The following is a 72089-nucleotide window of genomic DNA, read 5'->3' on the forward strand; positions in this document are numbered from 1 at the left end:
ATGAGGTTAGTAGGTAGATGGGGGTGCGGCTTGGGGTGGGAGGAGGGATGGGTGAGAGGAAGAACCGGTTAGGGAGGCAGAGACAGGCTGGACCGGCCCCGGGATGCAGTAGGTGGGGGGGGGGGGGGAGAGCCGGGCCGGCCGTGCGGTGCAGCGGACGAACCGGGCTGGCCCAGGGACGCAGCTGGGGAAGGGGAGACCCCGAAACCGGCAAAGTCCACACCGACACCACCAGGCCGCAGGGCCCCCAGACGGAACACGAGCCGCCACCCCCGCAACCCCCGGGCGGGCACCACCGTGGCACTGTAGGAGGCTCATGACGGACATGCCATCCAAAGAATGGGAGGGGGAGCGGAAACGGCCCGCAACCGGGAGGTGCAGCCGCCCGCCGCGAACTGAGCGGAGGCGCCCCGCAAAGCGGCCCCCAAGCCCCCGTTCAGCCCCCCCAATGCAGAGGAAGCCACACCGGGCACAGCGGACGCAGCACACCACACCAGCAGATGCGCAGGCGAACCCCCGCTCAACGCGGAATGCCATCCCGGGGCCCGGGACAGGGGTGAGGGAGGAGGCGCGGGGGCAAGTGCAGCACCTCCCGCGGCTGCAGGGGAAGGCGCTGGGCGCGGTGGGGCTGGAGGGCAGCGCGGCTCGTGTTCCGCCTGGGGGCCCTGCGGCCTGGTGGTGTCGGTGTGGACTTCGCCGGTTTCGGTATTGTACTTTTGAAACTGTGTTGAGCTCCCTCCCTCTCTAAAGTCTTTAATTAAAAGCAATGTTGTCCATATGTACTGCTTATTAAGTGGTTTCCTGTGATTTTGTGGTCAACGCCGAGGGTTCTTGCCTTCAACTGCCAAAATGGATGGTTTCACACATTCCAAGAGCTGTTACACAATGCATGTCCCTTCCTCACTTTCTTGAAATTAAGCCCTACCTTAATAAATCCTTCCTGTCAGAACCGTAGTTTACGTTATGAGGCTCCTGCTTTCTTTTTGCCATCTCAAAAGTCTATTAAGTTTCTTCCGTTAGACTCTGTCGGCTTTAGCTGTGAAATTGTCTCTTTTTTATTATCGTAATTCTGTTCAACCACATTTCCAGGGCTATGACAATGGTATGCAGTATTCCTTGCCTGATTTTCCTACATTTCTTTGTAGTGTCTGTTTATTACGCTGTCAACGCTCTGTGAGCTGTACATGTTCTTTTTTGCACTTCCAACCTTGTCAGCATGGTTTTATAATCTAAGGTTTCTCTTTCCTATTGTACGATAGAGATTTTTAACTTTAATCACAGAACGCAGCCTCCATCTAGAAACAATACTGCAGGTTCATGTATCCCGACGGAATCTGAAAATCAGATGTAAACATCTTTTAAGCTTGTTGCAACCAACTGTATTTCTTCTGTGCTTTTTATCAGTTCAGAAGAGAAGACCCTAGGCCGTAACAGTGAGAACTATCAATGCTAGAGTCAGAGATAGCACAGTGTGGAGCTGGAGGAACACAGCAGGCCAGGCAGCATCAAAGGAGCAGGAAAATTGGCATTTCGGGATCGGGACTCTTCTTCATCAGCTTTCTGCTCCTCTGATTGCTGCCTGGCCAGCTGTGTTCCTCCAGCTCTACACTGCATTCTGTAATGTTGTTTTGCCCTTGTTGGTCTGCTTGCACTTTCCTGCTAACTGATTATTCAAGAGATTGCAACTTTATGTAGAGTTTGGAAAGTAGTGAAGTTTTTACAGTCATAAGCTCAATTTTTCCTCTGGAAATTTCTTCTCCTGTATCCAATAAATCTCCTCATCACTGCAAACTTGCAGTGTCAAGCGATGCCCACCACTGATCACTATGTGATATTTGTGAGCGGATGGATACAGCCGCCATTCCTGTCTCACTGATTGAATCTAAGGGCCAAATTGTTTTATAGTGATAGATGAACAACAGCCATAACAAGATGCTGTTCATTGCACAGTGGCAATCAGGCACAAGTTACACTTCCATGGGATACGTGTCTCACTGGCTCAACCAGAACTCGCTGCCTCTTCCTAATTGTCCTGAGGGTGCTAAGAATCAATCACATTGCTATGGGTCTAGTGTCATATGTAGCCCAGACCAGGTAAGGATGGAAGATTTCCTTCCCTAAAGGACATTCGTGTACCAAATGAATTTTACAACAATTGACAGTACTTTTATGGTTACCATTAAACTAGCTTTTCCTTTAAATCCAGATTTTTAAAATTAATTTCAAATTGCACTGAATGCCAAATTGATATTGAAAACAATGTCTTCAGAACATTAGCCTAATGACCTGAATTATGAGCCCATTATTGTTCCGAAGGCAACTGAGTGGCATAGGTGATGTGTCAGTCCACTTTCAGATCAAGAGCTATTTTCCCAATTAGTCCACCCAATATGATGATGATGCAGTGTCCAACATTAACTCTTTCAGAAACATTTACCCCATACTATGTTCCCAGGACTTTTTTCTAAGAGTCATAACCATTTGCAAAATTGAAGTTTTTTTCACATTCTAATCATTTATAGTACCATGAATTATGTAGTTGTAAGAACTGTCATTTACATTTTCATGTTTTAGAGTCAGATTCTAGTTAGTGGCTCTTTAATACTGAATCCAAGTGAACTATATTTGTGTGTCAGCCTCGGCAATAGCAGTCCCTGGCTTTTTCATTCTGGTGGGTAGTGTTATTTGGTTGCATTAGCACTGGAACTCCGCTCTTTAATGCTCAATGGACTTTGCCTCTTCATCCTCTCCTGAAGCAGCCATACTGAGGTCAATTCGAGATGTTCTCCTTCCATTCCAGGCAACACTCCCTCAAGCCCTGCCCTTGCCTCACCCATCATCGGTCAATTCAGAAATGATATTCAGCTTTTCTAAACGATCGCTGTTATTAAATCTTGCTTTTTTTGAAACAAGTAGGGCAAAAACATTGGAACCTGACATTTAAGGATGATCAAAGCTGAAGGGTTGGCAGGTTCTCAGAGAGCTGTCTCTGTTTAATCTCTAGGTTTATACTAAGCCAGACGGGACTGTGTCTTAATCTATTTGAATCAGCAAAGTGAAAAAAAATGACAAAATTGCAAACTGAGTCACTATTAAAGGAACATGTCCTATAGGATTTATTTGTGGTCTTCAATCAGTTCAAATATTCCTTGAATGAATAGGGGCTGTTTATAATTATTTTGAATGTACTATATGATGTACAAATGTAATTTACTTTGGCTCAAGATATTTTGCTCAAACTGAATAAGAATTTAGACTTAATTTTCATAACTTTTTGTACTGATGGAATCTATTGCTTGTGCCATAGCGTGCAAGTGTCTTAATCCCTGACATGCAGTTTAAACTTATTCCATGAGTAACAGATCCCCAGAAACAACTCCAGCTGGTGAAATATGGAGTCATTCCATCAAAGGACTGATTAAACACTAGGCTGGGATTGAGACTGGTTTCATGTAATGCTTAGTGTTTAAGTCAGAAACCAAATTGTCAATGGCAGATATTGACAGCCCTGCTGGTTTTTGACCAGAGATATTTAAACAGTGTAGGAATTTTTCAAAGAATGCGATTTGCAACTTCCAAGAACAATATATCTTGCAAAGGCATTTTAAAAATGTTGAACTAGATTACTTTTAATTTTTTATTTAAAAAATATGTCCTTTTCCTTTCCTAAAGATACTAATTTTGATGATGACCCAACACAGAGGTCCTCCATTATTTTCCCCAAATTGCCAGAAGGTAACGTACCTTAGTTAGAGCCTCTTTTCACATGTGTATAGGTAGCTGAATAGCCTGGGATAGATGATCAGGGCAGGATATTGGATGGGAGTTATCACAATGGTAATTGCACAATCTCAGAAGTTCCAATTACTTTTGTGCGGTATTACCCAACCTCCAGTCGTAACTTGTGAGCCCCTGAATCAAAATATTTTGGATTTAAAGCCTCACTACTGAACTTGAGTACAAAACCAAGATTGACCTGTCAGAGCAGATCTCTCAGAGGTACTGCCCGTTTGGCTGAGTTGCTGCACTGGACCTCATTGGCATGTCCACATGGTTAGGTGATCAGTACCTCAGTGCCACCTGGAGTATAGTGTTTATTATGATCAACATTGTCCTCTCAAGCCAATAAATGATCCTTCCAATAATTTGGAGGTGTGGAATGTTACTGCCACCCTTGTTATATAGTAACAGTGATTCCAGTGCACCCTACGTGTCAATAAAAATATGTAATGTTTTGACTTATCTGTTGGATTGAGATTTTTCAGTTTTACAGGCTAAATAAGGGAGCCTTTCATTCTTCCACCTTTGTGAATAAATACGAAGCACATATTAGAAGTAAATTGGGCATGTGGATCCAATCTTACGGTGATTTATGAAAGCACTTTGATGGATTAATCGTTTTTTTGTCCTAGATTTTCTCATGTGGTTACTGTGTCACAGTGAAATTTATAGTCCCCACTTCTTCAAGGATCCTTGATATGAGATTGTCAATTTATTATCAATTTTTGTGAGAAAGTGGGAATTTCCAGCGAGGACTCATTTCATGTAGGATTCTTCAAACCATCAGGGAGAGCAATCATCCTGACATTCTGATCTTGAATCAAATCCAAATTCTAAAGGTGAAATTATAGTCTGCCTGCTCTTTATAACTACAAAATGAACTTAAATTGCAAGAGGGAATTCAAAAGCAAGACTGCAAACAGCAGAGGAAGCCATGTGGAAGAATACATACAGCGTAATCGGTACAGTTTCCAAGAACAACATAAAACCATAAAACCTTAATAAATAGGACTATGAGTAGACCATTCAGCCCCTGAGTCTGCTCCACCATTCAATAGGACCATGGATGATCTGACATTCACCATGTCCACTTCCCTGCCCTTTCCCCACAACCTTTGATTCCCTTACTGATCAAGAATCTATCTATTTCGACCTTATATCTACACAAGGACCCTGCCCCCAAAGTTCTCTACACGCATGCATCTACCCAAGGATCAGACTATTTTGGATCTAGTGATGTGCAATGAGGTAGTTTAAAAATTATGCATTAAAATCAAAGATTCCTTCATAAACGGTGACCACAGCATGGCAGAACATAGCGTTTGGTTTGAGAGAGAGGCACTTGGATTAGAAACAACTGTGCTAAGCTTAAATAGGTACAATTACAACAAAAGGAGGGTACAGCTGGATGGTCTAGCGAAGCAGTTTAGCAGGAAAGACATTGAGGAACAATAGCAGACTTTTAAGGAAATCTTTCATAGATCACAACAAGGACAGACTGCATTGATAAAGAAGGGGATAAGTAAACTGTGCTTAACCTGTGAATTTAAGGGTAGCGTTAGCTTGCCAAAAGAAAAACATACAATGCATCAAAGATTAATGGCAGTAAGAGAGCTGGGAAAATTCCAAAACAAACAACAACAAATAACACAGAAAGAGGTGGGAGAAAATAAACTTTACAAGTAATGTCAAGAAGGACAGCAAGAGCTTCTTTAACTGTATAAAAAGGGAGAGAGAAGCAATAGCGAATGAGGCTGGGGAAATAATAATGGGGAAACCAGGGAATAGCAGAGGAGTTGAATGGATACTTTGCATCAGTCTTCACAATAAAAGACACCATCTGCATCCCAAAACCTACTGAATGTTCAAGGGTAAAAGGAGGACAGGAAGTAAACACGATAAATAAAATGTGCTGGATAACAAGATAATAAAATGTGAGGCTGGATGAACACAGCAGGCCAAGCGGCATCTCAGGAGCACAAAAGCTGACGTTTCGGGCCTAGACCCTTCATCAGAGAGGGGGATGGGGTGAGGGTTCTGGAATAAATAGGGAGAGAGGGGGAGGCGGACCGAAGATGGAGAGAAAAGAAGATAGGTGGAGAGAGTATAGGTGGGGAGGGAGGGAGGGGATAGGTCAGTCCAGGGAAGACGGACAGGTAAGAGATTACAAGAGAGTTGCAATGGGAGAGAGATTCCCTGAGGTTGGTCCGGAGGGAGGAGGGTAACTTCTTCAGGTTAACTAATGGGATCAAAGAAAATTAGCCCCCTAGATCTGATGGAATGTATGGATATTAAAGACAGAAGATGCATACATATTTTGCAGGAGTATGTAGATTCTGGAAAAGTCTCAGATGATTGGTAAGGCTGACAATTTAACACCTGTATTTAGAAAAGGGGAGACAAATAAAAAAAGAGGTAATTGCAGGCCAATGAGCTTAACATCAGTTGTGGGAAAATGTAAAGGATGTAATAGAGCATTTAGAGATATATATTATAATGCGCAGAGTTAATATGGCTTCATGAGGAGGAATCATACCTGACTAGAATTCTTGAAGAGATAACAAACAGGATACTTATGGGAAAGCAGTGGATAAAATATATTTGGTTTCCAGAAGACATCTCACAAGGAGCCACAGATTAGGCTACTTAATAACAGCTAATGCTGGTGCATAGTGTATTAGCATGGATAGATGATTGGATAACTGATAGAAGACAGAGTTGAGAGAAGGGAGGCATTTCAGAATGACAAGAAATAACTAGTGCTGTTCCACAGGGATCAGTATTAGAGGCAAGCTTATACATGTTAATGACTTGGAGGAAGAACATGAATGCACTACAGCCAACTTTGTAGATGACACAAAAATAGCTGGTAGGGCAAGTGAGGAGAGTGACACAAAGAGTCTGCAGAGGTATATAAAAAATCACTACAGTGTGGAGCGGGCCATTTGGTCTATCAAGTCCACATCACCCCTCCAAAGAGTATCCAGACTGTCACCCCCTTCCCCATCACTCTGTGTTTCCCATGGCTAATCCACCTTGCCTGCACATCCCTGCACATGATGAGCAATTTAGTATGGCCAATCCACCTAACCTGCAGATCTTTGGACTGTGTGAGGAAACCAGAACACACAGAGGAACCCATGTAGACATGAGGAGAATGTGCAAACTCCACACAGAGAGTTGTCTCAGGCTGGAATAAAACATGAGTCCCTGGTGCTGTGACATAGCACTGCTAACTACTGAGCCACTGTGTTATAAGTTAAGTAAGGTGACAAAAACTTGGCAGGTGGAATATAATGTAGGGAAATACGCGTCAAAGATTATACAGCATGGAAACAGACCATTCGGTCCAACTTGTCCACACCAACCAGATATACTAAGTAAATCTATTTCCATGTGGTAGCATTTGGCCCAGATCCCTCTAATCTCTTCCTATTCATATACCTATCCAGATGCCTTTTAAATGTTGTAATTGTACCAGCCTCCACCATTCCCTCCTGCAGCTCATTCCATACACTTACCATTCTCTGTGTGAAAAAGTTGTCACTTATGTCCCTTTTAAGTCTTTCCTCTCTCACCTTAAGCTTATACACTCTAGTTTTGGAGTCCCTCACCCTGGGGAAAACACCATGATTATTCACCCTATCCATGCCACTCATAAACCTCCATAAGGTCACCCCCTCAGACTCTGACACTCAGTGGAAAATAGCTCCAGCCAATTCAGCCTCTCCCTGTAGCTCAAATCCTTCAACCTTAGAAACACCCTTGTGAATCTTTCCTGAACCCTTTCAATTTTCACAACATACTTAATATAGCCGGGAGATGAAAATGGCATGCACTATTCCAAAAGTGGCCTATCTAATTTCCTATGCAGCCACAACATGACCTCTCAACTCCTATAGTCAATGCACTGACCAATAAAGGAAAACATACCAAATGCCTTCTTCACTATCCTACCCACCTGTGACTCTACTTTCAAGGAACTCTGAACCTGCACTCAAAGGTCTGTTTGTTCAGCAACAGTCCCCAGGACCTTACCATTAAGTGTGTAAGTTCAGCCCTGATTCGCCTTTCCAAAATGCAGCACCTCACACATTTATCTGAATTAAACTACATTTGCCACTCCTTGGTCCATTGGCCCATCAGATCAAGGTCCCATTTTACTCTGAGGTAACATTTGCTGTCCACAACGCCTCAAATTTTGGTGTCATCTGCAAACTTACTAACCATATCGCCTAGGTTCGCATCCAACCCATTTATATAAATGACAAGAAGCAGTGGACCCAGCACAATATGCACTTTGTCAGGAAGAATAGAGGAGCAACATATTATTTAAATGGAGACCGACTGCCAAAAGCTACAGAACAGGGGAGGCCATTCCGCCTGTCCTGTGCCTGCTAAATCTCTGTAAGAGCAACTTTGCTCATCCCCTTTCTCTCTCCTTTCTTGTAGTCCAGCATGTCTCTGATCTGCAGCTGTTTATCCAATTCCCTTTGAAAGCTACAGCTGAACCTCCGTCCACCACACTCTCAAGGAATGCATTCCAGATTCTAACCATTTGAAGCATAAGAATACTGTTCCTACTTTTTGCCATTGTTTTTCTTGCTAGTCACATTAAATATACACATTATACTTACTCATTACAAGGAAACATGTTGTTCAGCTATTTCATACTCAGTGATAAATAATACTTGTAACAATTCATCAAATCTGAGATGTGTTTGTGTAAATGATGAATCATAGGCTGAAATCCATTTGAACGATTCAGTTGCAAATCTAATAGGTAGAAATGAGTCAGATACTTAATGTCTTGTTAACTCCCCACAATGAAAGAATATCAAAAGAGAAAAGAAACACAGATCCTGAAAACGCAGAGGTCACTGTTGGAGAGTTTTGCGTAAGGTTTGTGCCCTTCAGCGAGTTTGTGATATCAATGAAGATATCAACTTTGCAGTGTGATGGTGGACACATCTGTGCCCTGAAACAATAATACCTCAAATCCCTGATTCTTCCTCCCTGCACCTGCAGCTCAATTTCCCAGTAAGACAGAGAGAACTCTACAACCAAAGAACATCAAACCAATGCCATGATTTTGAAAGTTGAAAGAAGTTTGAGATCGAAACAATAAGCCGAGCTTAGAGTTGTCATCATACTGGCACTCATTCAGTTCTCGTTAAATCTATGGCAAAAATGAAACTTTATGTCAAGGTTGTCAGCAAGTATTGAAGCTGTTTCTTATAGGTGAACAGGAATGAACAACTGCAAGGATAAGTACAAAAATCAATGAGTGTTTATATAAAGATTTTTGCAGAACTGCCAGAAGCAATGGCTTGCTTTGATCTGTAGGGCACACCCTCATCTTCTTCAAAGTCAAAACTAATGTATATATTTTCTCTGTAGGAGAACAGTTGCAGTAGTGTGAACTGATAGAACATAGAACATAGAAAATTACAGCACAGTACAGGCCCTTCGGCCCTCGATGTTGTGCCGACCTGTCATACCGATCTCAAGCCCATCTAACCTACACTATTCCATGTACGTCCATAGCGATATGATTTTTGTCTTCAGTAGGGTATTTGTATCTGTTAAGGCAATGCTTATATCATTTCCCTTAGCATAAAAATAAGATGTGGGTAATGTGGATATGAAGAATCCAACAGAACATTTATTATAGCTCACTGTTATACTCAAACATTGGATTTACAGACACAGAAATGTCTTGGCCAGTATTAAGTGATTTGGTCACCAAGAGTAGCTTGCATCCATCAGCATGTCATGCTACAAGTGGTCCCAGGTAAGATGAGTCATTTGTACCCTCAGCTCATCTGCTATGATATGGTAATGATATTATGAGAATCTCCCTTCAAATTTTATTGATGGGTGAGAATGTACGTACGAATAGATTCAAGAACAGCTTCTTCCCTGCTGTTATCAGACTTTTGAATTGACCTCTTTGCACCTTGTCTGCAGCTGTAACAATATATTCTGCACTCTGTTATACTACCTTATATACTTTGTATGGTACAATCTGCCTGCAGAGCCCACAAACAACATATTTCACTTTACTATAGGAGTGATTGAGTTGACTGGGCATCTACTGTCTGCAGTTTATAGGGATGAAACACAACCTCACTGAAATGTAGAAAACTCTTGGATAGGTTGATGAGACACTGTTTCCCTGGCTGTAGCGAGGAGAACAAAGGTGTCGCAATCTCTGGATAAGAGATTGACTATTTGGGGCTGAGGAGAAATGTCTTTATTGAGAGGGTCATGACTCTCTGCAATCTTTATACCAGCGAGTTTTGGATCCTTTCCTTTGCCATGTCCTATTCCTCTCTCTTGCTTCAATAAATACAGACACAGAAATGTCTTGGCCAGTATTAAGTGATTTGGTCACCAAGAGTAGCTTGCATCCATCAGCATGTCATGCTACAAGTGGTCCCAGGTAAGATGAGTCATTTGTACCCTCAGCTCATATGCTATGATATGGTACTGATATTATGAGAATCTCCCTTCAAATTTTATTGATGGGTGAGAATATACGTATGAATATTGTCCTATTGATTAAGTTGGGGTTTCCTTTTTCCCTAGTGGCTATAATGCTTAGAAAACAGTTGCTCTGAGTTTTCATAAGTTATTTCAAGGTACGTGGGACTAATGGATATTAAAGATTCAAATAAGAATGTCTCATGTTTATTGTAATAGAGGTTACACCACAGAGAATTAAAACAACAAAAGTGCAGTTTCAGTGCCATGCTTAACCATATTGGAAAGCCCAAAACAACAGGTAGTCAAACATTTTTTAGCACAAATATATTTTGAGCATTAATTTTTTATGAAGATGAAAACTAAGGTTGCTTTTACCTTCAGATCTAAAACACTGGTTCATAATTTACAGTTGAGATAGACACATAAAGTCCTTGCTGGATTCCAACTCAGATTTGCCTCTCAATTTTTCATCCTGGCTTGTGAATTTTCACAGCCAACTTTCATAGAAGGTATAGGTTCTCTCTAGACAAATTTCTGGGTTTTTTTTTGAGGCAATCATGAAAACTAGAGGACACTGTGTGCCTGGACTTCCAGCATTTGCATGGGATCACAGGCACCTTAATTATTGATGTATTAAAGCTAATGGATTCTTGTTATGGCCTTCACTACTTCACATTTATCTAAATGTTCAAAATCACAACGTTAAGATGGTCAAATTTGCAAACACCACTGGTTTGGGATGGCAGGTTGTAGTTTTTTATGGAAGGATGAGTTGAATGGCCACCCTCATTTGTTTGGGGTCTTTTATGCTCACAATAAATCAGTGACGATAATGATTTTGGAAATATAACCATTGCTATTTTTTCAAACATTGGTTTTGAAAACATTTCTGACATAAAGGTGTACATATCAAAGTTATTTAAAATTTTGACTTCCTTCCTCCTCATTCTAAAGTTAATTATGACCATCTGTTATCAAAACAAGGAATAGATCTCTTCTTCAAGGCTATAAATTACAAGATTTAAGAGATTAACTGAAAATTATTCCTAAGATTAAACTGATACTGAGGTCCAAGTTATTAGTAAGGATCCTTGATACCTGTTTGTACATATAGCCACAGAGGCAGTTAGTAACAAAATAATTTGATTAATTTGTGCACTTAGCCATGCAATCTGATCTGAGTCTGTAATGCCCAAGTATCCGATTGTTCTTTTGACCAAGTAACATGAAAACATGATGTAAAGCTTTAAGAATAATTTTGAACAATTTAAATATATGCTGTTTATACGATTGCTTAGTGAGAACTGCAGTAATGCGATGCAACAATAAATTGGCTTACAGCATTCAACATACAGTTTCAGCAAGATGCACTTGTCCAACTAATGAAGCATATATTTTCACCAGATTACACCAATATTTTCTGAACTATACATAGTAATTTATTTTCAAATTTTCAACCATTTCTCAAAATCTCTGGAGAGATTGGATCATTCTTAAATGCCCATCAAACTTAGTCATATATTTCTCAATAGAAAGGAGTAGGATGGTGTAGTGATGAAATTGTTGATCAGATAATCCAGAAACCTGGATTAGTAATGAGCTCCAATTTAGGAATGTGAATTCAGATCCTTAATAAAACATGGGAAGAGTGATGGATGCTTGTAGCAATAAAAAGTGTGAATGAAGTCGTGGGAATGTCATAAAATCCCAACCGATTATTGTTATTCAGTGATGGTAGGCCGCTGATTTTACCTTGCATCTCACCTTGACATTATCATGTGGTTACATCAAACCACTATAGTGAGACCATTACCACCGACTCAGGGAAAACAAGTGATGGCTACTGAATGCCAGCTTGGCCAGAGATTCTTATATCTGAAGAGCAATGTTCTAAAGATTGGAAGATCTTGTACATACTCTAGTTGTTGACATATAGCATTTAAAATGTCGTCCCTTTCCAGATTAGTTTACAGTCACAATAGGTTCAACAATGGAAAGATCAGTCCTTGCAGAGTTGGTGTTAAACCTCAAGCTTTGAGCTTGATTGCCTCTCTTTTGGCTTCTGTCTTCAATCCACGCCTGCCTGTAGGGAGGAGATATACAGGGAAGGGGTTGAGCATGGGTGACCCTTCGCCTTTTGCACATATCCAGCAAGGATTTAAGTTCACCTCGGAAATTTGCATTAAGCCAGCAATAGATGAAGGGGTTGTAGCAAGTACTACTCATGGCAAACCAATGGAAAGCAAAGTATATGGCATTATTGGTATTGATGGCCTTGCTGGAGATGAGTACAACATAGCAGTTAAGGGGAAACCAACAGACAGCAAACACCACCACCACCAGCATCAGCATCTTCAGGGTCATTATTTTCTTCCGTCTGTGGGCAAAATACTGCTCCACAGTGATGTCTCCAATGGCATTCCTCAACCACAGTTTCTTTGCCACTGTCGTGTAGGCTACAGTTATAATCAAAAGTGGCAAAACATACAGGAGAATGAAAGTAGACAAGTCCATGTACTTCCAGTATAGATCAGCAGGCTGCGGAAAATTGTGGAGACATAAACTTCTCACTTTTTCTTTCCTGGAACAAAAGATAGATGAGTGATTTCTTTAGAGGTGACGAAGTAGGTAGTTGCATAACATGGTGATATCTTATGAGCCACCCGTTCTATGGCGATTGAACCCATTGATCTCAAATAAATCTCTGTCCACAACGAATGTTCATACCAATGCGACTTCAAATCTCTATTCACATGATCACATGGAATGGAAATGAGAATCTGGGCTGTCAACTATGCTTTTAGCTTTTGCTCTAAGCTTTGATTAGTTAGCTACTCACTGATTACTCCATTTAACACTGTTCCATTAGTGTGAACTAGTGCCATGGGTCAGCCTTAGCACAGTAGCAGCACTCTCACTCAGAAGCTGTAGATCCAGCTCCCACCGTAGACACTTGAGAAAATAACACAGGCTGATGGGGGCTATACTTCCTTTTGGATTGAATGTTGAGTACAGGCCGTCATCGTGGTACAATTCGAAGAACAGCAGTGCAGTTTTCCCAAAACTTTATTCAACATTTACCCTTCAAATGACATCTAAAATAGATAATCTGGTAAATTAATTTCATTGCAGTTAGCAATATCTTGCCTGTGTTTAACTTGCCTGCATGTTTTCTGCAATATTGACAACACTTCAAAGGGGCAAAATTGGTTGTGCAGTGCTTTGTGATGCCCAGAGGTTGTGAAAAGTGCCATATAAAATAAAATACTTTCAGTGTGTCATCTTAAGAGCACTTTAAAATCTGTTTTCAAATTCTATCCTCTATTCATCTGAAGGCATTAATTCCTTGTTGGTATACAAGTTCTGGGGAACTAGGTGCCATCATCCAGTTAGTTTAGTTTATGTGTGAGCCTAGATCACAATAACAATAAAGAGGGTATTTAGCCAAATCCAAATCTGTTCTCTGTTCTCTAAATTCTATGTGTGCACATGTTTGCTTTCCAGGAATGCTACAAATATGGCTGTAACATAGGCATCAATCTGGCAATGTGCAAAATTGTTGGTGGTGTGTGGGTTCATCTCCAACACAAGTCCTCCTCCTGGACACCACCCCCAGGCCTCCTACCCTCCCTTGACCTCTTCATCTCCAACTGCCGTCGAGACATTAACCGCCTCAACCTCTCCACCCCTCTCACCCACTCCAACCTCTCCCCCGCAGAACGGGCAGCCCTCCGCACCCTTCGCTCCAACCCCAACCTCACCATCAAACCCGCAGACAAGGGTGGCGCAGTGGTAGTATGGCGCACTGACCTTTACATCGTCGAGGCCAGACGCCAACTCTCCGACACCACCTCAGACCGCCTCCTCGATCATGACCCCACACCCGAGCACCAAACCATCATCTCCAACACCATTCACGACCTCATCACCTCAGGGGACCTCCCACCCACAGCCTCCAACCTCATTGTTCCCCAACCCTGCACGGCCCGTTTCTATCTCCTTCCCAAAATCCACAAACCTGCCTGCCCTGGTCGACCCATCGTCTCAGCCTGCTCCTGCCCCACCGAACTCATCTCCACCTATCTGGACTCCATTTCCTCCCCTTTGGTCCAGGAACTCCCCACCTACGTCCGTGACACCACCCACGCCTTCCACCTCCTCCAGGACTTCCAATTCCCTGGCCCCCAAGACCTCATATTCACCATGGACGTCCAGTCCCTGTACACCTGCATTCCGCATGGAGATGGGCTCAAGGCACTCCGCTTCTTCCTGTCCCGCAGGCCCGACCAGTCCCCCTCCACCGACACTCTCATCCGCCTAGCTGAACTCGTCCTCACACTCAACAACTTCTCTTTTGACTCCTCCCACTTCCTACAGACTAAGGAGGTGGCCATGGGCACCCGCATGGGCCCCAGCTATGCCTGCCTCTTTGTAGGTTACGTGGAACAGTCCCTCTTCCGCACCTACACAGGCCCCAAACCCCACCTCTTCCTCCGCTACATTGATGACTGTATCGGCGCCGCCTCTTGCTCCCCAGAGGAGCTCGAACAGTTCATCCACTTCACCAACACCTTCCACCCCAACCTTCAGTTCACCTGGGCCATCTCCAGCACATCCCTCACCTTCCTGGACCTCTCAGTCTCCATCTCAGGCAACCAGCTTGTAACTGATGTCCATTTCAAGCCCACCGACTCCCACAGCTACCTAGAATACACCTCCTCCCACCCACCCTCCTGCAAAAATTCCATCCCCTATTCCCAATTCCTCCGCCTCTGTCGCATCTGCTCCCACGATAAGATATTCCACTCCCGCACATCCCAGATGTCCAAGTTCTTTAAGGACCGCAACTTTCCCCCCACAGTGATCGAGAACGCCCTTGACCGCGTCTCCCGTATTTCCCGCAACACATCCCTCACACCCCGCCCCCGCCACAACCGCCCTAAGAGGATCCCCCTCGTTCTCACACACCACCCTACTAACCTCCGGATACAACGCATCATCCTCCGACACTTCCGCCATTTACAATCCGACCCCACCACCCAAGACATTTTTCCATCCCCTCCCCTGTCTGCTTTCCGGAGAGACCACTCTCTCCGTGACTCCCTTGTTCGCTCCACACTGCCCTCCAACCCCACCACACCCGGCACCTTCCCCTGCAACCGCAGGAAATGCCCGAAACGTCAGCTTTTGTGCTCCTGAGATGCTGCTTGGCCTGCTGTGTTCATCCAGCCTCACATTTTATTATCTTGCAAAATTGTCCAGGTCTGTTCTAAACACAAAAAATCAGGTCAAAGCCAATGTGGCCATTTACTGACCCATTGGCTTTCTTTCAAATGTCAAAGTTACAGAAGGTTTTGTAAACACTGTCATCAGGCCACGCCTACAAAACAATGTTCTGCTTACTAATATTCAATTCACAGACAACTCAGTCCCAGGCCTCATATGAACTCTGGCCCAAACACAGACAATAGAGTTGTGTTCAAGAGTTGAGCTGATATTAGAACATAGAACATAGAACAGTACAGCACAGAACAGGCCCTTCAGCCCACCATGTTGTGCCGACCATTGATCCTCATATATGCACCCTCAAATTTCTGTGACCATATGCATGTCCAGCAGTCTCTTAACTGTCCCCCATGACCTTGCTTCCACAACTGCTGCTGGCAACGCATTCCATGCTCTCACAACTCTCTGTGTAATTCGAGAAATATCAACAACCCACTGTGCTGAATGGTGTCCAAAACTTTAACAACTTCTTCTTGAAGCTCTCCATATATTGACGATCCTTGATAAAAAGACAGCAATTGACTTGAGCTGGACACTTCGCGACCCTAATTAGTCTGATCAGAGGTGTCCTTGCACACCTTAGAAGCAAGTGGGATTTGAACATGGGCCTCGCCAATAAAGAAAAGATCTCCAGATTCTCTCTTAATTACTGATCCCTGGAACCGTTCTAGTAAACCTTTTCTGCATGCTGTTCAGTTTGTTCACAAGTGTGGCACCCTGTCCTGCTGATGTCTAACTAGCAGCTTATACAAATTCAGCAGCAATCCTTTGCACCACCACTCACTCTGTAAGTAAAGGATTTTGGATTTTGTTTTAACTGATTATTCTACCTGCTTCCACACACCCTTTAAAATAGCATTGTTTATTGTGTATTGTTTCTCCATGTTCTTTCCACCAGAAGGGAGCATTTCACACTTCTGAAATAAAATCAGAAAAGGCTGAAAATACTCAACAGGTTTGGCAGGTTCTGGCCTCTCTGCGTTTCACTCCAGCTAGGCTGCCAAATCCATCCTGTGAATTGCAATATTTTTTCGTTTTAATTTATTATTATGGTAAACTTGGATCATTGGAGAAATATCAACAACCCACTGTGCTGAATGGTGTCCAAAACTTTAACAACTTGTTCTTGGAGCTCTCTTCCTATTCCCCAATTTTTTCCTCGGTGTCTCCTAAGGATTGGTAATGCACTGAAGGTTAGTACACACTTTTTGTGTGTAATATATAAATATATATAACTTATGTAAATTTTACTCCAGTTGGATCTGTTCCCACTTACGTGGCAATTTTGTTTGGAGAGAAAATACATGAAGAAAAGAATTGGCATACTCAACACGTGCTTTCGGATGGGTGCCTGCATCTATAACATAGTGATTAGCTTTCTAGCGCAGGCTAACATTAATAACATTCTTCCTTAACACAGCTCTGCCTGACACTTAAGTCAGGAAATATGCATAATAATATGATGGGAAAAATATACCTCCATGATTCCAGATATTTCATATGCATTACATTCACCCAACTATTTTCACTGCAAAGACATGCCGGATCATGGTATAAGTTAGCTCTATATCATGCTCACTTTATGCACGTAGGAACTTGTGCCTTAATTTAACGTGACCAACATGATAGGTAATAAAGGCCTATGGGATGGTGGAGGTCATGTGGCTCCCCTGGTAAACTCCTTCCATTGTACCTTCATTGGACCACTCATGGATGGGGCATCCTCTTTCACTGCCTCCTTGACCTTACTTCTATTAGTAGCTCCTCCAGCAGCAGCATTTGAAATCCTTTCCTCTCTAACTAGGTGCTCATGTCAATTCTTGTGACCTTTCACCTGGTGTGGTGTGCTTTCTGAATTACAAGATGCCCAGGATTTTGTGAAATCTGGCACAGCGGCCTGAAGTACTACTGAAATGTGCCTTTGTTAGATGAATAAATAGCTTACTTCTGTCTTAGATATTGACCTGAATCTTGTCTTCTTGTTTTGGCTAACTGTCAATTTTATTGTCTTAACTGCAATGTTACTCTCTGTGAGGCCTGGCTTGTTTTGTGGCATTATTATACCAAACTTGCCTTTTTATCTCCTTACTATGCCCCTGTGGCATCCCTTTCATTGGATCCCAGTTGAATTGTATTAGTCACTGTATCCTAAAGAACTCACAACAGTCGGGATATCCTGGAATAGACCAATATCCCTGGGGGCAGTGTCATCTTTAAGAGGCTGTTGTGCACCCAGGCAAGCACAGTCACTCCAGATCTGCACTGAACAGTGCATGACATTTGCCCTCATCGTGATAGAGTAAGGAAATTTGTGCTCCACTTTGCAGACAGGGAACGAAGGATCATGGTGGATGAAATGGTGCAGAGAAAAGGATGTCCTCTTGCTCCTGGACCTTCAGGAATGCAATGCCATCAGCTCTCAGTGACCTTCTATGCATGGCCAGGGTAAATGGCAACATATTCTCTGCTACTTCATAATCGCTGTCTCTGCTACTGGACCCACATTCCACCAAGGCTCATGACCTATCCTTCTCACTTTTACAGGGAACATTTGTTTCATTCACTGTCAACCGCTGCAAACCCCATCCCTTCTAACCCACTCAGGGGACAGAACACATTTCCCTGATCAGCACCAATAGCTGTGGCACCCACTTTAATCCCACCAAATTCCTCATTTTCCCTCATCCTTGGAAGAATGAGCTCACAGTGGGGCAGAAATAGCCAAGATGAAAGAGTGGCAGCCCATTATAGGGGTTTGTAAAATAATGAGGGGCATAGATAAGGTGAATAGCAAAGGTCTTTTCTACAGAGTGAGGGAATTCAAAACTAGGGGCCATATTTTTAAGGAGAGAGGAGAAAAATTTAAAATGCCAATGAGGAGCAACCTTTTCACAGAGAGTGTATAGTGTGTGGAATGAACTGCCAGAGGAAGTTGTGAATGCAAATACAGTTACAACATTTAAGACATTTGGATAGGTGCATGAATAGGAAAAGTTTGGAGGGAGATGGGCCAAGTGCAGGCACGTGGAGCCAATTTAGTGTTTTATCAATCAATTAAGTTTGGGAACATGGTCAAAGTGGACCAGTTGGACCAAAGAGTGTGTTTACATGCTGTATGACTCCATGATTCGACACGGGTCTCCTCACCCGATAGAATGGGTGAACCCGTCTTTGACCACCGTAAGTGGCTGACTGACCATGCCTAAGCTGCTTGACAGAAATCAAAGCCTGTGTTTGACACACTGTACCAAGATGCCATCTCTGAAGGCCGTATCTCTCAATTGGGGATTCAATATTGCCACATCTGGGGAAAGAAAATATTAGGAGCATTACTGGGCAGCTTCATTCTGACAGTGCTTGTCCAGATGCACAATGGACTTTTGAAGATGCTGCAAAGGGATGCTGATGAATTCATTGTGTGGCGAGTTGTTTTGGGAATGACCCCTGGCAAGCTGGTGCTGGAATTGGACATGACGAACACCACAGGGACGAGGTAGGTAATTAATGTGGCACATTTGGAAGAAATGATGAGAGAACTCAATGGATATCCCACAAAAAAAAACTCAAGCAACTATGTCTTATCCAAAAGAATGTAAGATACAACCCTGAGAATCAGATCCGGGATCTCTTGCCTGTACAATTTTTTTTATCATATTGAGTAGACCAACAGAAATGGACCTTTCTAACTTTAAATAATGTTGATCTTGCTTTGTGCACCTTCTGCGTAGCTGTAACTTTGTTTGGCTCCCTCTGCCTAAGCACCCTGTGTCCTTGTTTGCCATGATCTTCCTGTACTGCACACCAAACAAATCTTTTCACTGTACATGTGGCTGCAATAAATCAAATCAAATCGAGTATTTACAGGTCACTCAGGAAAGTAAGGAGCTAAAATCAGTAGATATTGAGATTTAAATCCTTATACAAAATAAAGTATATCTAAATGGTATGGTGCTTCTTCATTTATGTCTTTTAAACCAACTTCCTTGGTCAGGTTATCACCATTCATTGGTTGAAGATAACGAATAATGAAAACAAGGGTGATCATGGCTCAGATTTTATGGATAGTGAATTGATCACAAAGATGTAACAATGTCTGTGATGTAGTATTCTGGTATAATTCTGGCACAAAATCAGGGTAAATATCAGGTGTCAGGAAACAGTGATGTTTATGAGAAGAGTGAGTAGTCAACCACATAGAAGAATTCTCACAGATAACAAATGAAAGTGGAATGTACCAATTAACTTCACATTTAAAACATGTTACACAGAGCAAAATAAACAGATTGTGTCATACAGATTAAAATTTGAAGCATCTTTAACACATTTAGAAAAAATAATTGCATTGAAAAACTATGCATGTTTATCATGATGGAAAACTTTGACATTACACAATTAAAAGAATGATTTTCCAGGTCTCGGAAGATTATGCAACACCAGTTATAATGTAGTACATCATGAAAAATTCAACAAAAATGTATTAGAGACATAACTTTTCAAGCCTTTTGCATTGTGATATTACAATGAAAAAGGGAATATGCTTGTCAATTCAGTAATTTCTAAAGATTGCAGTCTCCAGTCTTATCAACAGCACACCCAGTGGGGGAGAAGGCAATTGCTGGCAGCAGATTCTACACATGTGTAGGTGCTGAAAGTTACAATTAGCTTCACAGGCCTGCTGTGTTCATCCAGCTTCACACTTTGTTATCTTGATTGCAATGTCTGACAGTTTTGCCTCATCAAATATTAAAAAAACTTGACCCAGATTTAAAGGTTAAGTGTGTCCAAGAAAAATGTAAGACACTAAAAACAGTAAATATTCCCCGACTGGCTTCACTTTCTGCCTCACCTGTATTCAACTCTGAATAACTTCTGGTATATCGCATGTGGAAGGGAGAAGCAGGTTGCCATGATCCAAATGACAATGATACAGATGACTCCTTTAACCATAGACATCCTGGGTTTCAGTGGGTGCATGATAACCTGTGCAAAATACACAGAGGGGAGTCAGAATGTTCCAACATTTGTCCCAAATAACCTGCGAGTACATATGCAACTTATCATCTGTGTGCAGAGTCTCCAATTTGAAGCAAAGTACTTTTTCTCTCTTCAATGTTCTCTCCTATTGTTAAAGATATCATTCTGAGGCACGGTTCCACAGGTGTCAACTACCCATAGGATCCTTTACCCAGTCAATATCCTTCTTGTGCCTGCATCCATTTGGCCAGACAGGACATCACAGCCAATGGTCATTAGTAAACATCCACATACGAAAACATACAAACATTGAGGGAAGGCAGGCTCTGAACCCAATGACAAATGACTCCCAAGTACCTGTTCAGTAGCAAGTAATAATAAAATCACTACCGGAAAGACAGATTTAAGAAGTTATTTCAGTAGTTCTCACAGAGTAAATAAAATGTTGGAGGGAAAACAATTGTTTTTGTCCATAGCTATAAAATGGAGAGATCCAGTTAGATTTTTTTTCTCTTGCAGAAGCAAGATAAATTAGAAATTGTACTTTTGATGATGTTTATTCTCTTGTCTAATGAGTAGATGTTGCTGGATTTGTTCAGACTTTGGTGATAGACCACATGTCATGGAATGTGTCAAGTAATTCAATAGAGTTTATAATCATTTTGAACATAAAAAGATGCTGTTCGGAATCAGTGATCTAGCTAAATGGTAGTGTAGATGAGCAGAGAGATCGCGGTGTCCATGTACACAGATCCTTGAAAGTTGCCACCCAGGTTGACAGGGCTGTTAAGAAAGCGTACAGTGTTTTAGCTTTTATTAATAGAGGGATTGAGTTCCGGAACCAAGAGGTTATGGTGACGCTGTACAAAACTCTGGTGCAGCCGCACTTGGAGCATTGCATACAGTTCTGGTCACCGCATTATGAGAAGGATGTGGAAGCTTTGGAAAGATGCAGAGGAGATTTACTGGGATGTTGCCTAGTATGGAGGGAAGGTCTTACGAGGAAAGGCAGAGGGACTTGAGGCTGTTTTCATTAGAGAGAAGAAGGTTGAGAGGTGGCTTAATTGAGACATATAAAATAATCAGTGGGTTAGATAGGGTGGATAGGGAGAGCCTTTTTCCTAGGATGGTGACGGTGATCACGAGGGGGCATAGCTTTAAATGATACAGGACAGATGTCAGAGGTAGTTTCTTTACTCAGAGAGTAGTAAGGGAATGGAATGCTTTGCCTGCAACGGTAGTAGATTTGCCAGCTTTAGGTACATTTAAGTCGTCATTGGACAAGCATATGGACGTACATGGAATAGTGTAGGTTAGATGGGCTTCAGATTGGTATGACAGGTCGGCACAACATCGAAGGCCGAAGGTCTTGTACTGTGCTGTAATGTTCTATGTTCTATGTTCCATGTAAACTGTACAGTTATTCAGTCTGCGCTTTGATGAGTATTTATATTGAGCCCATCAGTCATGTACAAAAAATTAAATGTGGAAAAAAAATCCCAGCAGGTCTGTTAACATCTACAGATAGAAAAAAAAATGAGGTTTATAGAACCGATTTCTCCTGGTGCCATGTCTTTGGCATTGGAAGGAGTATGGAGATGTTGGGAGGGGCAGGTGGTCAGAAAAGTAGGAGAAAATGAATCACATGAAGAGAATCTGCTGGTGCCATCCCAATCCTATGGTAATTACCCAGGGTGACAGCAAAGTGGCTCCAGAAAGATGTGGAGGCTTTGAAGAAATGCTTTACCAGGATGTTGCCTGGTTTGGAAGTTATTACTTATGAGGAGAGATTAGACGAACTTGACTTGTATTCATTTAAATGTCAGAGGCTGATGATGACCTGAAGCAAGTTTACAAAATTATGACAGGCATGAATATAGGTTTCAGGTAGAAGGGGGTAAGTTTAAAAGGAGATGTGTGTGGCAGGGCTTTTAAACAGAGGGTGGTAAGTGTTTGGAATACGTCAGAGGAGGTAGTGGAAGCAGATACAATAGCAATGTTTAAGATGAATTTTGACAGATACATGAATAGGCAGGGAATAAAGGGATATAGATCTGCATAGAGGCAAAATATTTTTAGTTTAGAAAGGCATAATGTGTCAGGGAAGGCTTGTTGGGCTGAAGGGCCTGTTCCTGTGTTGCACTGTTCTTTGCTCTTTGTTAAATGGTCCATTTGAAGAGGCAGGCGGTCGATAGAGCGATTTAGGGTGATTAGAATCATCTTTTCACCTGTGGATATTGGAAGCTTCCCAAAGGCACTTGCCTTTCAGTGGGTCATTAGAGTCTGAGGATTTAAGCACTAAATGAAGGAGCTGCCATCATGAAAGGCCATAGCCCTGGCACAAAGCAATCCTGTGGAGAAGGTGCCCTTTCCAAACTGAAAGCCCCAAACCACTCAGGGCCTCTTCATCATCAAATTTACAGAAGGTAACTGAGGCCATTTCCATGTTAAACAATTTTGAGACGACCACTCTACCATAGCAGCGCTGACCTCTCTTGGTCACCATTTACTAAGTGCCCTTCTGATTGTGTTACTATGATAAGAAGAAATTTCCTCAGCACAGAGTGGAGAGGCTGTTGTATTCTCTGCCACTGAAAGCGGTTGAAGCCAAAATACTAGATGTTTCCAAGAAGGAGATAGATACAGTTTTAAGGGCAAAGAGATCAAGGGGTATGGTAAAGCAGAAACAGGATACTGAGCTGGGTGATCAGCTCTGATCATATTGAATGGTGGAGCAGGCTTGAAGGGCAAAATGGCCTACTCCTACTCCTATTTTCTATGTTTCCCACGTCCCAAACTGTCTGCCATTCTTAATATGGTGACAAGCATGGAGATGGCCACGGAGAGATGATGGCCGAGTGACATTATTGCTGTTAATCCAAAGACCTAGATAATGTTCTGGGGGCCCGGGCTCCAATCCCACCATGGCAGGCGGTGGAATTTGAATGCAATAAATATCTGGAGCTAAGTGTCTAATGATGACCATGAATCTGCTGTCAAGTGTTGGAAAAATCCATCTGGTTCATTTATGTCCTTTAGGGAAGGAAATTGCTGTCCTTGCCTGGTCTGGCCTACATGTGACTCCAGACCTAGAGCAACAAGGTTGACTCTTAACTGCTCTCTGGGCAATTAGGGATGGGCAATAAATACTAGCCTAGCCAGTGATACCCATAACCTGTAAATGAATAAAACAAATTACCAGGAGTCCGATGATCAGACAGTTGTACCAAAGCGTAGGCTGCAGACCCTGATATAGTCATAAAGTTGGGTTCCTGATGTATGCCAGAAAATTCAGCTCTTTAAACAAATCAATGACCTCTAATTGAAACCACGGATGCAACATCCACTTCCTTCAGTGGCAAGGTTGATTGTGAGAAATGTGGGAAAATATGGTGAATCGATGAAAAAATGGAGTTTTGACATTGAGTAAAGAATTTCTGGTTTTCCCCTCATCAAATATCGCAGTGAGAAACAACCATCATTTTTGCTCACACCAGCATGCCACCATTGTTGAAATCAAAAAGATTTGAGACAATATAACCCTTAAAATCTGGACTTTTGATCCTCAGAATGTTATTGTGCCTGTCTATTTTTTTTCACACCTATAATATTTGTATCAAACTATTTGACTTCTGTCTGCCTTAGTTGTAAATGCGTGTGCAGATATTTTGTACTTTAAAGGGGTATAATTTAAGCTGCATTGTAGTAATTTGGAACCTTCTTTTCATCTCTGCCAAAAGTAATGTGTGTTATAATAAATAGAGCCATTTTCTGTTAATCAAAAAGTCTCATGAGAATTGCTTTTATCCTGAAAGCAATCAGTCAGGCAATTTGGTCATCTTTGTAAGTCTAATTTAGAATTTGTACCTTTAGTGACAGCTTGTGAAACAGTGGGGCATGATTATCGATGTATTCTTCCCTGTCAAATTGTGACAATCACCATTAACCAGCTATAAGTGTCACATTGCTTTGCACTGCAGGGAGACACACGAATCTCAGGCATGGGCACATGATGCATCTTTTAGTTTTCCTTCATAGCGTGCATTCACTTTGAACTTACTTGAAGGCTCTGTCATTCTGTCATTGTGGTTTGCACTGCCTTTTAGCTCATTAACAGAAATAGCAGCTCATCACATTGTGAGGCACTGAATGATAAAGGGAGTTGGCATGGGGCTGCATAGCACTGTGGTCCGTGGTTGTCACATTCGCAGCACGTGCCAGCAGTTTATGCAGCAAACACACTGCATATGCTACAGCCATGAGAGAAGGTCAAAGGGGTTAGTCCTTAATGAGGCCTAGGGGCATTACAGTCAATTGTTCTGCACTGTCACACTCAGTCAATGGTGCTCATCAGATTCCAGTATGGGAGGCCAGGGGGCAACTTTGCTTGCAGTGTGACAAAGGGTGAGATTGAATATGAAGAGGATGGATGGAACAGCAGTTAGTAGCAATGCAGGAGGAGGGTAGTGAGGAGAATCCAGTGAGTGACCAAAGGGGAGAAAGGGGTATTTTATTTCAGATTTCCAGTATCTCCAGTGTTTTACTTTCACTTGGACAGAAAGACCATGAAACAGGAACAGGAGTGGGCCATTCTGCCCCTTGAGCCCACGCCACTGTTCAATAGAATCACAGCTGATTCAAAATTTCTAATAGCTTGTGACGATGAGGTGAGAGACAGAGCCACTGAGTGGACAGACTGCATGAAGCAGAGAGAGCTGGTGTCTGTAATGAGTGACAAATCACAGGAACCCCTATGGAGCGGAAACAGGCCCTTTGGCCTAACAAGTCCACACTGACCTTCAGAGCTTTCCACCCAGACCTATCCCCTTATAACTCACCTCATCTATATACCCACACGATGGGCAATTTAGCATGGCTGATCCACCTAACCTGCACAAATTTGGACTGTGGGAGGAAACCTGCGCAGACACAGGGAAAAGATGCAAACTCCACACAGTCAGTTGCCTGAGGGTGGAATCGAATCCAGGTCCCTGGTGCTGTGGGGCAGCAGCGCTAACCACTGAGCCACCGTACCACCCCATACATGTGCGCTGGCTGAGCTGGAGAGAGTGGTGGCCCTTCGAGCGTGAGGCAACATCGAGAAGATGACGGCACCTCCCCTCGCAAAGCACAGAAGATAATTTACCTTTTCACTGCAATGCATAAGAACAGAAAACACTGGAAGTGTTTCGCAGGTCTCTGGGTTTTAGAAGGATAGATGGGCGATGACTGGAATGTATAAAATTGGATGAGGGCTGGAGAGAGTCAATGTCGGAGCATGCTTCTCCAATTTGGGCAACACAGACTCAGAACAGGCAAATTGGGACTGAGATGAGGAAACATTTCTACACCCTGGCTGGGCAGCCTGTGGAATTTGATGCCACAAAAAGCTGTGGTTGACAGGCCACTGAATGCTTTCAAGGGAGGGATTGGTTTTATTTAGATATTAAAGGCATTGAGGGTTTTGGACAGAGACTGAGAATTCGGGTTGAGACAGAGGGATCAGTCATGATAATGTTGAGCGGTGAAGTAGCCCCAGGAAACAAATGGGCAATTCTGGCTGTTAGTTTCCATGTCAGGTAGCAGCTGTGGAGTAACTACCCAAACAGTGGCCTTTCAGCAGGGCAGCTTTTCATCCTGAGGATTACACCAATCCAGTTTTTACTGTGGCTAAGTATCAGAAAAGATAACACCAATTAGGTGCTGGTGGAAATGTATGTGGGTGGGCATCAGTGAGGATGCAATCTGGCTCCGCTTCTGTGTAAAACAATTCTAATCATTAAGTCTATGCAGAAAACTGCTAAACAACTTACAAAATGAGGATAAATTCAGTGACAAAATGCAAAGGCTTTGTTTTTAAAAATAAATGATGTTTGGACAATTTCCACATAGTGTGGCACAATCACCGTGCTAAATGGAACAGACTTCGAACAGATCCAACAACTCAAGATTAGGCATCCATGAGGTGCTGTGGGCCATCAACATCGGCAGAATTGTACTCCAGTGCAATCTGTAACCTCGTGGCACGGCATATCCCCCACTCAGTCATTACCATTGAGCCAGGGGATCAACTCTGGTTCAACGGAGAGTGCAGAGGGCATGCCAGGAGTAGCACCAGGCTGAAGATGAGGTGTCAACCTGGTGAAGCCACCAAACAGAACTACTTGTACGCCAAACAGCGAAAGCAGCAATTGATAAATAGAGCTAAGTGATCTCACAACCAATGGATCAGATCTAAGCTCTGCAGTCCTGTCACATCCAGTTGTGAACAGTGCTGGACAATCAAACAACTCACTAGAGGAGGAGACACCACAAATATCCCCATCCTCAATGATGGAAGAGCCCTGCACATCAGTGCGAAAGATAAGAATCTCTATGGTGTGGAAACAGGCCCTTTGGCCCAAAATGTCCACACTGGCCCTCAAAGTATCATACCCATTCTATACATCCCTAAACACTATGGGCAATTTAACATGGCCAATACACCTAACCTGCACATCTTTGGGCTGTGGGAAGAAACTGGAGCACCTGGAGAAAACCCACGCTGATATGAGGAGAACGTGCAAACTCCACACAGACACTCACCCAAGGCTGGGATTGACCCTCAGCCCCTGTCATTGTGAGGCAGTAGTGCTAACCACTGAGCCACTGTGCCACCCCAAACAACTTGTTGGGACACAGAAATTATAGGTCCCATCGAGATTTAGATTTGGATTGCTGGATTCAATGTCCAGAGTGCTAACCGTTACATCATCGAACCAACTGTAAAAGGCTGATGCATTCGCAGCAATCTTCAGCCAGAAGTACTGAGTGGATGATCCATCTCAGCCTCCTCCAGTGGTCCCCAATATTACAGATACCAGTCTTCGGCCAATTCAATTCACTCCATGTGATATCAAGAAATGGTTGGAGACACTGGATGCTGTAAAGGCTATGGGCCCTGACAACAATCCAGCAATAGTACTGAAGATTTGTGCTCCAGAACTTGCGGCTCTCCTAACCAAGCTGTTCCAGTACAGTTACAACACTGGCATCTATGCAGCAATGTGGAAAATTGCCCAAGTATGTCCCGTACACAAAAAGCAGGACAAATCCAACCCGGCCAATTACCACCCCATCAGTCTCCTCTCAATCATCAGTAAAGTGATGGAAGCTGTCATCTAGAGTGCTATCAAGCAGCACCTCCTCAACAATAACCTGCTCAGTGACAACCAGTTTGGGTTCTGCCAGGGCCATACAGCTCCTGACCTGATTACAGCCTTGGTTCAAACATGGGCAAAAGACCTGAATTCCAGAGACGAGGTGAGGGTGACAGCCCTTGACACCAAGGCTGCGTTTGATCAAGTGTGGCATCAAAGAGCCCTAGCAAAACTTGAATCGATGCGTATCGGGGGCAAACTCCCCAGTGGTTGGAGTCAAACCTGGCACATAGGAAAATGGTCATAGTTGTTGGAGGTCAATCATCTCAGCTCCAGGATATTTCTGCAGGAGTTCGTCAGGGTAGCGTCCTAGGCCCAACCATCTTCAGCTGCTTCATCAATTACCTTTCTTCCATCATAAGGTCAGAAGTGGAGATGTTTGCCGACGATTGCACAATGTTCAGCACCATTTGTGACACCTCAGACACTGAAGTAGTTCATGTTCAAATGCAACAAGATCTGGACAATATCCAGGCTTGGGCTGACAAGTGGCAAGTGACATTCGCCCCACACAAATGCCAGGCTATGACTATCACCAATAACAGACAGACAATCTAGCCACCACCCCTTGACATTAAATGGTGTTACCATCACTGAATACCCGACTATCAACATCCTGAGGGCAACCAGAAACTCAACTGGTCTCACTACGTAAACACAGTGGCTACAAGAGCAAGCCAGAAGCTAGGAATACCTCCTGACTCCTCAAAATCTGTCCACCACCCACAAAGCACAAGTCAGGAGTGTGATGGAATACTCCCCACTTGCTTGGTTGGGTGCAACCCCAAAAACACTCAAGAAGCTTGATGCCATCCAGAACAAAGCAGCCCACTTGATTGGCACTGCATCCACAAGCATCCACTCCCTCCATCGCCAACATTTAGAAGCAGCAGTGTGTACAATCCACAAGATGCACTGCAGAAATTCACTGAAGATCTTCAGACAGCACCTTCCAAATCCATGGCCATTTCCATCTGGAAGGACATGGGCATCAGACATTTGGGAACACCACCACCTCCAAGTCTCCCTCCAAGTCACTCACCATCCTGATTTGGAAATATAACACCATTCCTTCACTGTTGCTGGGTATAAATCCTGGAATTCCCTTCCTAATAGCATTGTGGGTCAACTTATAGAAGGACGACTGCAGCAGTTTGAGAAGGCAGCTCACCACCACCTTCTCAAGGGCAAATAAGGATGGGCAAGAAATGCTGGCCGACCAGCGATGCCCACATCCTACAAATGAATAGAAAAAGAAAGAAACAACTCAGGTGATAGTAGGTCCAAGGTTACAACCCCTTTACAGCAGGCAAAGAGTTCTGAGGAAAGGTCGCCAGACCTGAAATGTTAACTCTGATTTTTTTTTTCCTTCACAGATGCTGCCAGACCTGCTGAGCTTCCAGCAACTTCTGTTTTTGTTCCTAAATTATAGCAACCACAGTTCTTTTGGTTTTTAAAGAGATAGTTGTAAGTTTAAAAACTTATGAGAAAACTTTATTTTTCCTAATGTCATCTTGGAGTTCCCAATTTGCTAGGATGTTAAATTGCACAGATGGAGCTCTAGGGTGTAATTTTTCCCTCACTGGCAATTCAATCTATATGCACGCATCGCCTAAATCTCCTCTCCACTGCCAAAAAACCCCAGAAAACCTGACAGGTGAAACACAGCAGATGAATAGATGAGAGATAATGGAAATTGCAGATGCTGGAGAATCCAAGATAACAAATTGTGAAGCTGGATGAACACAGCAGGCCAAGCAGCTTCTTAGGAGCACAAGGATGATGCATTTCACCAGATGGCTATCTTGGCCAGCTCTCCACTGTTTCTTCTGCACAACATCTCTGAAAACTCCACAGCAACCATTGTCCTCAACCCTTCATCCACACAACCACATTCAACATTGGACTAATCATGGGCAGTGAGCTAAATATCAGCAGTAAGGTGAGGATGACTGCCCCTGATATCAATGTCACATCTGACAAAGTGTGGCACCAAGGAGCTCTGGCAAAACTGTAATCATTGGGAATCAGGGGAAAAAAAATTCCACTAGTCAGAGTCAAACCCGCCACAGAGGAATATAGCTGTGGTTGGATGTCAGCTATCTCAGCTCCAGTACAACTCTGTAAGAGTCCCACAGGGTAGTGGTCTGAGATCCAAACATCATCATCATTCTTCAATGACATTCCTTCCATCATAAGGTCAGAGGTGGGGGTTGTTTGCTGATGACTGCAGATTGTTTAGCACCATTCACAGCTCCTCAGATACTGAAACAGTCCACGCTCAAATGCAGCAAGAGCTGAGCAATACTCAGACTTGAGCTGACAAGTGACAAGTAAGATACATGCCACAGAAATGCCAGGCTACGACCATGTCCAACAAGAGAGAATTTAATGGCTGTTTTTTGACAGTCAATGGTTTATCATCACTGAAACCCCACTATCAATAGTTTGGGGGCTTACCATTGACCAGAAACTGGACTCATTACCGATTAAACATCTGTCGATCACCTCCTTAAAATTACCCTATATCCCAGCACCCACCCCTTATCCTAAAACCATGGCCTCCCATTCAGAAAAGCTACAGGAAGAGCTTACGCAGGGAATGAAGATATTGCAGTTAGGTTGATAAAATGCTTTGTTTAAGAAAGGGATACTCTCACAGGAACTATTAATTACTTATTGGCCAAATGTGCAGAAGTGTTTTGTTTGCCCACCTTTCAGATCTTTTACCTTGATGAAAGCCGAAGCTCATGAAAAGATGAACTAAAAACAGAAAACAATGCTGCACTGGTAGTGTGGGCATAAACATTGTTTGGATGATGTAGAAAATAATATGGCATGAACTGCATTATGCAATTCCCTCGATGTGCTTGAATTATTGATAAAGACTGTCAAATGTTTCCACATTTCTCAGTTTTCTATGAAGCCCATGTCAATGCAAAATATGACTATTATTTCCATACCTCTGATGCTTCCAAACACCATTATGTAGTTCTGAACAGGCAGAAGAAAACAAACTTGCTCCACTACCATTTTTACCTCATTATTTTGACATTGCTCTTTTGAACTCTACCATCTGGTTCCTCCTACATTTCAGACAGACCACCATCTTTATTTGCGCTGCTATCATGCTATAATCAAGACACATACTGTATCCTACCTCAATATGCCCACTCCTATGATCCTAAAATAGTGTAACTCCTTATCTCTCTCATATTTCCTGTCCTCCAACTATCTATACAATTTAAAAGCTAAGTATGACATCTCTTAAGTTGTTATTATCTTAATGTTTTGTCCTATGGTTTTCATTAAACCTGGTGATGTCCTGAATCATGCCTTATTGTTTCTTAAAGGGCATATATTAACATACTTTCCCCCTTATAAGTTCTTTTGGCAACCACAGCTTTGGGGGGTTTCAGTCTAAGGCTTCCTTAGCTCCTACACAGCTACCAAATAGCTTTAAGTCAATAAGCATGATGTTTGAATTCATGTTCTCTTTTGGAACTAATTGCACAGTACTTGCACTGTACCTATGAAATAAAAGTATTTCCCCACTCCCAGCTTTTGAAATAAGGTCAAATCCCACAGCCGTTTGCTGTCAACAGAGATTCAAGTTTGCAGGGGACACAGACACAGGAAGTGCAACAGGTTACAATGTCATACCACACTGAATATATGCCATATAAACGGTGGTTTGGGTTTTGGTCTTGGATTTTGTAAAGTAATTGAAGCCAGTTGTACCATGAAGGGATTAATTAAATATTATTACTCTGTGAGCAGAACTGCACCAGATAACACCACATCAGTGCAGAATCATTTTTTAAGTTAAATGACAAAAATCTTTCCACCTATGGAAAACACTAAAGGCAGACCGAAATGGTCCAATGTTTGCTCCTCTGTCTGTGGCAAGATAGCTAGTAAAACTTCTGAAGAAAGGTCAGAGACTTGAAATATTAATTCTTTTTCTTCAGAGATGCTGCTTGACCTTTAGAGCATTTCCAGCATTTTCTATATTTATGTGAAATATTCAGTGTTAGTTGTGAAACTGCCTGGCGATTCATGTCGTTTAGGATTGTGCTATAAAAATGGCATTTTTTTTCTTTAATTTCGATGGTGGTGGGAAATGGGGACAGGAATGTTCTAAATCAAGGACTGTAGAGGAATTTATGCCCTTTTAAAAACAAGTTCCTGGAACTCATTGTGATTTTGTTTATACTACTGCAATGTTTAAGCATTAGGGAGGAGAGATAAAAATGGCATGGCACTTAAGGGGGAGGGGTGTGTGATGGCAGAATAAGATTCAGCTAGCAACAGATTACTGATTAGTTTTTGCAAATATGCAGCTTGATGACAGCTCTGCAATTGGCTCTTTTCAGGTGAACATCTTGAGTGTTTATAGTGAGAACCTCTGCGCTGCTGGAAGACCAGGTTCGGTGTCTCTATCTCTGCATTAGAAGTGCCTGAAGTACACTAGTTATGTTCTTGCACCAATTGCAGCAAGTGACTGAGAGACTTTGCAATTAATGAACTAATCAGTCTGTGACTTTTAAAAAGTGAGAAAAACCTGGAGAAAGGAGAACAAAGAACACAAAGTCTTCAGAAGCAAAAATAACATCTCAATGAGCTCTGAGTAGTCATGCTGTTAAATTGTGTTTCCCCAGTTTTTCCCTCCCACCAATGTCTTATTTATTTGTTTGTGTGTAGAGGTTTAAAAGGAGATTAAAGTTTAAATAAGTCCAGGTATATGTTCGTAGTTCATAGTTGTGTTCACTTGCAACTTGAATTCATTTATTCCTTTCAATCAGTAGATTCTATGAAGCATGTAACCCTGCTCAGTGTTTTCTGTTAACCTGAATCCTTCAGACAGGTCATTTGGGGACTTAGCATACTTTGATTAAATCATTAACATCTGTGTTGCCACCAGGAGTCATGGGGCATGAGAATCAATGCCCGTTCCTCAATGGGTCCTAACAGTGCTCCTAGTGAAAGAAGGATTGTCATTGAATATCATTACCCCATGGTCAAATTGCTTGGCTAAAATTTGTTGCAAAAAGCTGATTTCAGAAGAATGATCATAATGATAACAGGGGAGGTGAGGCAGTATTACATCAAGATGAGGGACTGACAGGAAGAGAAAACAGTCAAACATGAGAGGTAACTATTCAAGATGTCTGCTTTTCATGACAGATAGGATTTTAAAAAAAGAATTTCCAGCACTTTAACTTTCCCAATTTGTAAACCCCTTTGAATTCTTTACCATCATAGGCAGGTTGTCTGGATTTCTATTCAATAGTAGAAGCATCCTGTGTATCAATTTAGCACTGGTGTTTATTCAGTACCTGATGTCGGTCCAATGCAATAGCAGTGAGTGTCAGTACTGACACATGCACAGAACAATATTGTGCAAACCGACTGACATGACACATCAGCTTCCCAAACACCCAGTTGCTATTTACGAACCGAACCTGCAAGAGAAACAGCAAGTATCATCACACTGTAATCTATATACAATCTTTTATGGATTAGTTATCTTTCATTGTCAAGAATAAATAAAATATGACACGATTGAATAGGTCACCTTTAACACAAGTTCATCTGCCTTTCACTTGAAGGCAGGGGTATTCATTCAATATCCAAATGCCTGCACTTCCAGAAGGAGATGCTGAGTAAGTCACAGGAGCATGGAACAAAAACACAGTGCTGGAGAAACGCACCAGGTCTGACAGATCTATGGAGAGGGTAAAAAAGAGCTGATGTTTGGAGTCCAGTAACACTTTATCAGATCTGAAAGCAGCTAAGAGATGGTAATGTTTACACTGTTGACAGGAGCGGGGTGTGGTGAGGGAGGAAGGAAAGAGTGACACAAATAGATGGAGACAGTAATCAGAGAAAGAAAAATTTGTAGTAGGCAATGGGATTTCTGACTGTAATCTGGAGAAGTAATAGATGCTGAATAGGTGATAACGGGAAATGCGAATAGTTGAAAATGGGTTGGCTGCACTGGCAACAATCATAAAACACAGGGCCAAGGGTATGGGCGATGATGAGGGGTCGGGGGCTGGAGGGGGTGGATGGGTAAGAAGCAAGGAGGGAGGCATTCACACTGTAAACATGTTAAACTTAAGGTTGGGTTCTGAGGGCTATAAGGTACCAAGATATAAAATGAGATGTTGTTCTTCCAGATTGGGTGGAACTTTACTGGACCACTGCTGCTGGCCTGAGGCAGAAATGTTAGCATAGGGGCAGGGTGGTATGTTAAAGTGGTAGACAACTAGAAGCTCAGGGCTATTTGTACAGATGGAGTGGGAACATGCATGGATCCTGCCTGATATTCATTCATCTGGACCCAGAACATACTGGCAGGTATCAGCAGCACAGATAACAGTCCAAACTAAGGATTAATGCTCAGATCTTTGTGATCTGTAGGACTCACTATCATATTCAAGGATATGGTTATTTTCTGTGCCATTGAAAAGAGTCTTTGGTTAGTTTTTTTCTTGAGAAAGGAAAGCTAAGCAGAGTAGAACAATATTAGAATGTTAATAGATATGTAAGCCTTTGCCAGGTTTCCCAAGTTAGAGGTCAGGACCACAAGTGTGGTCACAGGCTGGTGTTGCCAACTGCTGGGTAGTAAAAACTGCAGTCACTCCCTTCTCCCTCTCCCACAGCTCACCAAGGTGTTGTAACAGTTTAAGCTTTGACATGGGGTCACTCCCGTGGGAAAAGCTAGGGAACTGCCTCATAGGACCAATAGGTTACAGACCTCAGGACAAGGAAGGGATTACAGACAATCAGCCTTAAAGGAATGTACAGCAGGCTAAGTAATCCAAAACCAATGCTGGAAATTGTGCCACAACATTCATACTTCAGCGTGGGCAGACAAAACAAATCAGTTGACTGAAATAGTGAAAATTAATATCAGGTAGACAGATTTATTATACAGCATTGAAAGCAAAGTTACCCTTGTGGTGCCAACAAGTAACATCCTTCAATAATTGGCAATCTCATGCTGACAAAACTGTTGTTAAATGTTATTTTGAAATAGAGCATCTCTTTAAAAAAAATGTTACAAGTAACATTGCTCATGACTAATGCACCTTCTCAAAGGCAACTAGGGAGCAACAATAAATGCTGCCTCACCAGTGATGCCCATGTCCCATGAGTGAATTTTTAAAAAGTCAGATCTGCATCTGGTTGTGATCTTGACCAGCTAAGCCTGGTCCCATCAATGTAATGACCAGTGGGAAAGTGGTTTTGAGTTCATTATCAATTTCAGAGCCATCAGCTAATTTAATTGAAAATAGAAGCTTTCTTCAATCTCAATTTACGACAATGTTAAAGACTATCAGATGCAACACGTCTGTTTGAGAATGCTAGGGAATATCAAAGAGAACGAGGCAGTTGTCAGCAGCAATATAATCCTTAAGAACATGGAATTCTAGTCTGCTGGAAAATGCAAGCCTGTCAGGTCTAATCCCTGATTCACTGGCAACTCAAATTCTCAGATTTTAATGTGCATATTCTCATGGACAATAATGTCACTTTTTTGCCACACTTTATAGAAGATATACATAGATGAGATTAACTCAAGGGAATCTGATTGGAGTTTCTTATATGGGTGAAATGAAACCTGTGGCAGTAATAGAAAGTCCATTAAGGGCATAACATCATAAAACCAACACATTCCAAAAACACTTGCAAAGGTTTGTTTCCAAAATCCTGGGTACCTTCCAGGTGTAGACTTTACATTAGAAATGCCTGAATTACACAGATAGAGGTACTAACACCCAACAGGGTGAACTGAATAGCGCAGGCAGATATTCAATTTTAAGATAATTGGCTTAGGAGAATCCTTTCTGTATCTTGATCTCTGAACCAACCTCCCTTTGAGCTCAGCTTCTAATGAAAACTTGTGCATCACTGAATAATTTCTAGGACAGCAAGCTTGTTAAGGATCTCCAGATTCAGTAATATTCTTTTCAAATTTCATGGCAGTTGGTGCTGGAGCTGTGGCATTAATATTTCATGAAATGTCCGCGAGAATTCACAATGATGTCCCAAATGCACAAGAGTGACTCATTACCAATTGAAATAATTCCAAATGTATTTTGTCAAACCAACTACCCACTGTCAAGATATTTTAACTGAGCAGTGTCTATATTTAAAAGCACAGTTAATTGGCATGTTATAAAAACACTATCATTAAACATGGGGCACATTTGAAAGACGCATGCCTGACAGTGCCCACAGTTGAGGAGAGCTCCCAGCTCCATGCTATCCCCGAACACAATATGAGGGGAGTTACAGATAGTTTCTTTTCCCGTTCATGTAACCTTGCACCTGATAATTCTGGAGATTTCAGGGATGCCTCCAGGTTTGGTGCTAAGACAACAGGCAAGTCTTACCAAAGTGAACGGGGTGTTCAGGAGTGTGATCATGATATCGGCCACCGCCAGATTGACCACGAACAGGCTGGTGGCAGAGTGCATCCTCTTGTTTTTGACCACCACCTGGCAAACCAGAACATTCCCGAAGAGCGAGATGACGATGATGACAGAATAAGCCACGATCAGCAGCGCTTTGACAGTCGGGTTCTGGGACTCGGCTTCATACTTGGTCTGGTTGCTGAAGACACCCCAATCCTCGATGGTCAGATTGCCCCAGTTGAACAAGGAGGAGCTGTTGGAGAGATCGTACAGAGCCGACAGCAAGTCGCTGACATTGGCTCCCTCGGGGCTCTTTCGGAAAGTGTTGGCGACGTAGGGCAAAGGCAGCCAGAGATAGCGGCTCATGGCGCTCATGGAGCAGCAGGATCGGCAATTTCGGAGCATCGGACTCCCAGCTCCGAGCCGATCAATTCACAGCTTCGCAGCGCACCGCTCTGACTCGTCCTGTCTCTGCACCAATGCAAAACAAATTTGCTGCAACTGTTCTCTCAGCGACGCTGCTCCAGGCTCCCGTAAGAGAATCCACACAGCGCCCAGCACTGTGGCTGAGCCTCCTTTATACTGAACAAGAAAAGAGAGAAGGCGGGTTTACCGCAACACCTAATCCGGATTCCTTCCTGCAGACTCCATCCCATTCCCCCAGAAACGCACCACAGCTCTCCCCCCACAACCCCCAAGTGTTGTGCCATTTAAGCCTAAAAACAAACGCTCCAATTGGTCAGAACTTTCATCACTCACCTTGCGCCAATCGGCAAGTTGCATTCAAAAGTCGTTTCGACTTGTTTTGTACTGCACTTCGAAGAGAGAATTTTAACCATAAGCTAGAAGACCCCTTTACCCTGCCCCAAGCCACATTTTATCAGATAATTCAGAAATGAATGAACGTTATTTACAGATAATGTATATTAAAAAAATCACTTCTGGCTTCAGCTTCACCAGCCGTTAATTTATCATTTTCATTCCCTCACCCATCAACCCAAAATGGCCCTTTCACATAATTTCCCCACCAGTCATTTTCCGCGGTGATACTGAGATGAATGATGCACTTCAGCAGCTCATAGGGTCCAAATAAAAGCAGAACACAGCGGATGCTAGAAAACTGAAATATAAAAGAAAACAATAAGTATTGGGGCAAACTTAACAGGTCTGGCAACATCTGTGGAGAGAGAAAAAAGAGGGTTAACGCTTCACAGTCTAAAATGACCAGCTTCACTGATGCTGCCAGACTTGCCGAGCTTCTCCAGCACTTTCAGTTTTATCATGTATTAACTATACAGACCACTTGCGCTTCGGAAGTGAGAATACACAGAAGCGTGTCACCAAAGGCCAGCAAGTCATTTTCCAAAGAATAATATAAAGGTCCCCACTAAAATAAACGCAAATGCTGGAGATCCGAAACAGCAAAAACGCCGAAAGTGTTGAAGACATTCAGCGGGTGTGGCAGCAAATGCAAAGTGAGAAACAGAGTTTTTATTTCAAGATCCCCCGTTTCTGCAGCTCCCTGAGATTTGAACAGAGCTAACAGGTAGAAACACCGCTGCGCTTTGCTGTATTAGCTAGTCAGCCGTGTGGAGGGACCAGGAGGACAGACCCCTAACCATGTTACTTTCTCAGGTTAGAAGAAAATAAATCAGAGGTAAACTTTAAAAAGAAGAGAACTGTGGCAGCTGGAAATCAGAAACAGACACAGAAATGGTTGGCAAAACTCAGCAGGTCTGACAGCATCCGTGGAGAGAAAGCAGAGTTAAGGTTTCGGGCCCAGAGGTAAACTTTTATTGAAGGCCAAAACCATACGGATGGATTTTGAGATGATATATCCTCACCAAAGAACAACAAAAATCCTTCCAAATGGTTCTCATGACTCACGAAGCAAATTTGCTGTTTGGCCTGCTGCGTTCATCCAGCTTCACACTTTATTATATCTCTTCACTAGGCAATTGCTGTTTTTGAAATTGGTTATAGACAGTGGAAAACTACCAAGGCTGGAGTCCCAGTTTGTGCAGCAAGAACTCATTTTAGTGTAGCCATATGGCTGCATCTAAATTTCTGCACTGTACCAGATGGTTAAAACTAAGTCTCTTTAAAGATAATGGGGAAAAGTGGCCAACTTCACAGGAACAAAAGCCAGGATCAGGCAAAGCTCTGGAAGCTGAAAACTGTTGCTGAAAGGTTGCTTGACCTTTGTAGTTATCAAGGTGAGAAAATTAAAGACAGAAGGGGGCACAAATGAAATGGACTCCGCCGTCTATGCAACTCTTAGATAGATTTTCTTAAAGTCACGTGTCGTGGGCAGGAGTTAAACTTTCCAGAACCTTCAAGAGAAAATATATAAAAATAAATGTTTTGAAGACATCAACAGGGTTATTTAGGACCAGTCATCACGGAAGTAGGATCCTGAGCTCAGAACTCAGAGAAGAAGAATAGACCTACCTGAATGACTGAAGCATGGCAGCTATTCCTCATCAGTGTGGGCAATGCCTATGTCTCAGTCTCTGGGGCAGTTAGGTTTGTAATCTGGCACACTGTTATTCTGGAGTTAACCTAACTGAGTGATAAGGAAAGATGTAGAAAAGTAGAAGTAGAAGAGAAGTAGTAGAAGAGTCTGTAATTGTGTTCACTGGCATTGATCTACAGAGAGCAACAGATAACGTTACCTAGGATGTAGCTTTGGCATTTGCGTTCTGTAACATTTTGTGTTACAGAATGGAAAGATTTCAATAGGGTGAAAGGTTTCAATAGGATAAATTCTGGTAAGTTATTTCTCATAATGGACAAATTAAGAACATTGGGATGTAATGTTAAATCTGAAACTAGGTTATTCCAGAGTGAAATTGAGAAGCCAGTTTAGACACAAAGGTCAATTGAAGCCTGTAGCCAAAAGTCTGTGGACATTGGAGATATTGGATCTTGTAACAATGGAAATGAAGCCCTGCTGTTAATGGAAAGCCATGGTCCAAATGAGGCTTAAGTGACTGAATGATCTAATCTATTCCGAAGGAGCAAAGAAAGCAAGTTTATCCCACACTCCCGATACCTGATGATTTCTGTGGGGAATATTCTGTGTTGATTTCAAGCAATGACTGAATTTAATGGAACATAACCATTTTCCATAGCTCCAAGTACAGAATAGTTGCCAGTGCTTACTATACTCAAATATGAAGAATGATTGCTCATGGCGCAAAAGTCTTTCTTAGAACTTTACCACCAGTAAAAGTAGGTGTGTTAAGGGAAAGAAAGAACAAAACTCTGAAAGGATCTCATTGAGCTTAATCAACTCAGTTAAAATAGACAGGTTTCTCAGAACACATTTTTGTTTATTAATTCTTCATAAGTTGAATGATGCAAGTAATTGAAATTAAGTGAATTATTAGCATAATTCAGAGTCAGAATATCGTGTGCATAAAGCATTGCTAAAATAACAGGACGCTATTCAACAATGAGCAATTGATCTGAAATTTGTCTGTCTGGAGGGAAGTTGTAATGAATAATGATAAAATTATAAATAAATACAATTAAAATCATGTTAAAATATGACCATACAGGGCCAAACTTACAATGCTATTTTGTGTTGGCTGTATGATATTTAAGGTTGCAAGCCATCTGGTAGTTCATGCTTTGCACAGATATTTCTTGGTATACATATGGTTGGCCCATATGTACACCGACTGTTACTATAATATTGAATCATATGAAAACAAGGCATTGAAGAACTATCCAAACTAGCAATCCTATATTTTACCCAAACCATTTGATTCTCCTCTGAAAAATTCAGCAAAATTATTGTGAGTACTTTGCGTTGGTATTCACCCAGGAGAAGGATATGGAGGATAGTGAGATTAGTGTGGAGCATGGTAATATACTAGGGCATTTTGAGATCAAGGAAGAAGTGCTGTTGGGTGCCTTGAAGGGCATTAAGGTGGATAAGCCCCCAGGGCTGTTGGTATCTATCCCAGACTTGTGAGAGAGGCAAGAGAGGAAATTGCTGGGGTCTTGACCAAGACCTTTGTATCCTCATTAGCCAATATAGAGGTTGTCGAGGACTGGCAAGTAGCTAATGTTGTTCCTGTGCTCAGGAAGGGAAATAGAGACAATCCAAGAAACTATAGACAGTTGAGTCGCACACCAGTGATTGGTAAGCTATTGGAGTGGATTCTTAGGGATAGGATTTACATATATTTGGAAAAGAATGGCCAGTTAGGGACGCACAGCATGGTTTTGTACAGGGCAGGTCATGTCTTATTAACTTGATTGGATTTTTTGAGGATGTGATGAAGGTGATCAATGAAAGTAGGGCAGTGGATTTTTTAAAAAATTCATTCACAGGATGAGGGCGTCACTGACTAGCCAGCATTTATTGCTCATCCCTAATTGCCCAGAGGGCAGTTAAGAGTCAACCACATTGCTGTGGGTCTGGAGTCACAAGTAGGCCAGACTTTCCTTCCCTGAAGGACATTGGTGAACCAGTATTTTTTTTTCCCAACAATTGACAGTGGATTCATGGTCATCATTAGATTCTTAATTCCAAATATTTATTGAATCCAAATTCCACCATCTGCTATGGTGGGATTCAAACCCAGGTCCCCAGAACATTGTGTGGGTCTCTGCACTAATGGACCAGTGATAATACCACTGGCCATCGCCTCCCCTTATCGCCTACATGGAATATAGTAATGCCTTCAACAAGGTCCCTCATGGTAGACTCCGCTAGAAGATTAAGATGCATAGGATCCAAGATGACTTGCCTGCATGGATACAGAATTGATTTGCCCATAGAAGGCAGAGGGTAGTGGTGGAAGGTTGTTTTTTGGGCTGGAGGCCTATGAATAGTGGTGTTCCGCAGGACCACTGTAGTTTGTGATACATATGAATGACTTGGATGAAAATGTAGATGAGTGGGTAAGTATGTTTGCAGATGATACAAAGATTGATGGAGCCACAAATAGTATAGAAAGTTATCAATGAATACTGCAGGAAATGGATCAGTTGCAGATATATGTGGAGAAATGGAAGATGGAGTTTAATCGAGATAAGTGTGAGGTGCTGTGCTTTGGGAGATCAAATGTTAAGGTAAAATGTACAGTTAATGGCAGAACCCTCAACAGCACTGATGTACAGAGGGATCTTGGGGTTCAAGTCTATAGCTCCTTGAAAATGGCCATGCAAGTAGAAAGGGTGGTAAAGAAGGTGTAGGGCATACTTGCCTTTATTGGTTGGGGAATTGAGTACAAGAGTCAGGATGCCATGTTGCAGCTTTATAAGACTTTGGTTAGGCCACACTTAGAGTACTCCATTCAATTCTGGTTGCCACATTATAGGAAGGAGGTGGAGACTTTGGAGAGGATGCAGAAGAGATTTACCAGGATCCTTCTTCGAGGCCGAAAACATCAGCTTTCCTGCTCCTCTGATGCTGCTTGGCTTGCTGTGGTCATCCAGCTCTACACCTTGTTATCTCAGATTCTCCAGCATCTGCAGTTCCTACTATCTCGAAACAACTCCTACCAGGATGCTGTCTGGATTAGAGGGTATGAGCTGTAAGGAGAGGCTAGAAAAACTCAGGTCGCTTTCTCTGGATCGGTGGAGGCTGAGAGGAGACTTCATATAAGTCTATAAAATTATGAGATGCATACATAAGGGTTGATGGCCAGAATCTTTTTCCCAGAGTTGAAATGTCTAAAACTAGGGTGGTACGCATTTAAGGTGAAAGTGGGAAAGTTCAATGGAGATATGAGGGGCAAGGTTTTATATAGAGAGTGGTAGGAATCTAGAATGTGCTGCCAGGGATGGTGGTGGAGGCAGATATGATAGGGGCATTTAAGAGACTTTTAGATAAGCACATGAATATGCAGGAAATGGAGGGCACAACATCATGGTCCAAATGACCCATTCCTGTGCTGTACAGTTCTATGTTCTACTGTAGTCCAAAGAAAAAGAAAGAAGAACTGAATATCAATTTTGACCGATAAATATGCAATATGTAACCTTGCTCAGCTTCTTTCTAGGCATAAACACAGAAGATGCTGTGGAAACTCAGCAGGTTTGGCAGCATCTGTAGAAAGAAAAACTGAACCAATGAGTTGAGTCTGGTATGACTTTTTTCAGGAAGTTCTTTAGTCTCACTCCTGATCTCATCTTTATTAAGCTTTCTTTTCAGATTTGTAATCAACACATCTGACCCTTTGATATTTAGTGTAGTTTTCTTACTTTTTTTCATCTGCAGCTTGGCACCTTAATAGATTGCTATAATATTATATCAAGAAGTAACATTGTCCTTCATACCAAAGAACAGCAAAATACCCAGAAGAGACTTACAGAGATATACTCGTCATTGCAAATTCTTTCCCCATAAGAAATTAACGTTTTATTTATCACAACCATCACTTATCAGTGTGAGATCTTGTGGCATGGTGGGTAATGCCACTGTCTGTAAGCTTGAATGGCCAGGTTCAAATTCCACTCAGGCCTTAATGGCCATGGTAAGTGTATTCATGCTGAATAGCAACCTTCATAATCCTTCTAGTATGTCTTTGGCAGGTGGTAAGAGTGTGTGAGCCTTCTGGTTAGGCATGTCCTGATATAAAGTGATGCCCTTCAAGCTACAATCTCTTGTGAACGGCTGGTGAGCTGTTAGAATCATAAAATCCCTGCAGTGCGGAACCAGGCCATTTAGCCCTTCAAATCCACTCTGGAGGACATCTTACCCAGACCCACCTCCCCCCACTACTCTATCCCTTTAACTCTTCCTTTGGCTAATCCACCTAAACTACACATCCCTCGACTCTGTTGGCTATTTAGTATGGCCAATCTTCCTAACCTGTACGTATTTGGAATGTGGGAGAAAACCCACACAGGCATTGGGAGGAAACCCAAGCAGGCATAAGGAGAATGTGCAAACTCCACACCAACAAACACCTGAGGCCAAAATTGAACTCGGGTCCCAGGTGCTGTGACGGAACTGGGCTAGCTCTTGAGCCACCATGCTGCCATTCTGGAGGGAAAATAAGAAACTAGCTATGGAAACAGGTGTTAAGCATTTGCTTTGTCTGCCACCCGTGTCACTAGTTGCAAGAAAACCTTTACCAATAATTAATATTTTAATTGTTTCTATTTTAATTTTCATTTGATCTAATTTCTCTTCTGGAGATGCAATCTCAGACTAGTTTACAATTACTGGACATGTAAACACACCAAAGACATTGAATACTTTAGAATCATAGAATCCCTATAGTGCAAAAAGACACTATTCAGCTAATCGAATCTATAACAATCCTCCAAAGACCAGCACATCCCCATAACAATGCATGGAGTGTTTACCTTGGCTATGCTATGGAGCAGTTTGCTTTTTTCAGCATGGCCAACCTTTGAACTGTGGGAAGAAATGGGAGCACCTGGCAGACACTCTGCACAGCTAGTCCCCTAAGGGTGGAATCAAAACCAGGCTCCTGAGAACTGTGAGGCAGCAGTGCTAATCACTGAGATTTTGTGTGCCTGCAATGCATTAAATTCCTGCCTCTAAAAGCTTTAAACTTATTCTGTAATATTTGACCAAACTTTTTTTTTGGTGAATTTCAAGCTAATCAGGCCAAAGAAAAAAAAAGTTCACTTTTTGAACAACTGGTGTCAGCATCAGATAATCCTAGCTAATGCAAATTACGTATCAGATAGACCAGTGAGCCTTACCTCAGTTGTTGGTAAAGTGTTGGAAAAGGTTATAAGGGATAGGATTGAAAATCATCTAGAAAAGAATAAATTGATTAGGGATAGTCAGCACGGTTTTGTGAAGGGAAGGTCGTGCCTCACAAACCTTATTGAGTTCTTTGAGAAGGTGACCAAACAGGTAGATGAGAGTAAACCGGTTGATGTGATGTGTATGGATTTCAGCAAGGCATTCGATAAGGTTCCCCACAATAGGCTATTGTCCAAAATGCGGAGGAATGGAATTGTGGGAGATATAGCAGTTTGGACCAGCAATTGGCTTGCTGAAAGAAGACAGAGGGTGGTAGTTGATGGGAAATGTTCACCCTGGAGACCAGTTACTAGTGGTGTACTGCAAGGGTCTGTGTTGGGTCCACTGCTGTTTGTCATTTTTATAAATGACCTGGATGAGGGCGTAGAAGGATGGGTTAGTAAATTTGCAGACGACATTAAGGTCGGTGGAGTTGTGGATAGAGACGAAGGATGCTGTAGGTCGCAGAGAGACATAGATAAGCTGCAGAGCTGGACTGAGAGATGGCAAATGGAGTTTAATGCAGACAAGTGTGAGGTGATGCACTTTAGTAGGAGTAACCGGAAGGCAAAGTACAGGGCTAATGGTAAGGTTCTTAGCAGTGTAGATGAGCAGAGAGATCTCAGTGTCCTTGTACACAGATCCTTGAAAGTTGCCACCCAGGTTGACAGGGCTGTTAAGAAGGCGTACAGTGTTTTAGCTCTTATTAATAGAGGGATCAAGTTCCAGAACCAAGAGGTTATGGTGAAGCTGTATAAAACTCTGGCGCGGCCGCACTTGGAGTATTGTATACAGTTCTGGTCACCACATTATAAGAAGGATGTGGAAGCTTTGGAAAGGGTGCAGAGGATATTTACTAGGATGTTGTCTGGTATGGAGGGAAGGTCTTATGAGGAAAGGCTGAGGGACTTGAGGCTGTTTTCATCAGAGAGAAGAAGGTTGAGAGGTGACTTAATTGAAACATATAAAATAATCAGAGGGTTAGATAGGGTGGATAGGGAGAGCCTTTTTCCTAGGATGGTGACGGCGAGCACAAGGGGGCATAGCTTTAAATTGAGGGGTGAAAGATATAGGACAGATGTCAGAGGTAGTTTCTTTACTCAGAGAGTAGTAAGGAAATGGAATGCTTTGCCTGCAACAGTAGTAGATTCGCCAACTTTAGGTACATTTAAGTCGTCATTGGACAAGCATATGGACGTACATGGAATAGTGTAGTTTAGATGGGCTTGAGATTGGTATGACAGGTCGGCACAACATCGAGGGCCGAAGAGCCTGTACTGTGCTGTAATGTTCTATGTTCTAGAACTATGTGATACCGAGTATAAGGACATAAGGAAAGACAGAAAAATCTGGAGCTCTTTTCTTGAGAAAAGGGAAGATTAAAGATTGACAACATCAAAGTTTTTAAAGTCACAAGGAATTTTATAGAATGGATGTAAAGTAGATGTTCCCACTTGTGAGGGAATCCATAACCATGGATCATAAGTGAAAGATAGCTGCTAATAGGGAATTCTGAATAAATATCTTCATTTAGAGGATGGTTAAAAACTGAAACTTTGCTACTGCATGGAATGGTTGAGCTGTATACTGTAGTTGCTTTTAAGAGGAAGCTAAATGTATAAATGAGAGAGAAACCAGAAGAGGTGTCCTGATAGGATTCTATTAAGGTGGGTGAAGTGGAAGCTATTTTACAATATAAAGACAGCCATGGACCAGAAGTCTAATTTCCTTTTCCCTGGTTTGCCAATTCCTCCTAATTTCTTGTCATTCCATGTAACCAATTTGGACTTCAGACGAGCACTCCTGCTCAGCTGAATGACATTTTCCTACTTTCCATTATAGCTATCTCTGAAAGAGCTTGCCAAACAGTGACGTTCAGACCTGTAACCTCCATATTGAACATCTAAAAGAAGAAAACATTGAATGATAATCAGAAATATATCGTACATGAAATTTCAGGCCCAAAAACTAATGTTACAATTTTATTTTGCAAACATAATAGAAAAATCCAGAGCAGCAAGTAATTGTGCAGGAAATTATTTTCAAGTCATTTAGTGCTTCAGCTTACCTCTGTTGAACCACGGTAACTAGAGAGCTAGGACTGACTCATACAATTTCACATTCGAAGACCGGTTGTGACAGTGAACATTTTCCAGGTTTGACAGTGAAGGGGAAGAAGAGTCTTTTGTTCTTGTTTTAAGTTCTCTCGCCTTCTGTCCTGAAAAGATGACTCATGCTGGAATGTGCTTCCACAGGTGCCTTCTGATACAACCTTCATTTGTGTGAGCTGCATCACATGCCAACACTGGCAGGACAACAAGAGACTCACTGCCGATTGCAATCCTGACCAGAATAAAAGATTCCTAGTTGTAGTCAGTGATGAAGGGAGAAAGGATTTGATGGCCACATTTTGGTGAAGAATGTTTTGAGGGGCAATGGAGCTGGATTCTTTCATCCCAAATGGGAGCAAGACTGGACAGGAGTGGGAGTGGTATTCAGCAACATTGGTGCATATGTCAACTTGCCAGAGGCAGGATCAGCGACGGCAGGGCTATCTGGTTACAATGGGGGCAGCAAAAAAATGAAGACCAATTAAGGCCTGTTGTCAGTTGCCAACTGGAATTTTCCAATGGGTCACTAGACTCACCAAGGCATTATGGATTAGATCAATTGCCTTGAGGCGGCCTCTCAATGGTAAATTAGCCTCAAGAAAAGCTTTGAGGCCCTTCCCAGATGCTTAGTCTCAGCTGGAGATCACCCTGCAGAATGAGTACTATCGATGCCATGGGATATTTTAATAGAAAAAATTACAAAGCTGAAGAGAGGCACCTCTAATTTGGCACACCCAAAAATAAGGATGTCCTCAAGGTTCCTCATGGTAGATGTCAAGAAAGTAAAAGCCCATGAGATCCAAGGCAAAGAAGTGTGTTGGATATAAAGTTGGCAGAGAGGCAGGAAGCAGAGGGTGATGGTAGGTGAGATAACAAGGTGTGGAGCTGGATGAACACAGCAGGCCAAGCAGCATTAGAGGAGCAGGAAGGCTGACATTTTGGGCCTAAACCATTCTTCAGAAAAGACGATGGTAGATGGATGTTTCTGAAACTGGAAGGCTGTTTCTTGTGGGGATTGTAGAGCATGCTGTTGGGCTTATTGTTGTTTGTTGTGTAAATTAATGATTTGATTTTAAATGTTTTGGGAATGATCAATAAGCTTGTGGATGACATGAAATTTGGTAATGTGTTAAATACATTAAATAAATACATTGAGGAAGATAGCTGCAGAAAGATAATATTAGCTGGGCGGAGAAGTGGCAAATGGAATTTACCCAGAAAACGTGGAAAATAACACATTTGGTAAGTTATTAGACTATGAATGGTAGGATCCTGGATAGTGCTGGAGATCAGACGCACCATTGTATGTGTATCCACAGATCCTTGACGACTGCAGGGCGGGTCGGAATATAGAGGCGTTTGGATACTTTCCCTTACTAGCCAAGGCACAGACTACAAATCAAAGAAGGTCATGCTACAACTGCATGCAATGTTTATCAGGATGCTAACTTGGCTGGAGGGTCGAAGCTATGAAGGAAGATTGGATAAGCTGGGGCCATTTTCCTTGGAATAGTGAAGTTTCAGAGGGGACCTGATAGAGGGGAAAAGGACAGGGCAGGGTTGGATAACAAGGCACTTTTTTTCATTAGCACAGGGGTCAATAACCAGGGTCATAGATTTAAGTTAGGATGTAGAAGGCTCAAGGAGAGTTGAGGAGAAATATTTTCATCCAGAGAGTAGAGGGAGACTGGAACTCAGTGCCTGTAAGTGTCGCTGAGTGAGAAACCCTTGGAACATTTAAGCAGATTTTTACATATTCACTTGCATTGCCATAGCCACCCAGGGCTGTGGGCTTATAAACAGGAAAATGGGATTAATGTAGTCAAATAATTGTTAACCAGCACAGACAACATTAGGCTTAATGAGCCTCTTTCTGTGCAGTAGTTTTATCTGAGGGTTTGAAACAACAGCTCTACAAGGAGCTAATATCATATGATAGAGGAATAGGATTCATTACGCTTTCAAACATGGGCCGCAGCGTTCGGATGAGCTGAAGTCCATTGAGAGTAGACTGTGGGAGTTCAGGCAAGCATGTATTGGAATAGTTATGTCGAGAGGAAATGAAGGCATGGATGAGGATATTAGCAGTAGATGAACTCAGACAGGTTTGAAATAAATCAATGTTTCTGCTTTGGAACAAGGCAGTCTCAATGCTGGTTTGAATAACAAGTCAGAAGTTCATCTCAGGATCAAATGTGACATAAGATTGTGAGCAGTGCTAAAACCAGGAGAGGAGAGTTGAAATTACTGGCTTAACTCTCTCACTTCTCATTTGACAGCAATAGGATTTTGCTTTTGAATTTAGAGAGGATTTGCTGATTTGCTAAGTTTTCCACTATTTATGTTTTGAGACTGGGAAGAACTTACATAGATTGCATTAGGTTAAACAAAACACCATGTAAAATTCTTGGGAGTAGATTCTTTCCTCAACCTTAGGTAAAATGGTAATGTCATATAATCCATAGGGTCATATGCGTTTGTTTGGGCCTGCAAACTCAAACAAGCATAGAATGAAGGTTTGCGTACAAGGCTTTTAATAGTCCATGAAGGTTGAGACAAGCAAGTGTGTGGTTATTTGTCCCTTAACTGATATCATTGTGGTGAATTGAACATCATGTATGAACGTATAAAATTAGGATGAGAAGTAGACCATTCAGCCCCTTGGGTCTGCTCTGCTATTCAATATGATCATGGCTGATCTAATCATGTTTCAACTTCCATATTCCCATCTGCATCCAACAGCCTTTGATTCTCTTGCCTAACAATCCAAATCTCTCTTAGAATTACTCATTAATTCCTTTCCACTGCCTCGTGAGGTAGAGTTCCAAAGTTGCACAACCATCTGAAAAGAATTTCTCCAAATTGCTGTTCCACAATGGTTACCCCAAATTTTAAGCAATGCCCCCTAGTTCCCTATTGACCCACAAGAGGAAACTTCCTTCCGCACACAAGAGGAATGTATTTTTAAGAGAGAGGTGGATTTTTAGTCAAAGGAATCAAAGGCTATTGAGGCTAGATGAGATATGGAATTTGAACATAATTAGATTGGCGATGCTTATATTGAATACGGTCAAAAAGATACCTTGTTAAGACTATCCAGAATCTTTCATATTTCAATCAGTTCACCCCTTGATCTATTAATCTCCAATGATAATAAGTGCAACCTGTCCAGTATTTCCTTGCAAGACAAGCAACCTATTCTCGCTATGACAATGCGGCGATTTAGTTCCCATGCTCTCCTGAATGTGGTTGTATCAAGGAGATTTCAACATTTTAAAAGATTTGGTTTTCTCTCAGGGTTGGTCAATTTTGCAGAACTGGGCACAATGGAGAGATGGACAGAGCACACACACAGCTTCACAGCCTGTCTTCAACACTATTATTGTAATCTCTTTTCCTTCTTGGTAATACTATTAAAGTCTTCTCCTCATTTGTATATTCCAGATGCATTGGTAATTGCTTTGAAACAAGTAATTGCATTTTGACAAAAGCACAATACTGTGAGTGCAGGAAATCTGAAACATTTTGATTTCTCATTTCAGAAACATTTGAAAGAAATGCAAGTTGGTGTGAACCAGTAGGAATTGAGATCTTTCAAATGCTCCAGGAGTTGGATTGCCTATTTTGAGCACACTTGGTGAACTGCAAAATTGGATCATTTGCAGACTGATTGATTAGACAGCCTTAATAAAAAAAACATAATTGTCTGTTGATTGTAATCAGTTTTTTTTTAAACACATATTTGGTATTGTGTTTTCAGAGAAAATGAAAAAATGTCCTCATAACCACAAATGGACTTAATTGCAGATTATTACAATGGAAGTTGATTAAGTCTATAGTTGGGAATTGGAGTTTGGATCAGGGACGTAAGTCAGTAATTTCAATATTCTCAATACTAAATTGGAGGAATTTATTCTCATCTAGTGCTGAAAAGGAAGCTTCTGCTTTTCCAGTGCTGGAGGGCAGGCTGCTAGCTTTCCAGCTTCAACTGGTGCCCATCATATTTATTAAATAGTGAGCGCTCCCATTGGAGAAATTCACTGCTCAGCAACTTCTTCATGCACTTTTGAACTTCCCTCACCTCCCTCACCCGAGTTGACCAAGCTGTAGAGGAAACATTGGCAAAATTCCTGTCCTTTGCATCACTAAGTAGCAGTTCAAATCAGACTAAACTAAAATGTTTCTTAACTATCTTAGCTAAAATCAACTAATTTAGGACAATGTGGTGATGGATGGGAAGTGATAAATTGCTCCAGTTACTATATGCAGTGGCTTTGTCATTGTTTCTTGTAACAGTACTTTTACTTGAAAATTCTAGCAAAACTGTAAATGCTTCCCAAAAGAACAAAATTTTAATAGAAATGCAATCACCATTCTCTTGCATTGTTTTGACTTGGATTAACATCACACTCACCAAATGTGTATGGCAGAGGTTCAATTAAAACAGGGTGAAGTCAGTAAAACTGTTTGGAAATCATAAACAAAATAAGCTTGATGAATAATGCAGCTTTACCTTGAAAGGCAAAAAGAAGCGCTTGTAAAATAATAATACTATAGTCTACCTTTCTTGTTGCACATTTTAGGCTTGTAATAGACATTCTGTCAGATTTACTGATCCCTTATTATCATCTGTATCCATTAGGTTCAGAAACTAGCCACGCATACCAATATTCCATAGAATGAAACATTGCAAAGATTAATGCTGAGAACATTTAGTGTGTGGCATCTGGTAAGAGAGAAACAGATTTAGTGTTTTAGGTTAAAGACTCATCATCCACATACAATGCAACCTTAGGTTTCTAGCCACTGGTCTTCACCAGGAGAACTTAATTTATCAACAACCACAACAAGATGGTAGATTAGCATTTTGCTTTGGGGAAGGGAACAGAACTATTTCTGAGGGATAACAGTATCAGAGAGACAAGCAAGAATACAATAATCGTCTTTTGAAAAATCTGAGGGCATGGAAAATTCAAATCAGAATCTTTCACTTTAAGTGAGCATATTACAATTTTAAAGTATCCCTACCTGGCTTCCATTATAATCATATATACAGCTGTTTACTGCAGCTGAATTATTGTTGGGAAACTGATTCTGTTTCTGTATCCAAAGATGTTTTAAAGATTAATGTTGATTTCTCATGAAAGACTGCAATGCCTTTTGAAGATATTTGTTTGTAACAAGAGGGCACACTGTGGGTTTGCTTTGATAATTTCAGAATGCAGACTCTTTGATTTAAACCGCAGAAATGCAGCCTACATAAAGTTTCATGGATAGATGGATGTTAGGAAATTAAGGCATAGTGCATAATGAAAATTAAAACTATTTTGTTACATTTGATATATACGTGGAACTGAGCTACACCTGACTACCTTATTCCGTAAGCTTGTTATAATAGTTACTGGGATTCTGGTTTCCAATTGCATTCTGCTGGATGTGAAAAGGCTGCTTCGCATGTCTAGCATGTAAAACAACATCTTTCCTGCTTTTATTTTAAGCTTGCAATTGAAAGCTTTGAAATTTTGGATATCTCATTCGGGAACAGTAGGTAGTTTTGATTTTGTGTGTTATTGTAAACATGGGCAATATCAAAGAGCTACCCAGTATACATCTGTCCCAAAATGAAAATCAGGAGATACGTACAAAAAATGAATTTGATGTAGTCCATTTTAGTCGATTGTCTGAGGCAATATTACTCCCCAGAGAACATATTGGACAGAAAATTTAACTGGAATTTGGACATGAAAGATACATTCTGAAAGAACACTGTAGCAAATAGCTATTGGATGGCTTTGCAAAGGGAGAGTGACTTCCAGTGATGTTCCACAAGACCCAATTTTAGGTTTTTCAGTGTTTGTGAAATATGTTCATGTTTAGACTAAAACATAGTATGTATAATTGGGCAATTTGCAGATGAATCCAGAATTATATCAATGGTTTGGTTGAGTGGACAGCAAAGTGATAGGTGGAATTCAATCTGAAGTAATATGAGGAACAACGTTTGACAAAAGTATACACAGTAAGAAGGGAGATACTAAAAGGAGTAGAGAAAAAGAGAGAGCTTAGTTTGCAATTCCTTGAAGTGCAAGAATATAGAAACAGAAATAGGCCACTCAGCCTCTTGAGCCTATTCCACCATTCAATAAGATCGTGGCTGATCATTGGCCTAACTCCATGTACTTGCTTTTGGTCCATATCACCTTTGCTTAACAGAAATTTATCTGCCTTAGATTTAAAATTAACAACCAACGCAGTATCCACTGTCTTTTGTGGGAGAGAATGCCAAGTTTCTATTGCCCTTTGTGTATATAAGTGCTTCCTAACATCTCTCTGAAATGGTCTGGCCCCAATGTTTAGACTATGCCCCCTCGTTCTAAAATCACCAACCAGTGGAAATGGTTTGTTTTGTTCTACCCTGTTTTCTTCCTGTTAACACCTTGTAGACTTCAACCAGATCAATGCTTAAACCTCAAAATTCGAGAGAAAACAGGCCTAATGTGTGCAATCTCTCCTCATAATCAGAGAAGAACAGGCATCATTTTTGTAAATCTAGAGGCATTTCTCCTATAACACAATAGTTGCTTTCTTGTGTGACCTCGCACAATGGAAAATCGCCGTAGAAAATCGTGTGTTAGGGAGATCGCTATAGAAAATCATTATACCTGTACAGCAGGAAGTTTGTGTCATCCAAACAACATCCACTGTTCATCAATCATGTTACAGCCAATTTGTATTAATGAAACACATGTTATAGCAGAACTACCCATATGTTTTACTCCCTTTCAAGGCCAGTATATCCTTCTTGTGGTGTGGTGGCCAAATCAGCTCACAGTATTCCAAGTGGGGTCCTAACTAGGGTTTTGTAAAACTGCAGTGTACCTTCTGCATTGCTATACTCCAGTCCTCTAGATATAAAGGGCAGCATTCTATTAGCCTTCTTGATTATTTTCTGCATCTGTTCATGGCATTTTAAAGGTGTATTCACCTGAAGTCCCAGTTCTCTTTGTACATCTAATGAATTTAACTTCATGTCATCTAGAAAATACCTTGATCGATCCATTTTCTCAGTCCAACAGTTTTGCCTATTCACCTAGTCTATTAAAATCTCTTCATAATTTTATGCTTTCATCCATGCTGTTTGCAATGCCACTTAATGTGTCATCAGCAAATTTGGATTTATGACTTGCTATGGCGTTATCCAGCTGATAATAAATAATGTGTATAATTGAGGCCCTGACACAGATCCTTGTGGGACACCACTTCCTGTCAATTTGAGTACCTATGAATTATTCCTATTTTCTATCACCTGCCAATCAACCAATTTCCCAGCCGTGTCAGCAACTTGCCCTCATTCTGTGGGTTTCTACCTGAGTTAACGTTCTCTTCCAAGGGGACTTTATCAAATTAGTCTGTCGACAACGTTAATCACCTCTTCAAAAATTTCAATAAGGTTTGCCAGGCATGATCTATCTGCCATGGTCTGTGCTGGCTTTTCCTGATTCACTGAAGACTTTTGAGACATTCGTATGCTCTATCCATTGATTATAGACTCCAACAATGTTCTTACCACAGATGTTGCGACCGACAGATAAGATATTAAAGGAAGAATATGTAATGTTTTCCCCTATTGGATGAGGTATGGAATGCTAAAGGTAATTTTGAAACTGTATGAAATATTGGTTAGGCCACAGCTAGAATTTTCTTTACAGCTCCAATCATGTCATTACTACATGGGAAGGACATAATTGCGTTGATGTGAGTTCAGAGATTTACAAGAATATTGCCAGGACTTGAAAATTACAGATTGAAGCAAGATGGGATGAAGGGAATGGGGTCGGATGTCAAGGTGCAGGGGAGTGTAGGAAGAGGAAAGGAGAGTGTTGGTGCAGGTGATCCTGGACATTGGCTGTAGAAATGAGCTGGACGCAAGGCTTTCTACAGGATTCAGACCATATCCAAAGTATAAAAATTAACAATAGAATAGAAAAACCCTTTCATCACTCATCCTTCTACACATTCCCTATGCCCCAGCAATGTCATGTTACCTACTTAGATTCCATGGTCTGTCATGGATGATAGGTACATCATCCAAATGATGAGGTATATCTACAAAACAATCAATGTAGCCCACCTGCCCTGTGCCAAAAAAAATCTTAATGATCCCTCATGCGTTCATGCAGACTATAACTTTTCTTCAGGTGAGCATATAAAATAGGTGCAAGAGTAGGCCATACTGCCCCTCAAAGCCTACCTCCACTAACCTATCATCCTCTTGCATATCAAAAGTCTATCTACCACTGTCTTACATACATTCAAAACTTTGCTTCCACTTCTTACACACACACACACACACACAGACACACTCAGGAAAGAAATAAGCGTTACGTGTGGAGAAAAACTGGAAAAGCTCTTCACAAGATCTGCTAAGATGGTTTTAATTCTGATCAGAGCATTGTTTCTCAGTCTTCCTTCTCCAGTTGCTTTCAGTCATTTGCAAGAGGCTCAGGGTAGCTCAGTCACACTTGTAAAAATGGTTTCTGACATGTTAATTCAAAACCATAGACTACAGTCACTGCGGAAGGAGAAATAAATTGGTTTTCTTGAGGCTTAACATGACTTTTACTGCAGAGAGCATCAGAGCTCCTGAGTTGGAGAAGGTCTGAAGGCTTCTCTCTATCTTGTTCACAGTACCAAGCTATTCAGCTACCTGAAAACTAATCATATAGATGCTGGCAGGCAGGCAGAAGGCCTTTCTCATCAGTAATTAATCACTAGTCCACAAACTAAACAGCTACTTGTTGCCGGCTGAACGTTTATCAATACACGCCCCTTGGCACCAACTCATCTGAAAACTAAACTGTAACCACTGCATGAACAAACAACTATATAGGCGGTGTTCACAATATATGTCAGGTTATTTGCTTTTAAAACCTTCAGTAATCTTGATTCTTAAAGCATTCCTTTACCCATTTTTACCCACAATTAAAAACACAGAAAAATTAAAGAATAAATGGCAGTCTTTGGGAAGTCAAGGGTGAGTCATTGATAGCAAAATTCTTAGCCTCTGACATACTCTTGCAGCGACAATGTTTGTCTCCTAGTGATAATGGGAACTGCAGATGCTGGAGAATCCAAGATAACAAAGTGTGAAGCTGGATGAACACAGCAGGCCAAGCAGCATCTCAGGAGCACAAAAGCTGACGTTTCGGGCCTAGACCTCTCTCTGTTGAAGGGTCTAGGCCCGAAACATCAGCTTTTGTGTTCCTGAGATGCTGCTTGGCCTGCTGTGTTCATCCATCTTTACACTTTATTATCTTGGATTCTCCAGAATCTGCAGTTCCCATTATCTCTGTCTTAAAGTTAGCACTGTGACATGAAAGATCTCATTTAGACCCTGGGGCTGTGACACTCCTTTAGTTCATTCAGTTAAACATTACGTCCAGGAGAGTTCAAGAGAAACCAATCTACGTAACAACTCCCAGGTTGAATTTTTTTTGTGATGACTCAGTGGATGAATCAAATAAGAATGATCAAAATGTAAGAGCAGAAGGAATGGAAGCTGGGGACATTTTAACCTTTCAATACATTCAGGTTTGATCCTTAACCTAAACTCCACTGTCCCATATGATCTTCATATCCCTAATTCCTTTAATATACAAACCAATTTTCAACTTAAGCATATTCAATGACTGAGCCTCTTTGGGGGTTGAAATTTCCAGACGTCCATAACTCTTTCAGAAATAATTCTTTCCCCACATCAATCTGAACATGTATACACAGTTTTTGTGGGAGGTCAGAACACTGAGAAGTGACTTTATGAAAACACATTAGATTCTGAGGTAGATGCTGAGTTGTTTTCCCCTTGTGTGAGAATCTAGAACCAGGAGCATCATTTAAAAAATAAGGGGAATTCCAGTTAAGTGGAGATGAGGAAGAATTTCTTCTCTCAGAGAGGGAGGGTGATTACTTTTTGGAATTATCTTCTACAGAAAGAATGTATTCAGGGCTGAGTTAAAGAGATCTATGATCGAAAACAAGTCAAGGGTTATAGACACCAAGCAGAAATGTTGAGTTAAGGCCACAATCCAATTAGCCATTATTGTGCTGAAAGACAGAGCAGGCCTAAATTGTATATTCCTGCTTCTACTTCTGGTGATTTTATGACCTAAATGACTAACCCCCATATTCTGAAGTCATGATCCCTTATTCAATACTCCCAACGAACACATGTTTCCAACAGCTATTCTGTTAAGCCCTTTAGGAATTCATATTTTTCAATTAGACCATTTATCTTTTTAAATATAAATATAAACACAGTCTACTTAGTGTCCTCAATCTCTCCTCACAAGACCTCATGACAAGACTTCAGGTAATCATTACAACTGTCTCTTGAGTTTAAAATGAGATGTGTAATGGTGAGGGTCATGTGATTTCCAACTAATTATGTGTGAGGACAAGCCTGTATGATCTCGTTGCAATGGTGTTCAGATGAAGTCAATTTGCAATCCAAGTACCAGTTTGCACAGCTGGACAAAGAAAGGAACAGCTGTGTTGCTTTTGGCGGATTTACACATGATAAGGCAGTTAAATCCAGAGGTTCTGGGAACAGAGAAATGGGGAGAGAAGAACAGCAAGAATAAAAGGTTCTCTGTAAGCTATCAGAATGAATTCAGATGGGAGCTCACTGTCTGGTTGAACTAGAAGAGCCATTGAAAACCTAAGGGTGCTAGAAAATTCACCTTGATGTAACTAGGGTAAGGAAACACTCAAGTGAATCTTTCTGCTGGAAGTCTGAGGAAAATGACTTGAGATGAACACTGGATATTATGACAAAGAAATGAGGAGGAAACAGGCCTGATAGGGGTTGGGAATAATTTTGGACCGGAGCAAGGGCTACGCTTCTGCAGTGAGCCTGTGGTTGATGAAGACAGAAGGATTGTCTCCTTGATCTGCTGCTTGAAGGCTCATTCCAGCCAGCTGAATATTCCCCCAGCATCATCTGTAGATTGACTCAGCCCATGATAAGCCATTAAACAGCCCAGTTGGCAATTCAGCCCTAGGGGAAGTAGTCAGGGATAAACTGGAACCAAAGAATCAGCATGTCAGCTGTCAGCACTCTTCTTAATTTATACCTGCCTCCATGCCTGATGCTGGTGGGACCCAAAAAAATCCAATTTATCACTTACATCCTAATTGCTTGTTATACAAATAAGTTAACTTGTTGTGATTCATGCTGCAGTTCACTTGGTTGTCTCTAAATACCAGTTTTCATTTTTCCCCAAGGAATTTAATTTAATTTCAGTGGTAACATTTTGTCAGCTTTAAATTATGTGATTTAATTTGCAAGGTACATTCATTTCAATAGAGTTTCTTGATGCTTTTTGTCAGATTATTAACAAAAGCAACAGCCTCAGTTTGGTTCAAATGCTTGTTGTTTCACTCTTTCTAAAACTGCAAATCAGTTGTTGTACTTCAATGGAGTGCAGTCTGACTCACTCCTGTAATTTCAACACAGGGAAGGGCCTGACCTTGACAGCTGTGTGTCTGTTCCCCAACAACTTGGAGTATTGATGGCTTCACAATATCATTTGACTCTGGTATTCATCAAGGATGACTAATCTGAAATATTGAGTTATTGCTCCTGACTGGGAGGAGTGTGTGGCAAGTCAGTATTGCTTGTGAAGTGGACCTGTGTGAAAAAAGCAGCAGTGGTAGAAGTTTAATAAAAGGGTCAGTTAGCTCCCACTTTAGCATGCTTCTCTCTCTCAGAGCTGAAGTATGGCATTATAGGGAGTCCGGGTTAATGCTTGAGCTTATTCCTGCTGTATCTCTTTTGATCGGCTGAGTGGTTTAAAGCAGACGATGTTATTACAGCTGAAGAGTACAGTTATGAAATTCACTCCTAAAATATGACATTCAAGTTAACTAATTAATTAGAATAGAGCTAGCTGGAAGGTAATATATTGCAACTGCAGTATGAGGAAGCAAATGGGTGTACATACGACCCACAGAGAGTATACCTGCAATAAGCACAGACAGACCCAAGCCCAAGCTAATGCCCTGTAGTGTGACCTGTAGACACTGCAACACATTATGGAGTTCTTGTATCCAAATCCTCTTGTGTTTATTCCTACTCTGTTTTCTATCTGCCAACCAGTTCTCCAATCATGTCAATACACGTTTGCTAGTCCCACACACTTTACTTTTACATGCTCATCTCTATGGGGGACCTAATTTGCAAGCCTCCTGTCACATTTGGCCCATTTTGTGACCTGGTAGGTGTGGCTCTAAGTAAAAGTATAGTGATCCAGAATTTTGGTTTTTCGAGGGACCTTAGCCAGGTCTGTTGTCCATAAGTATAAGAACATAAGAATCTAGAGCAGGAGTAGGTGATCTGCCCCTCTGAGCCCGCTTTGCCAGTCAATAGGATCATGGCTGAACCTTTCATAGCCTCAGCTCCACTTACCTACCCTCTCACTGTAACATTTATTTCCTTTACTGTTCAAAAATAATCTCTTCAGCTATAAAAATATTCAATGAGGAAGCCTCAACTACTTCACAGGTCAGTGAATTCCACCAATTCATTATCCTTTTGGGTGAAATATTTTTTGGTCAATTCAGTACTAAAGCTGCTCCCTTTAATTTTGAAGTCATGTCCTCCTGTTCTACTTTACCCGCCAGAGGAAACAACCTCCCTGCTTCTGTCTTATCTATCATTTTAGATGTTTCTATAAGATCCCGCCTTTCATTCTTCTAAGTTGCAATGACTATAATCCCAGTCTACTCCATCGTTCCTCAAAAGCCAACCTTCTCAATTCCGGGATCAACCCTGCACCCCCTCCAGTGCCAGTACATCCTTTCTCAAGTAAGGAGACCAAAACTGCACACAGTACTCTAGGTGTGGCCTCACCAACATCCTATACAGCTGTAACATTACCTCCTTGCTTTTAAACTCAATCCCTCAAGCAATGGAGGGCAAAATTCCATTTGCTTTCATAATTACCCGTTGTACCTGCAAACCAACCTTCTGCAATTCATGTACAAGGACACCCAGGTACCTCTGCACAGCAACATGCTGCACTTTTTAAAAAACTGTTCAAGTAACAGTTCCTTTTACTGTTATTCCTACCAAAATGGATGACTTCAAATTTATCAACATGGTACTCCATCTGCGAGACCTTTGCTCACTCACTGAAACTATCTATATCCCTCTGCAAATTTTGTGGTCCTCTGCACATGTTGCTCTGCCACTCATTTTAGTATCATCCACAAGCTGACATAGTACACATTGTTCCCAACTCCAAAACGTCCATGTAAATTGTAAACAATTGCAGTCCCAACTCTGATCCCTGAGGCATGCCACGAGTCACTGTTTGCCAAACTGAAAAGTACTCACATCCCCACTCTGCTTCCTGTTGGTTAACCAATCCTTTATCCATGCTAATACGTTGCCTGTAATATTGTGCACTTTTATCTTAGGCAGCAGCCTTTTGAGTGGCATTTGTCGAATGCCTTTTAGGAATCCAGATATACCACATCTACTGGATTCCCTTTGTTCCCCCACTCTCACAACGTTTACAGAGAATTCCAGTAAATTACTTAAACTTGACCTGCCCTTCATGAACCCATGATACATCTGTCCAATGCGACAATTTTTATCTAGATATCTTGCTATTTTCTCTGTGATTGTAGATTCAAGCATTTTTCCTACTGCAGAAGTTAAGCTAAGCAGCCTGTAAGTTCCCATCTTTTGACTACATTTTTTTATTAAAAAGTGGCATCATGTAATTTATTTTCATACAACATATGACAATTTGTTAGTGGAGATTTAAATGTTTGTTTTTTTAGTTATTCTTTCATGGGACATGAGCAATGGTAACAAGACCAACATTTGTTGCCCGTCTCTAATTTACTCTTGAATTGACAGGCTTGCTAAGTCATTTTCAGAGTGCAATTCAAGGCCAACCATGTTGCTGAGGATCTGAAGCCACGTGTAGACCAGAATAAATCAGGATGGCAAATTTTCTTCCTTGAAGGACATTAGTGAACCAGAAAGATTTTCAGGACAATCGATTCTAATTTCATGGCCACCATCACTGAAACATGCTTTCAACTGCAGGTTCATTAATCAAATTTAAATTCTACTAACTCCTATTGTGGGTGTTGAACCCAATTCCCCAGAGCATTAATTTGGGTTTATGAATGATCTGTCTCATGAACACTACAATACCATCTCTCCTTTAACTGCAAAAAAATCTTTTAAGCTGGAGGAGAGGAATAAAACTTCTTCAATGTGGGTTAACAGAAATTGCTGGAAAAGATCAGCTGGTCCAGCAGCATCCGTGTAGAGAAACCAGAGTTAATGTTTCGGGTTGAGTGACCCTTCGTCAAAACTGTTTTTGTTTATAAAATTCTTTACCTTTAAGATTTTGAGCACAGTTTTGCTTTTATAACTGGAAACGGTGGTGGAGGTGAATAGCTTTATGTCAGTGCAAGTCAATGGGCCAAAGGGTTTCTTCTGTTTCGTATGATTCAATATTTCATCTGCAGCTGTAGTTTTAATAAACCATATTTGTGTATGTGGAGGAGGAAAATGTGCAGATCTACCTTCTGAGTATGACCCTTTTATGTTTTGATTTGGATATGTGTCTTTTACGTGTAGACTGATCTTTATTATGACCAAACTGGTTTGATTAATTCACAATGCAACGTACCGACAGTGAGAGAAAATATGAAGCAGTTAAATGTGACAGTTCTCCTATGAAGTGTTATGTTGATAGGAAAGCAATTGTCTTAAAGTTAGCACTGTGACATGAAAGATCTCATTTAGACCCTGGGGCTGTGACACTCCTTTAGCTCATTCATTTAAACATTACGTCCAGGTGAGTTCGCGAGAAATCAATCTATGTAACAACTCCTAGGTTGAAATTTTTTTTGTGATGACTCAGTGGATGAATCAAATGAGAATGATGAAAATGTAAGAGCAGAAGGAATGGAAGCTGGGGACATTTTAACCTTTCAATATATTCAGGTTTGATCCTCAACCTTAACTCCACTGTCCCATATGATCTTCATATCCCTTAATTCCTTTAATATACAAACTAATTTTCAACTTAAGTGTATTCAATGACAAATTTAGCAGGAGAGTCTGCTTCAATTGAAGAGAATTTTTAAAAAATCAAAAAGAAACGTATGATCAGATATGCAGGGATAGGAAATGGCAATCAATAATCAATGTGTCATATAAAGGAGCGGAAAATATAAGCAAAAGAATGCAGCATCAATTCAAGTCAAAATACATATTAATGGTAAATAGTCAAATCTTAAGGCTGTCTTCTCTAAATGCACACAATATTGTCTCTACAGTATATAAAAAGAGAGTAGCTAAAGTGTGTGTGGGATTCTTGAAGGATCCAGCTGAGGAACTGATAACAATGAACAGGCAAATTGTAAATAACTTAAACCATTAATGTTGCATTGGCTGTCACAATGGAGGACTGCATAACAGCCCAAACCATATCAGCAAAGAAAGGTGCTATCAGAGTGTTTTCAGATTTCCGATGGAGATTCAATAATGTGTAACGTAAAAGGTCATTGCACAAGATAGGAGCTCACAGTATTGGAGTAATTCATCAGCATTGATTGAAGATTAGTTAACACACAGAAGACAAAAAGTTGGTCTTAATGCAGTTTTTTCAGATTAGAGACACTCGAGAATCAGTCCTCGGGCCTCAGTTATTTTCCATCTTTCTCAATGGCTTGTAGAGGGGGAAAAGTGTGTTATGTCCAAATTTGCTGCTGATACAAAAATAGGTTGGAAAGCATGTTTTGATGAGGACATAAAGAATCTGCAAGGGGACATAGATAGGTTGAATGAGTAGGCTAAGTCTTGGGAATGGATTTTAATATAGGAAAGGGTGAGACGACGCACTTTTATAGGAACAATCAAAAGGCAGACTCTTATTTAAATGGTGATAGATTCCAAAAAAAGTCTCAAGACAAAAGGATCTGGGTGTTCTTGTATGTGATGCATAAAATGTTACAGTGCAGGTGCCACAATTAATTAACAATGTTAATTGAATTTTGTATTTTTTGGGGGTTGGAATGTAAAAAGAGGGAAGTCTTGTTACAACTACACAGGGTGTTAGTGAGGCTGTACCTGAAGTGTTGTGTACAGTTTTGTTAAAGAAGGATATATTGGCATTGGAGATAGATCAAAATAGATTATCTAAGCTGATTTATGGAATGCAGAGGTTGACTTATCAAGAAGGGCTGAACAGGTTAGTCCTTTAATCAGTGGAGTTTAGAAAAATTTGGGGTGGTCTTATTGAAACATACAAGATTTTGAGGTAGTTTGATAGGGTAGGGGTTGAGAAGATGTTTCCATGAGTCAGGCAATCCCAGATTAGGGGCAGAGTTACAGAGTAAAAGGATATTCATTTTAAGCTGAGGTAATAAGGAAATTTTTCTTTCAAGAGGGTGGTGAATTCTGGAATTCTCTACCCCAGAGAGCTGTGGAGACTATGTCAGGGAAAGCTTTTACAAAAGTTGTAGCTTGATTTTTGAAATATACAGGATTTGAATGCTGTGAGGAGCTAGCATGAAACAGGAATTGAGGTCTAGGGCAGATCTGCCATAATTTTATAGAACACTAGGTCAGGCTTGAGGTGAAATTGTCCTATTCATGTTCTATTTCTTACGTTCTTATGGTGTGTGGGGGAAGTAAACACAAAGTGAATAGTAGCAAGGTTTTCACACATGTATAAGTCTCATGTCATTTATGAAATGTTAACTGTAAACCTAATACACAACTCACATATTGGTCAATTAGACTATTATCTCTTAAATGGCGAGCTTAATTCACACATTATGCTTTACACTTTTCAGGTTTCTTTGGAGAGTAACAGGTATAGTAGTTGGGAAATGAGGTGGAATCATTGTATATGGACTTCATAAAATGTCTTTAACAAAATTAATGATTTTGAAATTAAAAGGAAACAACAAAATAGATTAAGACAGACAGAAAACAGTGACAATGGGCAAAATAATCTATTTTTCCATCTCCCGGGAAGGTGTGTCTGGTTTAATCTCGAGATCATGTGCAACTTAGCTCATTAACTATGTATGTGCAGGTCAAACACAGATTTTCACAGCAATGTGGGCACAAAGTCATTGGCTTGACCATTAATTCATGTGTTGAAAGTGCTGACACCATATTTAAAGTGTGCCCTGACAGCCATCCATTCCCTGAATACCATGACACGTGCCTCTTATGTATAATTGTCCATCTAAACGTGTTTATTGTTGTTTTTTAGCAGAATCTAAGTTGAAAGGGAGATTTATTGTGGCAAGTTGGCTTGTTGATGTGTATGCATGAGTGGCTACTGCACATAAGATGACAAGCACTGTGAAGTCTTTTTAAGATAACTGTGTTTGAAATATTGAAATGGTGTGATATGGTAGATAGAAGCTTACTGTTTCCATTGAGTGAAGGGGTAATGCGTGTGGCTGAAATTGAAATTAGATTAATCAAATTAGATGAGAAAATGAGATAAACTGGCATTATCCAAGGTTAGATTGGATAGGTGGATGAAGATAAAGGGTGCAAAGAGAAATGGGAATAACAAGAGTAAATGTAATTTGGACAATTTGCTCTCATGATTGAGAAAATGAGTTGCATTAAAATGTTTGTTTTGTGTACATACATTCGATGCTTTTTCCCACCCCCACAACCATCCAACAAAGACAAGGTTTTTCAAATTGATTTGCTTTATTTCATTTACTACTTCATAATATGCAATAATCCTATTTAAAGAAAATTTATTAGACATTTAATGATAGCTTTGTGGAACAACATGCCTTTAAACAAAGGCAGAGTGTTGCCTCGTGATTTGCTAATAATATATACACATTTTTGCAATGTTGAAGAGCTGAATGTCAAAAATGAGATTCTGCACAAACCTCATATTTAAATGGTTCCTCAAAATAACTATGTCCTTTTAATTGCATCATAACAGCTGTTATCTGCCAAAAATCTCAAATTACAATGAGGATTTGGATCGACTGCTGGCCTGACAATTGCCCTTACAGTGGTAGACTATAGCTGGCCAGACAGTTAGGCTTGGTGACACCTTCACCTTTGGTTAGACCAATTAATTATTGAGCTTGCAATTAAGGAATACTTAAGCCCAAGTCCCCTTGTCCATTGAGCCATAAAACAGTAGTTGAGGATATGCAAGGAGAGAAGTTGTTTAATGTGCTCAGTTGGTATATTTGTAGTTCTGGGTTAAAGTCCTACCTAGTCCAATGTAAAAATATAAAGTCAAACAGATATACAGCATGGAAACAGACCCTTTGGTTCAACTTGTCCATGCTGACAAGATATCTGAAATAAATTTCATCCCAATTGCCAGCGTTTGGCCCATATCAGTCTAAACCCTTCTCATTCATATATCCATCCAAGATGGACATGTCGTCTAAGAAGTGGGAGGGGCAGTTGAAATGGTTTGTGACTGAGGGGTGCAGTTGTTTGTTGCAAACTGAGTGGAGGTGTTCCGCACAGCGGTCCTCAAGCCTCCACTTGGTTGCCCCGATGTAGAGGAGGCCACATCTGGAACAGCAGATACAGTATACCACATTCAAAGTTTAAAATCTCCACTTCCCCAACTGCATCCCAAAACCGGGCAAGCTTGTCCCCGCTTCCCTAACCTGTCTTTCTTCCCACTTAACCCCTCCTCCCACCTCAAACCCTGCCCCATCTCCTACCTACTAGCCTCATCCCACCTCCTTGACCTGCCTGTCTTCTCTGGACTGACCTATCTCCTCTCTAACTCCCCACCTACACTCACCTTTACTGGCTCCATCCCCACCTCCTTGACCAGTCTGTCCCCTCTCCACCTATTTTTTCCTTTATCCATCTTCTATCTGCCTCACCCTCTCTCCCTACTTATTTCAGAAACCCCTTCCCCTCGCCCATTTCTGAAGAAGGGTCTAGACCCAAAATGTCAGCCTTCCTGCTTCTCTGATGCTGCTTGGCCTGCTGTGTTCATCCAGCTCTACACCTTGTTATCTCTCAGGTCCTCCAGCATCAGCAGTTCCTGCTATCTCTGTAACAAGTTATTTAACAAGCTCTCTGATGCATTGGTAGTGTCTCCACCTCTGGACTAGAGGAGGATTGGATTCATGCCCCGCATACTCCAGATGTGTGCAATAATTTGTCTGAATCAGAAAAATTAGGAAAAGATATCTAAAATGGTTGATTTTGTTTCCTGTTACTACTTTGCCTAATGACATAGAAGCATTCATAATTTAGAATCATGAGAATTTTATTAGAGAGATTTTTGATTTCAGAAACAAGTGAATCATTACTTGTTAGAGTAATACAGCACAGAAACAGACTTTTGGTCGAATCCATTCTCAATGACCAAACATCCCAATCTGATCTCATTCCATTTGCCAGCATTTGGCCCATATCCCTCTAAACCCTTACTGTTCACATGCTCATCCAGATGCCTTTTAAATGTTACAATTGTGCCACCTCCACCACTTCCTCTGGCAGCTCGTTCCTTTTACCCACCACCTTCTTGAAAAAGCTACTGCTCAGGTCCATTTTTAAATCTTTCCCCTCTCACCTTAGCCCTCTAGTTTTGGACCCCCCCCCCCCCAAACTTGGAAAATGGTCTTGGCCATTCATCCTGTGTATGCCCCTCATAACTTTACAAACATCTTTAAACATAATCATAACATCCCTACAGTGTGATAATAGGCCCTTTGGCCCAACAAGTCCACACCAACCCTCACAGCAACCCATTCCACTATAACCCTAGAAGTATACCCCTCAACCTCCAACGCTCCGGGGAGAAAGAAACTCCAGTCTATTCAGCCTCTCCCTATAACTCAAACCCTCATGTCCTGGTAACATCCTTATGAATCTTTTCTGCACCCCCTCAGGTTTAACAACCTTCCTATAGAAGAACTAACCTTGAGAAGAAGAATTGACAATACAACATGGATATACACAGATAAGTAATGAGATGAAAAGAAATTAAACAGGGTTTATAAGGCAACCTCCTGAATTGTTCATAAAGAGTCAATAGTAAAATGTAATGGTTGTTACACTATATGACAAAGATAGCTTTGAAGTTAGTAGTTGAACAGTCAATTTCAATATATTTGTTTTTGTGGGTAGTTTGGTATTTTCTCATTCTGGTTCAAAAATGAAACCATTACCTGGATGAACTATTGGAAAATGTGATGCAAGTCCAAATCAGGATAAGGAAAGGTGAGGAACAGAAAATTGGAAGGAAATTAAATTTTGATGATCTTTCCTTTTCTTTCATCTTTGTCTACTTTCGTACATTTCAAATATCCATCCTGCTCATAGAGCAGCAGATGCTAAGTGCCAGTGTCTGGTCAGCTGCCAGTTATAGTCCAAGGACCCTTCACGTGAAGGGGCTAAAATGACTTGGGATTAGACATATAACCATGCAAGTCACAGCGATGCTTAAGAATGGAATGCTGGTTCATGTTGTTAGTCAGAGCACATGCTATGCATTTGACAAAGACTTTAAATGTCAAGATCATTTTAAATGAGTTTTCTGAATAGTGTGTACTTACAGAGTAAAGCAGTGAGAGAAATTCAACAAGATACCAGCTTCTTTATAAAGTCAGTTATTTAAGTTAGTCAACAAGGGTTCGCTAGCATTCAGCTGACCCAGTTATAATTAACTAAAATATCTTTTACATTTTCAGAAAAGTCTCTGAAAAGGTATTAAGTACTTGTCCCATTCCATAGTGCATGGATTGCTGTGGTAGAATTCCAGAACTAATAATTTAATCTGCAACTGTTACTATTCGGCACCAGCACCAGATGAACAAATAAGCAGCATTGTTTACCTTTGAGTATTGAAATACCTTGTGACTAAGCTTTACTTCCTTATAGTCTGTCTCCCTCTGAATGTTAATGCCAATGGTTTGACTCAGATCTTGGAGCCAGTCCCCAGAATGGGAAAGTGCAACAAATTGATGGAACAGAGCAACAGGTCAGCAAGTGGAGGGATTGAGGGGAAAGTAGATGTTAGGACCAATGAGTCAGAAGGGAAGGACAGGCAGACAGGTAATTGAACGCAATGATACCAGTGGGCTGAAGTGTGTTTATTTCAATGCAAGGAATATTATCGGTAAGGCAGATGAGTGGCAGTTAGGTGGGTTGGCCATGCAAAATTGCTCGTAGTGTTCAGAGATGTGTCGGTTAGGTGCATTAACCATGGGAAATGCAGAGTTTCAGGGATAGAGTAGGGGGATGCGTCAGGGTGGGATGCTCTTCAGAAGATTGGCTTGGAATTGTTGGGCTGAATGGCCTGTTTCCATACTCTGAGAATTACGTTACATGGCACTATGATATTGTGGCCATTACAGAAACTCAGTCGAGACAGGGACAGGACTGGGTGCTCAACATTCCAAGGTATTGTTGTTTTAGACAAGATACGGAGGAAGGTAAAAAAAAAAGGTAGAGGAGTTGCATTAATAATCAGGAGAATGAGGTGCTGACTTGCTCACTGAGCAAGTTTTTGTTCAGATTTTTCATGGCAACAAGACTCCTAAGATCATTAGGAATCATGGTGGCCCACAAGCCCACAGTCACTCTATGACAAACGTTCACAATGATTAAAGACCCCATTCCCACAACATGCTGAACCAACATAATTTACAAAAGACCATACAACGATGCCACAAGCATTACATTGGACACACAGGATGGAAACTAGCCATCAGAATACATGAACATTAGCTAGCAGTAAAATGATACATGAACTTTCCTTAATATCAGGACACTTGGACCATGAAGGCCATCAGTTGAACTGGACAATGTAACCATAGCGGCACAAATCAAACATTTTTCACACACAGGAATTCCTAGAGGCATGGTTCTCAACCCATAATGCAATCAACAAACATATAGAATTGGACCTCATGTATAAATCCATACAGATCCAAACTGGAAATGACACTACTGACCAGAATGAACTAGACAGTATAAAAATTCCAAGCAGAGTAGAACAACTTAGCTTCATTGAGGCCTCACTGATGATGTCACCTGACATAGTGATGAAACGTCTGAACAGGAATAAGCCAGCTCGGTGGGCAAGTCAGCAACCTCACTCACAACCCAAGCTACAGATCTTTGCTAAAAGCTTTAAATTAGGAGAATGCCAATTCTGCACTCGGAGAGGACATACTGGAGTGCTCATCTGCTGAGGTACTATGGGTGGAGCTCAAAAATAAAATGGGTGCAATCGCTCTGATAGGATTGTACTATGAGCCACCTAACAGCCACTGAGACATTGAGGAAGAAATATGCCGGCAGATAATGGAAACTGCAATAACAAAGGCGTTGTCAAAATAGGTGACATTAACTTCCCCAATATTGATTGGAACTCCCTCAAAGCAGGGGGTGTAGATGGGGCAGAATTTGTTATGTGCATCCAAGAGGGTTTCTTGAAACAGCATGTGGATAGTCCAATGAGAGGATAGACCATACTTGACCTTGCATTGGTTGATGAACCTGGCCAGATGATTGACTTATGAGTGGGAGGCCATTTTTGAAACAGTGATCACAACTCTTTTAGGTTTTAAGATAGCTATGAATAAAGATAAGTCAGGATTTTGCAGGAAGGCACTAAAATGGTGGAGGGCAAATTACAACAGTATGAGGCATGAGCTACAGCATACTAATTGGGAGGAGCTATTCTCAGTTAAATCCACATTTGACATGTAGGAGTTGTTTCGAGGCCTGCGGATCAGAGTTCAGGACTGGCATGTTTCAGGATGGGGGAAGTACAAGGGTGGAAAGGACAGGGACCCTTGGATAATGAGGGAAGTTGTGGATTTAGTCAATTTAAAAGAAAAGATGCATATTTAAGGTTTAGATAGCTACAGTCGGACAGGGCCTGTGAGGAATATAAAGAAAGCAGGAAGAAACTCAAGCAATGAATTAGCAGAGCACGAGGGCTCATGAAATGACCTTGGCATTCTCTACATACATTATGTTAGGAGTACTCAAGCATAAAGGATGGCACTGTTGCTTGGAGTTAGAGGACGTGGGTGAGATCCTAAATGTGTACTTTGTGTTGATATTTCACCCAGCAGAAAGGTATGGACGATACTAAGATGTGTGTGGAATAAGCTAATATGCTAGGTCATTTTAGATCAAGAAAGTGGTGTTGGATCTCTTAAAGGACATTAAGGTGGTTAAGTCCCCAGGGCCCAATGGTATCTATCCCAGATGATAGAGGCAAGAGAAAAGATCACTGGGGTCATGACCAAGACCTTTGTATCGTCATTAGCCACCGGACATGTCCAGGAGGTCTAGTCAGTAGCTAATATTGTTCCTCTGTTCAATAAAGGAAATAAGGATAATCTAGGAATCTATAGACCAGTGAGTCTCTCTGAGACAGTGAATCTCGACTAATTGCTGTACTTTTAAAAATGAGTTACTGAAACGTATTTTATATGGTGTTTAGTCTGCTTGTCGTTTTAATCTGTAAACAGGAACAGTTTGTAGATGGCCTAACACATAGGCATTATATACAAAGTGAGATTTGGCCAGCAACAAGGAACTGATTGGTTTATGCAATTGCGGCCAGTTATGGATGTCAAAGGTAGCGAGTTAGACTTTGGTCTTCTTCTTATATCACTGGATATGTCTTTGGACTGCACTAACCAGGTGACAATGTCGGGCCCTGAAGAAGGGTCTAGGCCTGAAATGTCAGCTTTCCTGCTCCTATGATGCTGCTTGGCCCGTTGTGTTCATCCAGCTCTACACCTCGTTATCTCCGATTCTCCCACATCTGCAGTTCCTACTATCTTCGGTATCATGGTCGCTTCTGCTGATCCTGTAAAAAGAGAACAAGCCATCCTCTGCATCATCCAATCTATCATGCCCCTCATGTCCTTGTCTGAAAATCTGGGCACAAATTTTCCCTCAACTGCAATGCCTGTGTCAAATAAACCAAACTATGCTGGGCATCTCCCAGGCTGACAGTGCTTGACTGAAAGAGCACAACCTTTTTAATACTGCGTTGGTATCAGAAATCCCAGGATGTCCTATCGAAGGGAATACTTCTGCCTCTGTGAGTGGGAAAATTGGATGAGTGGGACTCAGTAGGGGCATGGTACATCATTAATGAGGCATTTTTGAGATCATAGCATCAGGAAACTTATTAGCTTCATGGAGAAAAACCCTCCATAAGACCCACCTGAAAAGATACCGAACTGATTTCCAATAAAACTTAAGCCCATGTTTCTAACTTTGCATTGCTGGGTAATGTAGTCAGTGCTCACACAACTCAACAGCTGGTAACAGAAAAATCTTCTCATAATTGACGTCAGCATCAAGCAACTGCAGGACAAGACCTAGCATGGATTAAACCCAAGAAGGACTCAATTAGTGCTTCCTGAATGGGAACATTCTGTTGCTCTAACAAGACATCAGAGTGATCCACAATCATTGAGAGCAGGCCCCCCCCCCAAATTAGAATGCAGTGATAATCAGAAGAGGAGTGAGTATTTCTGAGCTGCTACAGAAACTGACTACTCAGTATCCCACACATATTTAATGATACACCCTTCAAGCTGCCAGAGCAGGAGGGCTTCAACAGATCGGGTTTGGCTGTTTTGAACTTAACTTTTGTAGTGATGCCAGAGTGAGTGGAGGAGTCTCAATGGGTTGAATGGCCTATACTTTTCCTATATCCCTCTGTACCAATATTTACTGTGGGGGTATCTGTGACCAGAGGTCATAGTCTTACAGTAAGTGTTCACCTATTTAAGAGATAGGTAAGAAAGACTTTCTTCTCTCAAAGGATAATGACTGCAGAATTGTTTACCACAGAGGGCTGTAGCAGTTGGGTCCTCAAGTACATTCAAGACTGAAATTGACATATCTTTAAATCAATAAGAGAATTAAGTCTTATGGTGGAAGAAAAAAAACAGGGTGGTGGAGAGGTGCTGAAGATTATCAAATCAGCCATGATCTCAGAGAATGTCATCTCAGGTTTGACGGACTAATTGATCTACTTCTGTTCCTAAGTCTTCCGGTTAATCACACCACCCAGTCAGATACTCCTCCCTATATGGAATTTCAAACTCTGGTATAAAGCCAACCAGAACTCTAAGGCATTTAAACATTGTGATCCTGCCCCATATGCATTACCAGTAGTGGCCACCGATCCCAGTGGCACTGATTAGTACAGGAGAGCTATCAATCTTTTGATTGGGTTGCAGCTGTGTTACAAAGTTATGGCTTGATTGCAAGCTCCAATGTTTTTCTTACCAGACCCTACAATTTTCTTTTCTTTAAACTATATTCAACAAATACTCTTCATTATTTATATTATAAATTCCAGATTGTTAATTGTTTCAATTTGAGCCTTCTCTCACAGAGTCAGAAGTATTCCCTTCAATAGGACATCCAGGGATTCCTGGTACCAACGCAATATTCATAAGGTTGTGGTCTTTCAGTCAAGCACTGGGTGACCAAACAGGTAGATGAGAGTAAACCGGTTGATGTGGTGTATATGGATTTCAGCAAGGTGGGCCCAGCAGCATCATAGGAGCAGGAAAGTGAAGACAAGTGTGAGGTGATGCACTTTGGTAGGAGTAACCGGAAGGCAAAGTACTGGGCTAATGGTAAGATTCTTAGCAGTGTAGATGAGCAGAGAGATCTCGGTGTCCATGTACACAGATCCTTGAAAGTTGCCACCCAGGTTGACAGGGCTGTTAAGAAGGTGTACGGTGTTTTAGCTTTTATTAATAGAGGGATCGAGTTCCAGAACCAAGAGGTTATGGTGAAGCTGTACAAAATTCTGGCACGGCCGAACTTGGAGTATTGCGTACAGTTCTGGTCACCACACTATAAGAAGGATGTGGAAGCTTTGGAAAGTGTGCAGAGGAGATTTACTAGGATGTTGCCTGATATGGAGGGAAGGTCTTATGAAGAAAGGCTGAGGGACTTGAGGCTGTTCTTGTTAGAGAGAAGAAGGTTGAGAGGTGACTTAATTGAAACACACTGTACTGTGCT

The 72089-nt window shown here is 41.4% G+C and overlaps 1 protein-coding gene across 2 annotated transcripts; it reads right to left on the minus strand.

Moving 5' to 3' along the window:
* Positions 1–10446: 10446 nt before the first annotated feature.
* Positions 10447–36830, minus strand: LOC125458657 (G-protein coupled receptor 83-like). 2 transcript variants are annotated; one of them, XM_048544085.2, is made up of 4 exons: positions 36134–36830; positions 33068–33193; positions 20402–20535; positions 10448–12850 (listed from the first exon to the last, which is right to left on the minus strand). In XM_048544085.2, the coding sequence occupies exons 1-4, from the start codon at positions 36557–36559 to the stop codon at positions 12232–12234; spliced, it is 1305 nt and encodes a 434-aa protein (XP_048400042.1). In that variant the 5' UTR covers positions 36560–36830; the 3' UTR covers positions 10448–12231. The 2 variants fall into 2 exon arrangements, with proteins under 2 accessions (XP_059507341.1, XP_048400042.1); XM_059651358.1 differs by lacking the exon at positions 33068–33193 and having other exon boundaries at positions 10447–12850.
* Between the last annotated feature and the right edge of the window lie 35259 nt (positions 36831–72089).

Source organism: Stegostoma tigrinum, chromosome 15 (assembly GCF_030684315.1).
Source record: "Stegostoma tigrinum isolate sSteTig4 chromosome 15, sSteTig4.hap1, whole genome shotgun sequence".
In the NCBI taxonomy this organism is placed as follows: Eukaryota; Metazoa; Chordata; class Chondrichthyes; order Orectolobiformes; family Stegostomatidae; genus Stegostoma; species Stegostoma tigrinum.

What these genes read in the sequence shown, in the direction of transcription:
- LOC125458657 (XM_048544085.2), bottom strand. Translation starts at nt 36,559, where the DNA reads ATGCTCCGAAATTGCCGATCCTGCTGCTCCATGAGCGCCATGAGCCGC. An exon ending in TTGCATTGGACCGACATCAG is followed by an intron (nt 20,536 to 33,067) that starts GTACTGAATAAA and finishes TATTTTGCACAG; the next exon opens with GTTATCATGCACCCACTGAA. An exon ending in TTATTCAGAGTTGAATACAG is followed by an intron (nt 12,851 to 20,401) that starts GTGAGGCAGAAA and finishes CTTTTGTTCCAG; the next exon opens with GAAAGAAAAAGTGAGAAGTT.